Consider the following 72,089-nt stretch of genomic DNA (forward strand, 5'->3'; position numbering starts at 1 on the left):
GGCATAAAGGCCCTCATAAAATAGTTGTTAATGACGACTGCATCCTTTCCAAAAACAATTCAACAACTTTTTTCGTCATTTGATAATATATTTAATTGTGAGGGTAGATATGTTGAGTAACAACAATGAATTGCCCTCATAAATTAACTATTAGTGAAGATATTGTCACAAAATCTATTTTAACAACAAGAGCAAATACAATGACCTTTGTAGGGTCATATGCCCTCACAAATAACCTTTTGCAATTATATTTGACATTTTACGAGGGCGTTTTACCCTTGCAAATAGGCATTTTATTTTATTTTTTTAATTTCATTCAATGTATTGGCTTTATTTGAATTAGTTATTATTACTTGCTTGTGGGCTTTATTTGAATTAGTGATTATTACTCACTTGTGGGATATTGTCATAAATAGCTTGGTTTAATTAACTTGCTATGTATGACGAGGTTTTTACACCTTTATATATATATATATATATATAAATATACAAGATAGAAATTCTACTTGAATCTAATCTAAGTATATAAATATGTGAAGCTCTCTTTAGGAGACTTAAACTCCGACACTTGCCCCCCACAATTCACAATCACTTATATTTGTGGAGCGACTATCATACCAAAAATGTGCAGTAGTCAAAGTTTTCAAACCTAATTGGAATAGATTTGGTTTTCTTTTCAGAGCTACCGCCGGTTTTCAAAATTTTCATTATAACAATTAATTCATCGTTTTCAAGTTTCACCCTTTTAACCCTTCTTGAGTTTTTAAAGAAATTTTCAAAATTTGGATAATTCCCAACAAAGAGTTCCACATATACTTCTAAAAACAACATTAATGTCTTCTTTATTTAAAATTTCATGGTTATGAAATAACTCATATATTTAGAATTTAGAATGTAAATGACTCATTAAGCCATCTAAATAAAAGAAGGGTAGTTAGACTATTAAATGTTTTAAGTTGTATGTCAAACGCTGTTCATGTAGACTTTGCTTTAACAACTGAAAAATACCTTCTTCTTTTTTTTTGGGAATAATTCAATAATAACAATAGGTAACAGGCGATTTGAACCCGAAATATCTTGGAAATGTTATTAGGTGTCAACTAATTGAATTATAATACTCTTCACAAAATTTAAATGTATGAATTATTGAATTTTCTGAATATTATAAAAAATAACAAGTGTTTTAAAGTTGTTAAACCACTTCCCCACCTTCTTTTGTTTTTTCCTTTGCTGAACCCCCTCCATGTGTTTAAATCATATAGTATATTAATTTATAGATATAGCAACAAGCTTAATGCCAAGATTTTAAATTCAATTATATATTGCACATATTAACTACTCAATTTTTTTTTGTTAGTATTTAATGTAAAATTTTACTACTTAATCAATCACATTACTTATACATTAATATCACAACAACAGTGGGTCAGTAAGCTAGTCTCAATCTGATTTTTCTTTTTTTGGAATATTCAGAAGAATCTTTACCCTTTTGTAAGGATTCCAAAAGTCTTATCTGCGTGGTCATAATTTTATTTTATTAATGACACTTGTCAATACTAAAGAAGACAAACCTCTTCTCAAAAAAGAGATGATACAAAGTCGTGATGCACGTGAGGATCAAATTAAGGTTATAATATGTTTCTTGTCAAAATGTAGGCCTTAACATTTTATGAACAACCAATCAAGTTGTGAAAATTGGCTTCTAAAAAATAAAGTTGTGAAAGTGGAAATGTTCAATCGTGTTTAGTATTTTAATAACAAAGCTTTAATTCGTGGCATTTGGTTTTTTTGATAAACTGAACTGGTTGCATTATGGAAGTATGACTTAGTTATGAAACATCATCAATGACGATTGAGAAATTTCTAGATTTGCCAAAAATAAATAAATAAAGAAGTGGCAGTATCGTTGGCAACAAACCAAGGGAAAACCATTTTGTGACCACTTGCTACTTTATGACCAATTGCACGCTTCAAATATTGATTGGAACTCTCTGCACAAACTGCTTTTCTAGCTCCAATAACACAACACCGACTTAATTAAAGTTGCGGCAAAAAAACTAAATTTGTAATTCTCGATTGATCCTGAGCAGTGTCAAGAGCGTGTCGAGAAAATAGAATCTCTTCTATCTTTGAGCTGAATATGGGTCTTCATCTTAGACATGAAAATACACCTTATGACTCATCAAGACTCGTACTTTGCCATTATTTAACCTATTTGTTAGAACTTAGAATATATAAAATATATAAAAGAGAGAATATAAAGAGAAGAGAAAGACCACAAGAATTATATGGCTCAACTTTACAGCCTAAGTCCACACAAAAAAGCCATTGATAGCTACATCTTCACTATATTCTCAATTCCGTGTTTCAATAAACCCTAAGCAAGGAATATATAGGGATTGAGCAAGACTTAAGTACAGTACTTAAATGTTATTTCTTAGGTTCCCCCCTTAAGATTCTACCATGTGAATTTTTTCTTATAAAATGAAACTTTATTTTTTAATTAAATATCTACATGGCAGAATCTTAAGAGAGAAACGTAAAGAACTATACCTAAGATATTGTACCTAAATTTTGTCTATAAGGATTGTGAGTCAAGATTATGTATAAATGGACTTAACAATATAATTCAACTTCATGGGTGAATACTTAATTAATTCATAATATCACTAACGCTATAGAATTTTTTTAGTTTATTATTGTAAGTTGACAAATCGTGAACAAATTCAAGTTCTGTAAGATATATATATATTTTTTTTTAAGTCTTTTTTAAAGTCTAAACTAATCCCCAAGAATGCTCTAGGAGGATTGAAGAATGAATTAGTGTTCTTGACACATGATCAATCAATCAAGATCTTTTTTTTTTTTTTTTTTTTGAGAAACCAGTATAAGTCCATAATATTAAGCTAAAACAAAAAAAATAAAAAAAGAATACATTCTCTAAATCACTAGATAGTTCTTCTACCCATACATCAAAATCTGCGAATAAAACTGCTCTCGATCCTAGCTAACTAAGGCATAAGCCAACTTATTACCCTTTCTTCTAACATGCTAAAAATGACAAGCTTGCAGAGAAGCCCCTTGATAATGTGCATCCTCAATAACAGTCCCATACAAAGTATTGCAACACGCCCTAGCTTTCAAAGCCTGAACCACCTTTAAACAATCACCCTCCACTACTACCTTGAAGACACTCAATTCTTTAGCAAACACAATAGCTCTAAGTGCTGCCAAAGCTTCAGTTGTTTCCATGGAATGAGGTAGCCCAATTTTCTGACTTAAGGCAGCGATAACATGACTAGTGCAGTTCCTTATCACAACCCCCAGACCTGCATTACCCAACGAATCAAAAATGACAACATCATAATTGACTTTATAAAAATCACCTTCAGGCGGAACCCAGCAAGCAGGAGGGCTTCTAATTATCGGCCTAGCTTCTGGTTTATTAGCATCGAAAAATTCAACTACCAGAGCCTTTTGCTCTTTCACCATTTTCATGTAAAGGCCACACAGATTGACTCATCCGCAAACGGTTGCGTCTCTGCCATAAGCACCACGCCATTGAAGAGAATAAGGCCACATGATACGTCGACCCTTTGCGCAACACTTCCTCCAAAAGATCAAAGAAACTTCGAAAGCCTTTTTTGTAGTACGGGACAAAATTGATATCTGACTTCCACACCGCCTGAGCATGCTCACACAGCCACAAACCATGCAATATAGTCTCTTGAAAATCCCCACACAGCTCACAAGTATCCTCAACTGGTAGGTGCCGAGCTTTCAAGCTCAGTTTTGTAGGCAAAGAATCTCTAGCAGCACGCCATATAAAATGGTGAATCCTATTTGGAGTCCGAATCTTCCAAATGCCCTTCCAAACCTGTTGAAATTCCTCCGGAGATGAAGTACTTGGTTCTTGGCAACTCACTTCATCCATCAACATACGGTAAGTACTCCTTACGCCATAATTGCCATCCGGAGTTAAAAGGCCAAATCAACAGGTCTTCAACCTGCCCTTCACTAACAGGATTGACCTTTATTAGCTCAGCTTCCCATGGTAAGAAGGTCCTCTCCAACAACCCTGGATCCCGTGAAACTCTTGGCACTTAATTTGAAGTGATAGGCCTTTTCAAGAACTTTCTGCCTAGTAATGCTATGGACATAATTTTTCATAATTTTGTGTCACAACTCATCACATAGTGAGTTGTAATTGGTAAAAGTGTGATGGTGGGATATATGGGAGACACACTTTTACTAATTATAATTTGCTACGTGAAGAGTTGTAGTATAAAATTGTGAAAAATTATACTCACTAGCATTACTTCTTCCTACCGTTGCACCACATTTGCCCGTGGTAGGCCAATACCTATTAAAGGCCTAATGAAATATGTCGTATACCTGTTTTTTTATTAGGTGCGTTTAGGGATATTGATAGGATTGTATAAATTTTTGACATCCCCGGCAACTGGCATGTGTTATCATTAAAGACTTCATTCCAGCCAAAAATAATAATAAAAAAAATTATAGACTTCAAAAGCACCAGCATGACCAATCGTATGAAAAAAAAAAAAAAAAAAAAAAAGGACGAACTACAAGCACCAGATTTAGCATTTTTGCTGAATAACAACTAACATCTAAAGTCTAAACAGTCGCAGCAGAAATTCTTTATTGTCAATACTTATTCTTAGCGAACCAAAAAAGAGTTTTGTTTATGCTTTCTATTCTTTATTTATGCATTAAAAGCCACACAATTTAGTCACTGCCAATTCAATTTAACCTTTGCATTGCCCTCTGAAATTTGGAACTGTTGAGTTATACCAAAATGAGCCATAAGAAGCCAGACGTGAGTGAGCAACTCTCCGCCTCGCCTAAGCTGTTGAGCATGATCCGTCCATCCACACTGACATGCTGCATAAGATAGCATTTCCACCCAGACTTGTAGCACCAATGTCCACTTTTTTTCCTTCTTAGGAGGGTTTTTCAGGGATTGCAAAGATTTAGCCAGCCTACAAGCATCAAATAAAACTGACTTGCTTCTGTCTCCTTTCACCTTAGATGGAGGAATTTTAGTTTTCACTGCGTTTAACTTTGAGCAAGCTTGGGATTCATTCTTTATCGATATCCTTTCCTTGCAAAATCCATGGAGCTCAGCACATGTGTCTCTGACCCTAGTCTCCCCAATCCCATTGGGGAGCATGAAGGGGCACATAACAAGAAGATACATCATATAGTCCGATAACAACTTGCTCGCTTTACAATATGGATCACAAACAGACAACGGATTCTCATCCCGATCCCAATAATAGCACAAATCTGTTGCAATGTGCCAAAGAAGAATGCTTTGATCAAATTCTTCCTCAACACTTCTTTTCATTATATTAAAATTTTCATCTCCCATTTCAGCACTAATTGTATTTGCATTTTCTTCAATCACCTTATCACCCCTACAAGCACATAATTCCTTGAGATTTCTGAGATGCGAAACAGAAAGGTTAGCTTTCATTTTCCGTTGAAGCTCATCAAAGATAATGGCTTTCAAATCCAGCGGAACTTCCACAGATTTGTGGTACCGATACTTCTCCAATAATTTTGAAATCCACAAAAACCTCTGTTTAAATGTGCACATGGCAGGCTTTTCTTTAAGGCAGTACCTTACTAGGTTGAAATGTCCCATGGCATTAGACCACCTCTTTTTTCTAGGCCATGGAATCAATGAGATGACACGATACAAAATTTCCCCCGAATTCCCGTGCTGACTCAGCCATAGTATTGTCCAGTCTGAACAAACTAGTACAACTGCTGCATAAATCTCTAGCAATATAGCTCCAACCAGAAGTATGTAAGTAATAGCTACATTTACCCCCGAGTAGATATGCTCCCCCGAGTAGATATGCTTCTCGGTCCTCAAGAAAATCACAAATAAAGAAACAGTACAAATAAAAGGGACGAAATGAAGAAGACGCCCCACAACATAATATAACAAAACTGCCTTTGTATAGAACATGTCATACATGAATCCAAGCTCAACCTCAATCACTTTGAAAGCTTCGTCAGCGCTGATGTTCTGCATAATGTATTGACTCTTCTGGATAGTATGAAAGCTTAGGATGAGATTTGCAGGCAGCCTCTTGAATATTTCGAAGAACATGTAGGCCTTGCATATAACGGCTGCTTCTGGAATTCTGCTATTAGTTTCTGCATCTGAAGAGGAATAATCATCTTCTTTGCCATCTTCAGGGTTATTTTCTGAACATACCTTGAACCCCTCCTTTTCCTTTGACATATACTCCTCCACGAATCTCGCATAATTGGGCCCAGGATCAGGAGGAGGAAGCATGGAGTCTCTAAAATGCTCACTGCTCGCAGACATCAGAACCCATGTCCTTTCTCCGTACTTGATGATCCCAGCAAAAAATATTGGAATTGCCATGAAATAAAGTGCATTAGTACTTTTCCATACTGTAAGGAAAACATAGATAGCCCCTCCCACCTGGACAAGTAGCCCAAGCAAGTGCCTCAGCCACAACTCATTGTCTTCCAAGGAGTAGGCAGTAATGGTATCAGGGCCACCAANAAAAAAAAAAAAAAAAAAAAAAAACAGAGACGAACTACAAGCACCAGATTTAGCATTTTTGCTGAATAACAACTAACATCTAAAGTCTAAACAGTCGCATCAGAAATTCTTTATTGTCAATACTTGTTCTTAGCGAACCAAAAAAGAGTTTTGTTTATGCTTTCTATTCTTTATTTATGCATTAAAAGCCACACAATTTAGTCACTGCCAATTCAATTTAACCTTTGCATTGCCCTCTGAAATTTGGAACTGTTGAGTTATACCAAAATGAGCCATAAGAAGCCAGACGTGAGTGAGCAACTCTCCGCCTCGCCTAAGCTGTTGAGCATGATCCGTCCATCCACACTGACATGCTGCATAAGATAGCATTTCCACCCAGACTTGAAGCACCAATTTCCACTTTTTTTCCTTCTTAGGAGGGTTTTTCAGGGATTGCAAAGATTTAGCCAGCCTACAAGCATCAAATAAAACTGACTTGCTTCTGTCTCCTTTCACCTTAGATGGAGGAATTTTAGTTTTCACTGCGTTTAACTTTGAGCAAGCTTGGGATTCATTCTTTATGGATATCCTTTCCTTGCAAAATCCATGGAGCTCAGCACATGTGTCTCTGACCCTAGTCTCCCCAATCCCATTGGGGAGCATGAAGGGGCACATAACAAGAAGATACATCATATAGTCCGATAACAACTTGCTCGTTTACAATATGGATCACAAACAGACAACGGATTTCATCCCGATCCCAATAATAGCACAAATCTGTTGCAATGTGCCAAAGAAGAATGCTTTGATCAAATTCTTCCTCAACACTTCTTTTCATTATATTAAAATTTTCATCTCCCATTTCAGCACTAATTGTATTTGCATTTTCTTCAATCACCTTATCACCCCTACAAGCACATAATTCCTTGAGATTTCTGAGATGCGAAACAGAAAGGTTAGCTTTCATTTTCCGTTGAAGCTCATCAAAGATAATGGCTTTCAAATCCAGCGGAACTTCCACAGATTTGTGGTACCGATACTTCTCCAATAATTTTGAAATCCACAAAAACCTCTGTACGGTAGTTACATTTGTGGTATGGCAAAGGTTTTTTTTTTTTTTTTCAAGGAAATATAAAAGACATTTTACTAGTTTGGTCTTAATCAATTAAGACATTCATAATATCTTAACAGACGTAATAATGTGCCTTAAATTTTTTTTAATGTATGATGTGGTTAAGTTAATTTTTGAAGAGTAGAAATATGATTGTTTAAATTATTTTGTTTGTAGATTTCATTATTCAATTATAATCAATTAAGACATTCATAATATCTTAACGGACGTAATAATGTGCCTTAAATTTTTTTTATGTATGATGTGGTTAAGTTAATTTTTGAAGAGTAGAAATATGATTGTTTAAATTACTCTGTTTGTAGATTTCATTATTCAATTATAAACATATAAATTAAAGTAGATGAATATATAAATGCAAAATTATATGTAAAGTTACAACTGCACAATTTTATCTATTATATTGTTTAAGTAACACTAGTTATTCAAATTTTACTACAATTTGCAAATTTTTTTATAGTAAATTTGGAGTAGCTTTGGCATTTTCTTTTATTGCTTGTCCCAATTTATTTTTCTTTTCTCATGGCCATTTAAATAGTGGGTCCCATATTTTTTTTTAAAGTATTAAAAAAGACCTACACTTGATGTTGTGTGGGTTTTAATCACCTCCACTCATAAAGTTTCATGTTGACGAAAAACATATTTGGGATTCGAATTCAAACATTAATAATAAATAGTAACTATGTATTAGTTACTTTTGTTTATTTATTTCAATGATATTAAGCATACATATATTTGTACAATTTTATTTATTTATTTTGTTATTATTATTGATCAATATTTTCTGATTAATTTCACTTTTAATATTGTATTTTAATTTTGCTATTCGACTGAAATACTAGCTTCATCCCTAGCTAGAACCAAACCCACCAACGGGTAGTTGACGATCTGATATAGTGGCTGGAGTACGATGAAGAATTGTAGCTACAAGACCTAGTTGGTAAATACGTGTGACATACCCGTACAGTACACATATGTATGAAACAATTAAAAAAACTCACGCCTGCTATCTGATTCTCAAATGTACAATAAAATATGCAAAAATTTGGAATGTAAAGATTCATTCCGATTATTCCGGATAAGTGTTGAATCCATACATAAATATGGCAGTTAAATAATAATAAAAGTAAAAGTCTATAGTCTAAAGATTGCTATGAGGGCTAGAGGTTATCAACTATTTTGCTACAATAAAAGATTAAAATAATCCTAAAAGATAGACTTTATAGAAGACAACACATATCACTTAAACATTGTAAAACTCAAAATACTGAGAGCATTCAAATCAGAAATCTTAAAAAATTTAGGGCTTGTTTGTTGAGTGAGAACTCACATTTTCACATTTTAAACAATATTACACATATTTCTAATACACACAATATTATTTTACAATGCATACAATATCAAAGGTTTTATATTTTTTTACAACTTTATGAAAATAATTTATTTTATTTTATTTATATTCTCAAAGTCACCTCTTCTACTACTCACAAATCCACTGCCCACACCCACTGCCACCAACCACCACCAACCCACTTCCACCACCACCAACCCACTTGCCACCACCTTAAACCCCAACCCAAAATTAACCCATCACTAGCCACCATCACTACAAAACAACCACCAAATCACAAAACCCAGCCATCAAACAACCAATCACAAAACAAACACCAAAACCCAGCCATCACAAAACTCAACCACCAAATCACAAATCACAAAACAACCACCATCACAAACACAAACCCAGCCATCACAAAATTTCACAACCACCATCTTCTTTTTTTTTTTTTTTTTTTAATCAATTTTTCAGTGTTCCTACTTCCTAAAGTCTTCTCACGCTTTCAACATCAAATTATTCCTTATAATTTCACTCTTTTTTTTTTCTTTCTAAAGCCTTTATACGTTGATCTATTCTATTGGTATTATATAATATTATTTGTTTGATTATGGGATTAATTTTATTTATTAATTAAGTGGATTATTTCAAATTAAATTGTTGATAAATTTTTATATATGATTGTAGTTGTTGAATCATTGTATTTCATCCCAAAAGCATATGGTAAATATGTCATATTTTTATGGCGAAGTTTTAATATATAACATATTATACACTATTTTCTCAAAAAAAAAAAAACATATTACACACTATACACGTTATGTTATTTCTACATATTTTTTTGTTGATTTTTTGAAACATACTTTTCGTTACAGATGCCAAATTATCTCCGTTTGTACACTATTTGTACACATACCATATTTTACTAACTATAACTAGTAGTGTGGGCACGAGCGATGGGCTGACATGTTAACAAGCCTCTAGATTTGATTTTTTTATTATTATTATTATTTTTTTTTTTAATATGGTCAAGGTTTAAGTAATGGGTAATACGCAAATTTTTGCTCCAAAGTTTTTTTTTTTTTTTTTTAAGTTATAATTTTTTTTTAAATTTGTTCTTCTTCAAAATATGGAATTAATTTGGACCACCCCTAAATTATAGGGTCTACGTAAAATTGCCCAAAAACAAATACTGAGGTGAATGGGGTGAGCTAGTGTTCTATAATTTTACATTTATAGTGGACCCAACCATAAATTTAACTAAGGAAAAAGTTTGGCTCCAAACTGATTTGAAGTTATCTTATTTCAACTTATGATATTACAAAATTATCTATGTATAGTCTTAGTCACATAGTGTTCATTTGGCAACAACTTCTCTAATTTTTTTTTTATTGAAAATAAAAGGTAAAAGATAAATAAAATAAACTGGTCACTTACATGGGACCCATAAATAATAATAATAATAATAATAATAATAATAATAAGTTATAAGTCATAAGTTCATCCCAGACCAACACATAATGTTTTTTTGGATAAAATTTGGTCACAAATTTAGTCTTAGCCAATGGCTACAACTCCATCAAATTGTTTTTTATTGGATGTAAATTTTGATAAATTCACAATTGAATTATATTTTCTGCATATATCCTCCATGCTTGCAAAATATATAGAAGATCAAAAATCAATAGGTAAGTTATTAATCAAATGTTTAATTATCAAGTTTTTGTAGTCTAAAATTATGTATGAAATATAAATTTATGAATCAAATAATAATATCTTACTAACACAAAATTTGACATGCGAAGAATATGCAATCTAACGGTTATATTTTTAAAATATGTAGACATGTTGATTTTTTTAATTAGGGGGAGCTGTTAGCTTAATTGGTAAAATCTCTAATGGTTATATAAGAGATCTGGAGTTCAATCCCCGCATACATCAAAAATTAATTAGTGTCTTGGTTTGATAATAAAAATCTATTATTAAGAGCGGATGCCATAGGTTGAAACTCTCTCTCAAAAAAAAAAAAAAAAATTAGGGGAAGTTGTAGCTATTGGCCATAACCAAGTTTGTAACCAAAATTTGTTTATATTTTTTAGTGTGTCAAGTGACTTATATAAATAATACATATGAATAGTCTCTTTAATTGCAATAGCTCCAAAGTCATTTGAAGTCAAGTTTGATCCTCTAATTCAGTGTCCATTTAGAAATAGTTTATCTAACTTTTTAATAAAATTGTACTAAAATATATTTGTACCTTAAAAAATTTTGAATATAAAAAAAGAAAAAAGAAAAAAGTGAGATATTAAAGAATTATACATAAAAATTAAAAGTTAAAAATTAAAAGCCGGAACTAATGCTAAGTAGTCTCTTAAATAAGACTTTTCAAGAATGGTAAGACTTAGGTACAGTACTTAGGTACTGTTATTTAAATTCCTCTCATAAGATTTTGCCATGTGGATTTTTTCTCATCAAATGAAACCTTATTTTTCACTCCCTCCGTCCCAATTTGTTTGTCCTGTTTGAAAAGTCATTTATAAATTATGTTCTCTTATTTTTAAAGAAATATCATTTATTGTTTTGTTTGCCATACAAAAATATATAAGTTTACAAAACTATTCTTAAATAAATTTATCAGTTTTTTTTTTTTTTTTTGTGAAAGAGTTATTCTTAATGAGACAACTAAAAAGGTGCCCCAATTAGATTGATTTTTTTAAATATTTGTTAGTTTTCTTTTCAAATAATTTTGAAAATAAGGTAGGGGTATAATAGGAACATTAGTAAATTAATGATTTTTATTTTTAGAAACAGGATAATATTTTGGGATATCCCAAAATGGAATAAAGGATAAATAAATTGTGACGGAAAGAGTAGTTAAGTATCCATATAGTAGAATCTTAGGTTGTGTTTAGTTTGATGTAAATCGAATTCCAAATGTAAAATGAATGCAGTGGAAAATATTTTTAAGTGTTTTGTTGCATTCCAAAAAATGTTTTGGAAAATATTTTCTAGTGTTTGATTTTGTTCTTGAAAATGCTCTAAAAAACCCATTTTTTATCATGTTTCTCACATTTTCTTAGGATTCAAACATATATTATTACAGAGAATCAAAATATATAAACAATCAAAGAAACAAAAATCAAAACAAAAAAAAAAAAAATCAAAATCCCAAGACCAATCGTGAGAGAGGGACATAAGTGACAAAGAGAGAGAGAGAGATCGGTTCGTGGCGACGGTAGTGGGGACAGTAGTGGCGACATGGACACGATAGGTCGATCTAAAGGTGGGTCACTCACTTGGTGGTCCGAAAGGAGTGGGCTGCTCACACGGTGGACAAATCGGCTCAGGGGTGGGTTGCTCATGGCGATTCAATTGTCTCAGGAGTGGGTTGTTCACTAGGTCGTTGACGATAAGGAATGAGTTGGTGGAGTGGGATGAGTCACCAGAGTGAGATGGGTCGGTGAGGATGAGGGATGGGTCGCCGGAGTACCCTCTCCTTGCTAAGCTTGAGGGATGGGTCTTCTTTCAAGTAGATCACTCTATGTACTCTCTCTTCTTTCTCATTCTCTCTTTCTCTCTCTCTCTTCGGGTGTTAGTCCGAAAATCTTTTGAAGGTAAAATAAAAGTGTAATTGATTTTTATGCATGAGGCTTTTTATTTTACAGTCAACTGAAATTCATTTTCAGTTTGACCGAATTTTCATACGCATCCAAATACCCACAAGAGTGTAAAACGTTTTCCTAATTTTCTTTACCACCAAAACAAACACACTCTTAAAAGAGATATTTAAAAACGGCACCTAAGAATTTTTTTTTTTTTTTTTTTGACAAACACCTAAGAAATTATATATATATAAGTTTTGTCATTTAAAAAAAAAAAAATTAATATGAGAAGAAACCACGTCGGTTCACCTACCTAAGGAGAAAGTTTACCCTGTATGTAGCACTCCTCTCACGTCACAATGAATGGGACCCATACACTAGTGAAACTCACAATGTGTGAGACATCCGTTGCATATACCAGATGCAGGATAAACTTTCTCCTACCTGATCATTACTCTCCGGTTAGATGAGAAATCAAGAAAATAAAAAATCATTTCCAATCTGCCAACTGTCAAGCAAATGAAATTACTCCGTAGATGCAGCAATCAAAATTCCCAAGCGTTTCATCTTCTCACTTCTTCCGTTACGGTTAGTTCACCAGAGCTTCATTTCCGACCTATATTTCAACCTCTCAATTCTTCTTGATTCAGTTGCCTGATCACTTTTTCAACATAATACACAACCACGATGGCAACTTTAGTTACTACCATTCCCTATAAAATCGCAACAGCGATGGCAACTTTAGGTACTACCATTTTCTATAAAATCTTGTATATCCTGACTTACGTCCTTTTCAATTTCCTTCTCATCTCCGCCATCAGCTTAAGCATTTACTGCTATTGCCGTCGGAGGAAAAAAAAATCAGACATCGACCATGAGTCGAATAAAAAAGATTGGGAGTTGCTGCGTAGTTTTCAAAAAGACGTGGACAACGTTTTGAAGTCAGGTTCTCAAATGAATAACGAAGCCAGATATTTAAAAACGGCACCTAAGAATTTTTTTTTTTTTTTTTTTGACAAACACCTAAGAAATTATATATATATAAGTTTTGTCATTTAAAAAAAAAAAAATTAATATGAGAAGAAACCACGTCGGTTCACCTACCTAAGGAGAAAGTTTACCCTGTATGTAGCACTCCTCTCACGTCACAATGAATGGGACCCATACACTAGTGAAACTCACAATGTGTGAGACATCCGTTGCATATACCAGATGCAGGATAAACTTTCTCCTACCTGATCATTACTCTCCGGTTAGATGAGAAATCAAGAAAATAAAAAATCATTTCCAATCTGCCAACTGTCAAGCAAATGAAATTACTCCGTAGATGCAGCAATCAAAATTCCCAAGCGTTTCATCTTCTCACTTCTTCCGTTACGGTTAGTTCACCAGAGCTTCATTTCCGACCTATATTTCAACCTCTCAATTCTTCTTGATTCAGTTGCCTGATCACTTTTTCAACATAATACACAACCACGATGGCAACTTTAGTTACTACCATTCCCTATAAAATCGCAACAGCGATGGCAACTTTAGGTACTACCATTTTCTATAAAATCTTGTATATCCTGACTTACGTCCTTTTCAATTTCCTTCTCATCTCCGCCATCAGCTTAAGCATTTACTGCTATTGCCGTCGGAGGAAAAAAAAATCAGACATCGACCATGAGTCGAATAAAAAAGATTGGGAGTTGCTGCGTAGTTTTCAAAAAGACGTGGACAACGTTTTGAAGTCAGGTTCTCAAATGAATAACGAAGCCAATGAGCTCTGGCAAACCAATGAACACCAGCAGGGAATGACTGCACAACTACAAAAATCTGTGGCAGACTGGTATGAAAAAAGTATGGAGGATCTCCCTAATAGTGCTGAATTCAATGGTAAAAGTTATAAAAGCGAGGATGAAGAAAAAAAACTCAAGAACATGGTACTAGAAGCCAAAAAAATCCACCGAAATTTGGACAAGTTAAAGGACAAGATCAGATACTTGCAGGTCAGACCTACTGATGATGAACGGCAGGCTCTTGTGCAAGAAGAAGACAAAAAATTCGTTGAGGATCTCATTGCTGGTGTGCAGAAAGTAGACAATCTCATCCCTGAAGTGAAAAAGGAAGACAAATGCATTGCCGATCTCATTGCTGATGTGCAAGAAAAAGACGAACCCATTGCTGGCACTTCAGATTTATCTGGTGATATTAAAGCGGAAATACAGTCGTTCACATTGTATTGGGCACCATTCCGTGCTTTCCTGATCGATTTACAAAGTTCTGGTCTTGAAACTAAAACGGAAAAGGCCTGGTTGGAGGAAGCGAAAGAGATCATTGATAAAGCTCAGCATGCTATCGATAAGTTTATAAAGAATACCAGAAAATGGAAGTCGATATTCTCATATTTTAGTAATCAGAAAGCAAGGACAGAGCTTAAAGAGGGGATGAAGCGCGTTAACATAGGGTTCAAGAAATTCCTCGACAGAAAGGAGAGGTTCGGTATTCAATTTAAAAGATACTCCACCAGAAGAGAAATAGACCCATTACAATCCATATCTGGAACCTCACAAGAGCAGCCATCCAATAATGTGCAGATCTCAGAAAATGGCAGCGGTAATTTTAATAATGAATTAGAGAATCTCAAGAAGACGTATGGGAAAGAGGAGTCTCTTGAAAAGCTCCAAGCTTTATGCACGACGTTTACCAGAGCCCATGGTGAAGCTGCAGAAAAAGAAGAAGGCATAAGAAGTTCAACAGAAGAGGAAAAGTTGAAGCAAATAAAAAAATTGGCTGAAAAAACAAAGTATTATTTAGAAAAATATGAAAAGAATTCAGATGGGAGGAGACCCGTGAAGAAACTTCATGAGAAGTTTGACCAAATTAAGGAAGCTTTGGAAATTATTGAAGAAACTACAAAAGCATACAAGTTTGAAATTAGAAAAGAGATGGGAGTAGTCGGTTTGGATGAAGACATACAGGCAGTGGCCTCACAACTGATAACTGGAAATAAACATGTCGTTTGCGTTGTGGGGATGAAGGGTATCGGTAAGACCACCCTGGCAAAGAATATATATCGCCACAGTGATATTTTGGATCATTTTTCGGCACGTGCCTGGGTGACTCTAACTGATCTAAAGACCAACGATTACGATGCCGTTTTTAAAGATGTGGCAAAGCAGGTCTCGGAACCTGATATTAATGGATCACAGGAGGAAGAGAACAGAAGGGGAGAGTGGAAGAATAAGGTTTGTGATTTGAGATTCTTTGTTGTATATATGTTGCGACTAGCGAGTTCGTTTTTAAGCTTCTTCTGTTTTTTTTGTTTTTTTAAGTAGTTTGAGTTTTTTTGTTTATTTTTTTTAGAGAGAAGATGTTTTCTGGTAGTGTTGTACATGTTAGTTACGAACAGTACATTTGTTGTACTTTCTATTTAGTTGAAGCAAAAACTAATTCATGCAAAACAATTTTTTTTATTATTTTTTATTAGGTATGTGCTATCTTGAAGAAGAAGAAGTATTTCGTGGTTCTAGATGGTTTCACAGCGGAAAATGACTGGGAAACTCTAAAAGCAGCATTTCCAGAGACAGGAGGGAGTAGAATTTTGCTCACCACACGTGACCAGTGTGTAGTTAGGACAGTGTGTGGCAAACTCCATTGTCTTAGATTACGAACCAAAGAAGAGAGCCGCAGATTGTTTATCCAGATGATGGGAGATGACTTTGATTTAGGTCCTAAGGACGTAAAGAAATTAGCTGAAGAAACTGTTGGACGATGTGGGGGCTGGCCACTTCAAATTTTACACTTTGGGTATCTCATGTCAACGGAAGATGGTAAGTTGCAAGAATGGCCCAAGAGCATCACTCCGGCTCAGGAACCATGGCTCAAATACCTGAAAATTGAAGGTCGTATCACACTCAAAAATTGGCTGGAGAGTCATAAAATAGAAATTAATGATTGGTCTGACCATGAAGGTAAAAATGATTTGCTTGACAATCTGAGCAAATTTTTTGCTTTCTTCTTTAATCTCTTTCCTAGAGACTATGAAATTCCTGCAAGGAGATTGGTCGCTTTGTCAGTTGCAGAAGGGTTGGGGTTGGGGGAAGAAGGCCGTGACAAGAATAAAACCACGAAACTAGTTGCAATGGATTATTTGTCAGTGTTGATTGATCTCAACTTAATTCAAGCAGTTGAATTTATTAAAGGGAAAGTAAAGACGTGTCGCCTGCCTAGTGCTCTCGAAGAACAGTTCTTGTTTGAAAGTGGGATTTCACAGTATCATCTTGTTGATCTCCTTGACCAAAAGTCTGAAATTTATAATGATATTCATGTTAAGGGTAGTAATTCACCAAAATTTCAGCAAAGTTACATAGATCTCATCTCCTATCTCTCATTTGACACTAGAGAAGGAAATAACCCTGGAGAAGATGTAGGGAAGTTTCTTCGTGAGGGCATTGCAAGTGGGTGCTTCCACAGTTTAAAGGTTCTTGATCTTGAACATGTATTCAGACCTCAATTGCCCAACACCATCGGAAAATTAGTTCAGCTGATGTATTTAGGGTTAAGGTGGACTTACCTGGAGGAAATTCCATCATCCATAGGCAACTTACTGAACCTCCAAACCCTCGATGTGAAGTATACTTATGTCAGAACTCTGCCTAAGTCCATATGGAAGTTGCAGAAACTTCAACACCTATACTTGAACGAGAGTCATCGAAGTAAATTTGTGTCTCAACCAAGGAGCAGTTCCCTAAAGTATCTGAAAACATTGTGGGGTTTATTCTTGGATGATTTCAATGCTATAAAGAATGGGCTGAACAAGCTAAACAACCTTACAAAGCTAGGACTAGCGTTCCAGTTGGAGTTGCCTCAGCAAGAAGAATTGGCCCGTTGGTTGAAAGGTCTGAAATACCTCAAATCTTTGAGATTGAGATCGGTTGACGAGAACGGTGATGCTCAGGATCTTCACTTGGAGGGATTGTCAGGGCTTAAAAATCTCTCCAGCCTATATTTGTTTGGAAAGCTAGATATTCAATCCATCAAAATCCTATTTCCAGACACTTCTGACTTTCATCTGTCTCACTTTACGTTGTCTGCCTCGGGGCTTAAGGATGACCCAATGCAAATTTTGGGGAGTCTCTCCAGTCTTAAATCACTCTGTTTCTACTCTGACTCTTACGAAGGAAAACATATGCTTTTCATTAAGAAGAGCTTTTCCCAACTTCAAGTTTTGAGACTTTGGAATCTAAAGAACCTAGAAAAGCTGAAGGTGGAGGAAGAAGCAATGCAAAAACTGAGGGAGCTAGAGATCAGGGGCTGCAAAAGTTTAAAGTTCTTCAATGGTTTGAAGCACTTAATGAGTCTCCGAGAATTGAAGTTGCCAAATATAGAAGACAATTTCACCTCACAAATAAAGAAGGATATGTTCCAAATTTTTGGAGGCACTGGCTACCCTCCCACGATCATATTAGACCACTGGCAGCCCGAGCTGAGTGAAACGTGACTGAAGCATTTGTGTATTCTAGGTGTGTCTTTCTTTTCAATTTTGTTACTTTTAATTTAGCTTTCCTTCAAACAAATGCTGAAAATTTTAACACTTGGACTTGTAACAGATTTCATTATCATCTGCCCCTTTGTGTTGATGTGGCATTGGGCAAAAGCAGGAGAGTTGTTGGTGGATGATTATGTTAATCTTCTATTTGGATCACCATGAGGATACTTGTTTTTCTTTCACATGTCACTTTATTTCGGTTCTTGCGTTCAATAAGTGGTGTGCTTGTGCTGATTAATTGAATAAATTGGGAGACTTGGTTGATAAGAAGTTCTCCCAAATGTTTGGTTCCTTTGTTGTTATTTGTATTTTAACTCTTTCCGAAGAATGAATCTGTTTCTCTCTCAGTGGTCGACTCTGATGTAACTTCTTGAATAATAAGCAGCTTAATTTCTGGGTTGATTTGGCAGCCTAAGAATTTTCAGTTTCAACACAATTGATTTGGCAGTTTCATCATGATTTGTTAGTATTGGCCTCCCTTAACGTCTGGATTCCAAGCAGCAGTCCTACAACACTTGCCCTTTCATAAAAGTTAAAACAAGCCACGTCCATGACCTTGCAAAATCTTAAAACCCAAGCCTTTCTTTCGGCCCAACCCATTAAAAAAAATCCTTTAACCATATCCAGCCCATGTAAAAATATATATATATTAGAAAAGCTATAGCCCAGATGTACTACTACTGAACCTTAAGCAATAATAGTAAACAAAACCGTTCTGGAAGGCCCAATCAACACATGTAGTCCATGCCCATGCCTAATGAAAGCCCAGCCCAAGTCAACAAGCTTTTATTATAATTATTTGGTAAACTTTATTATAAAAATTTCATGTCATTCACACATGCTCTGTCATTCATTTTCAGTCACATATGATTGTTGAAGTAATGAAGAAGAAGACTGAAAAGAATGTTGAAGCAACGAAGAAGAAGAAGACTGAAAAGAAACAGATTGAAGAGGAAGCATAAAACGACTGCGTTGTGATTAAATCAAACGCAGCGTTTCATACTACACGCACCGTTTCACTTAAGTAATGGCTTCTTCAAGAAACGCACCGTTTCACTTAAGTGATGCCTTCTTCAGGAAACGGTGCGCTTTGGCTGGCTCCAGGTTTTAAGCTTCAGTTGTGAACCAAATGTAGTTAGTTAGCATTAACAGAATTCCTAAGTTTAAGGGAATTAGTTTACAGTTAGTTGGGTTTGTTAACTTAAACTCTTAGGCAAACTCAGATTGTATATAAATAGATCAGTAAGCACGGATGGATCATTATGCAGAAAATATAGAAATTGTATACAAAACTTTACTATTCATTCTCTCTCTCTTTTATTCTGTTTCTATCTTACTTCCTTGTTCATTCTCTAAATTTCTAGGGATTTCATTTCTCTGTGATCTTTGATTCTTTGATTGGTTCAATTGGTGATAATTGTTAGAACTCAGATTACTCGTTCTTGAGTTTTTCTACAATGATCACTAAACACACAGAAAGTCATTTCCACAATGTACACAGCAGCAGATTTTTATTTCTCAATACACGGCAACACAAAATTTTCACAAAATAATACAATTGACAGCAAAGAAAACCAACCTTCATACTCACGTTCTATTCACATGAGAAGAAGAGCAGAAGTGCTGCAGGAGCTATAATCTGCAGAATGAAGTCTTCTGTCTAAAAGGCAATCGTTTTTAGTTCACATCTCACAAAGCTCTTGTAGTTTAAGTGATTATCTCCCTTACACGTGGTAAGCCCGTGATTTACTATACACGTGTTAAACGAGTCAATTTTGTAAGCAAATGCGAGAGAGATTAGCTTAGTTACATCTTTTTTTCTTTTTTCTTTTTTTTTTTTTGCTCTGTTTTACTTGTAAATATAAATATGGTTTGTATTGCAGTGAAATTAATTGATGAATGTGAGGAAATTTCTTCCAATTGTCTTTTATGAGAATTTGATATGGTATTAGAGGATGTAGTATTTAAGAAAGGTTTTAGCAAACTGGCATAGTCTAATAAACATTAATTACTAATGAGTTGAAGCATGTATCCCGTGAAAGAATTTTTATCCTTCAACACCTCAAAACTCATGGACAAGTTTACTCCAAATAAGGAAGAACTAGTAGTAGACTCATGCAATGCATAGAAATATAATGATTTGAAGATGTGGTATGATATAATTTATTCTCTAAATTTTATTGTAGATAATCTGTTCTCCCTAAAATAAACAATTTCTAAAAGTAATTTCTATCTCTCTATTTTTATAATACATAATTTTATCATTTTTGGTGTTTTTGATTGATATTATTCATTTTCGATGTAATCCATATTCTTCTAACTCTTGTTCTTATGCATTATATTTTCCTAATTTCTTTTAATACAACTAAAATTTTTAATTTTTAAATTTATTATTCTCTTAAGGAGAGTTTCATAATAATCAAAACTTATCATATAATTACAATTGATATTACTCCAATAACGTATAAAACTCTCAACCCAGACCTGTATTTTCATATTCTTAAGTAAGTACACCAAAGTGGACTGAATTGAAGACTAAACTAGACCAAAGTGGACAAAATAGACCAAAGTGGAGTAAATTAGAGCAAACTAAACCAAAGTGGACCGAAATTGACCAAAGTAGACCTAATTGGACCAATTGAAACTAATTGGACCAAAATGGACCAAATGTCGAATCATAATTAGTAAACAAAACTAAAAAAATTAATAATTATTATAATAATTGTTAAGTTATGGTTTTTCACTTAACACTTATGTTGGCTTTATTGCATGACAAAAAATGTTGTAATTTCATTAATTTATTTCCTTGTATTTTGTGGAATTTTATTGTAATGAGTTTAGTATTAAGTTGGTGAAAATCTAATCAAGACAATTGAAGGTCACATGAGGATAACATGCTAGAAGCTGAAAAGTCAATGAGTTTTGCGACTCATCTCGCTACTTGGCGAACTCACAAGATGACCCACGAAACACACTATTAGCTAGGATTTTAAATGTGACTCTTACACTTTTCACTCATACTATATATACCCTCATTACCCACAAAATTGTAAGGAAACTATTCAAAAGAAAACCCTAGAAAGGCTTCTACAACACACTCACCTTTTAAAGAAAGAGCTATTCATCCTTAAGTAAGAAATTCTTGTAGTCTCTTCTCATTTCCTCTCCCATTGTCATACCTTGAGAGAAGATTTGTACCCAAACATAACTCACACATATTCAAAGTATAGAGTGTTTTGAAACTTGGGAAGCATTGGGGATTTGCTAAAAGAAGCCAGTAAGGCTTGGTAGATGCAATCGGGTAGTATTGCGAGATTTGGATAAATAGTAAAGACAAGACTAAAGTCCATTGGTAACTAGAACTTGAAGGGCTCATGTACTTTGGGAAGATTAGGCTTGGAGAGTCTTTTTGGTATTCTTGTACTCCAACTTATTCACTAGTGGATCATTTCAACTTAGAGGGTCACGAAGAGGATTTTCACCAAGTTTTTCAGTTTCCTCTTTAATAATACGTCTCGGTGTTATCTTGTATTTGCATCTCTCTTCCCTTAATCTTTAAGCTTTATATTTGTTGTTGCTTGCTTGTGGTTATGGCTTAGAGAGTAGTTCCGGCTATTGCGTATCATTTACTTTTGTTCCGCACTTAGATTAGTTAGAATAAAAGTTATTAAGCCAACTTTTTAAAATTGGGAGTCTAAACAAGTTATAGTGTCTTACACTATTTGAGCTTTCAATAATAAAGTGATGTAAAACCATAATCTTTAATAGGTAATGCATTCCAATATAATGGAAGTGGTTTGTTGTTAAAGTAATGTCAATCTAATTTGTTATCGAATTAATATTTTTAACTAAATTATTATGCATGCATCTCTGATTCTATGTGCCTGTTGATTGTTTTATTCAAGTAAAATTTAGTACCATGTAGAGAAAGTTGGTACACAAACAAAAAATATATATTAGGAAAACCACTTGCATGTAATATTTTATGCAAAAGAAGGGGAGAAAAAAAAACAGAGACACCTATGTTAAGAGCTTTATCATCTATATCCCTTGAAGTTGATGAAAATGGCATATGGTTCTCTATGTAGGAACAAACTAGACCCTTCAATCTATCCTTGAATACTACATTAGAATAAGAATATGAATATAGGAGTGGAATAAGATATTTTTCAGGTGAGTATAAACTAAAAATAAATAAATTGTGTTTTCATTCAAGGTGTTTGTATTACATGTATTTTTTATTATATATTGCATTCAAGTTCAAGAATGTATAATTTCTCTTCAAAAAGGGGAGGAGGGAAGCTTGTGGAATTTAAACCAAGAAAAGTGAGTCGACTAGCAAATGCTACAGCCTACAAACCCCAAACTGGATCGATCGAAAGAGAGAAATAGTTTTGTTGGCAATCCAAATATAATTACTAATAAAATTACCATTGAATTTTTATCAAAATTCTCTTGCATGTAGATGATTGCTTGTTAAATTTTCACATCCATGAATAATGTATGCATTGATTCTTTTCTTTGCATCAATTAGTTTCTTTCTGTATATTTTAATCCTTCTTAAATTTGAAGAATTTGAAGAGGGTCCGTGAAGGAAGAAAGAGAAAAATTAAAGCATGCACGTTTCTTTTCTTCATACTACTCTATTACCTATTGCTATAATTAAAAACCTCTACCACATGCTTCATGTACCCCCAGCTTTTGTACCATGGTCCAAGTAGTTTCTCAACAAGGGTTTTGATGAAGCATAAGTTTGTCAGTTGAGGTAGTCAGATGGAAGCACCCTTCAGCCCACGTGAGTGTGCTTTCAAAGATGGTCACCGGTGTGGTGCCTGCCACAACGCCTCCGATGCCAAAGTCAGTGTTAGGTTCTAAGGTCTTAGGATTTTATGTATTTAGAACTCTAATTTGTAATGTTGGCAAACCATGATCAAAACATTGTATGGTGTCTTCTTTAGACTTGCTCAAAGTTGGTTTAATATTGTAAAGTTGGAATCGAGTGGCTGCAGAAGTATTTGGGACTCTCGGCCTGGCTCGATCGATCGAAGAATAGACTCGATCGATCGAAAATCGCACAGGTTGAATTTTCTGCAGAATTTCCAACTCAGCCCTACTTCATTAAACGTTTAGGGTTTTATGTTTTTACCCTAGGTATATAAATAAAACCCTAGCCACGTTTTTGAAGGTGGTCCATAATTGTATTGTTGCTCATACATTGCTGTTTTGTGTGAATCTCGTGTGAGATCTTTGAGGAGCTTTCCTTTACACAAAACTTAGGGTTTTCATGGTGGAGATTATTTCAACATCTTGAAGATCATTATTGTTGCAACCATTGGAACTTAAAAGAAAAGCAAGCGGGGAGCTTGTAGCTGATTGAAGAATTCAAGAAAGAAGTAGTCCGTGGATTCGGAGCCTGCGCGTGGTCGTGTCAGGAAGTTCTACTGGTGGGTAGCATTAGGAAGTCGAGCAGGGAGCTTGTAGTCCTTTTGTACGAACTTCAATTCTTTCATAGTGAATTCAGGTTAGCCTTGAGGATCGGTGGGTCAAATCCTCCCCAGGTTTTTACCGTGTGGTTTCCTGGGTGATCATATCTTGTGTTATTTATTTTCCGCTGCTTTATATCTTGATATGATTGTTTGGATTGTTTTAACCTAGAATTGTTTAATTTGACTAAGTAACAACTTGGCTAATTAATCTAGGCTACGCAATCTGTGTGTTTTAAGGGGTCTAAAACCGTACAGTCAGTATATGGATATCTTTGGATAAAAATGCAGTATATCAAGATAAAGAGAATTACTATCTATTTTCTGTATGTACCTTCTGCTTGGCGACGTGTGGTCTTTATATACATTCTTAGGGCTTCTAGCCGTTGGAGCAGTTATGGTGGTCTAAATGCTCCTTTAGTAACGCTTGGTGCTGTGTAATTGCCCTTAATGTGCTGCAATGGTTCATACAGTTGGCCTTGTAACTGCCCTGCATTGAATGGTGGATTTTGTCTTCATCAGTGATGTGGGAGTCTTTGCTCGTCTAGGGAAGTTTGTCAGTATTGTTGACTTCGTTTATGGAAAGTGAGTTCGTCAGTCCTGTCAGTTGCCCCCCGATTCTGTGGCCGTCAAGGAATGATGGCCATGGAATGTGAAAGGTTTGCTAAAGGTAAGTGACTCTTGGGTTTTCGTACAGTATTAAATGCGCAGTGGCGGCGTTTTTCGGGTTGCAGCCCACGTGGCATACCTTGATTGGTGAAGTTAATTCACCATTTGTTGGGACTATTGGTCTTCCCGCTGCTTTTTCAATTTCCAAAGCCTTGGTTTTTAAACCTCTTTCCTTCTCATTTTCCTTTTTCACTTTTCTCAAAAATTCTCAATCATTTCTCTGAGTGTCTTCTTTGCCATCCTTTCCTTCTGCAATTCTCCTTCCAACTGGTGTGCAGTGTGGTAGTTTTCTTCTTCGAGGTATGTTCCTCTTTCTACTTCTTTTCATTTTGCCTATACGCATTGTAGTAGATTTCTGATTTTCCATTTCTTCTCTCTCTTTTTTTTTTTTTTTTTTGGCTTCTTTTTGGTCTTGGGGTTTCTAGATTTTTTCTTTTTGCGTTTTCTAGTTTTCCCATGGTCAGTAGTTCTGAGGCCAGGATAGCTTGCCCCTCAATTTCATTTCTTTTTGCTCGATTAAGGGGGTCGTTAGGAAGTTTTCCACACCTTGAGAATTTTGTTTATGAGGGTAGTTGTTTGACTGCTATATTAGCTGATTTACTGCTTTACTGCATCAGTCAATTGATTGGTTTGATAATTTGGTGAAGGAGGGTAGGATGATGTCAGAGATTAGGTCCAGTGAGCTCGAGACTGGTTATCATCTAGTGGTAACCCAGTGGAGGAGGATACGGCCCTTTCTAATCTCGAGAGGTTAGGGCTTTTTATGCTCTTGAGGAGGAATGTGGGTTGGATGCCAATACACTAGGTAGATTTAGGGATAGATTTCAGTTCCCAGATTGGGTTAGGTTTGTCTGCCTGGTGAGGGAGATCGGGCTTGTCTCTTCTTTCCCGGGGAGGTTTTTTCTACGAATCTGCCTTCGTCTGTAGATTGAGGTTTCGGTCCATCCTTTCCTTATGAAGCTTTGGGATCGTTTTGGTATTGCTCCCGGCAGCTTATGCCAAACTCATGGAGCATTTTGGTGAGTTGTATGGGGATTTGGTTGGCCGCTAATGACAGGAACATGCTTAGGTTGACGAGCTTGTTTATCTTTACCGTCTAAAAGCATCTAAAGAGCATGGGTACTACGAATTGGTGCCCTGGGAAAGAAGAACTAGGATCGTCAAGGGTTTATCGTCTTCTTTCAGGTACTAGAAGTCCAGATTTTTCTTTGTGTCTGGGGACGATTTTGAGACACCCTCTGGCGAGATTTGGGTGATCTCCCAAGGATTCATCATCGATGGAAACCCTGACTTTTGTGCGTCAATATTTCTCTTCGTCTCTTGAATTCTGTTGCGCTTACCATTATCGCTGTTGAATTTTTTTTTTTTTTTTTTTTTTTTTTTTTTTTTTGTACAGTTAAGAGACGACCGAAGTTAAAGAGCAAGTATAGAGAGCGGGTGCAGAAGGCCATTGAATACGCGCAGACAGTCGAGAGTTGGGATGATTTCGTTGATCCCAGGACTCTTGCCTTTTACTGCCTTGGGCCAGAACCTTCTGCCTTCGTCTTGCATAACCTCGACATAGAAGGAAAAAAGAGTAAGTGCTAGCTTTGTTAGTATTGACCTTCTTTTCTCTCTCCCCTTTCTTTCTTATGTGTTCTTTCTTGGGGACTAACATTCTTCTTTTGACAGAGATGATGTCCAAATTTAATAAGGACATGTATGCGAAGATGAGGGCAAAGAAAGACGAGCCCTTGTCGAGCATAGGGAAGAGATCGTGCGTGTGACCGGGAGGAGTCCTTCTGTTACTCAACGGCCTCCGTCACTCCCCTGTCTCCGGCATTGAGACGACGAGGACCGCTTCTCCGTCTACTTCGGTGGAAGAGCTCCCGACGCCCGTCTTTGAGAGGGCCATGCCTGTCGGAGAAGGGAAGGAGAAAGTGGACTCTCGACTAANGGCCACGTCCACAAGCTTGTTTAGGTATAGTGTTTCTACTTCTTTCATAAGCAACCTTTTTTTTTTTTTTTTTTTTTTTTACTGACGATTCGGTACTTCTTTTTAGGTGTTAGGAGAAAGCTTGCACATTGCTTCTGAGTATCTCACTCAAGAGGCCAAACTGGCATCTCTTACATCAAAGGTGCAAGCTTTGGAGGGTGCAAATTCAAAGCTAAAGAAGAACCTCATTGATTTAATGGACAAAGCTACTACCCTAAAGGAGAAGGTCAAGGCCCTAGGTGATGATCTTAGAGTTAAGCGCCAGTTGAACCTGGAGAAGGATGAGCAGCTTCAAAGCGCCAAGGAATCGCTTAAGACAATTGCAGCCAGGTCTGTTGAGGCTTTTCAAACCACTGACGAGTACAATACTGTGCTCTTCAGCTGGTACTTCGAAGGCTTTGAGCTTTTTCGAAGATACCTGGTCAAGCATCCAACTGGCGTTGACATGGAAAGCCTGGACTTGGAAGAGGTGGATAAAGAGATGGATAAAGAGATGGCTGTTGACGAAGCTGCTCAATCCGTGGTTCCTGCAGGTGACGCTCTAGAAAAATGCCCTTGTTGATGATGCTCCTGTTGGTGATGCCCCTCCAATGTCTAAAGCCTGAACCTGTTACTTATGTTAAAAGAAATATTTTCTTTTGTCTTTTGGTTATTGCTCGTCGTGGCGTTTTTGTAAATCTTATTTTGAAACACTTTTTCTTTCATCTATTTTGAGAACAATATTTTAACCCAGCGTTTATGGGTTTGTAAAAACAATGGTAACTTGCTTGTTTGCTTTTGGTTCTAATTTACTTCTTGCACTTACCTGTATTTGTGATTTGCATGCTTTTAATTGCCCATGTGGTGTGCTTGGTGAAGCTCTTATTTCTCCTTCTCTTCACCAGTATTTTTTGTTCCTGTGAGATATATCCTTTTAGGAATAACATATGTCAGTGACTTATACCTTTTCTAAGGATCTCGTCATCGTCAGTAGCTTACATCCGTTAGAGCGGAATCTTGCCACTTAGTTATTTTTGGCTTTTTATGACTTACACCTTTTTCAAGGATCTTGTCATCGCTAGTAGCTTACATCTATCAGAGTGGAATCTTTCTATTTAGCCATTTTTGGCCTTTTTATGACTTACACCTTTTTCAAGGATCTTGTCATCGTCAGTAGCTTACATCAGTCAAAGCGAAATCTTGCTATTTAGCCATTTTTTAGCTTTTTATTGGATAGACCTACTCGCAGAGACACGTTAGCTGAATACTTTCTTTATTAATCCTCAATAATGAATACATGTAACTACTGCGTCTATTGATGGTATTTCTTCAAGTGTTCAATGTTCCATGGCCTCAGGAGTCTCTGTCTGTCTAAGGTTTCCAAGTGATAGCTACCCTGTCTGAAGTAATGGATAACTCTGTAAGGTCCTTCCTAAGTGGGGCTGAGCTTTCCCTGAGCAGGGTCTTTAGTCGCCAGGGTTACTTTTCGTAGGACGAGGTCACCAACGTCAAGCCGCCTGAGTTTTACACTTTTGTTGTAATAGCTAGTCATCTTTTGCTGGTACTTCGCCATTCTGCTGCAGGCTGTATCCCTTACTTCGTCTAGATAGTCCAGGTTTTGCTGCAAACTGTCGTCATTGGATTCTTCGCTGAAGACTTCTTGTCTGGTGCTGGATACCCCTATCTCGACCAGGATCACTTCTTTAGTGCCATAGGTGAGTCTGAAAGGGGTCTCTCCTGTCGGGGTTCTCTCCTGTTGGGGTTCTCGCTGTGGTTCTGTATGCCCACAAGACGTTGGGCAACTCTTCTAGACAGGCACCATTTGCGTCATCTAGCTTGGTTTTTATGATCTTGAGTAAAGTCCGGTTCGTCACCTCCGTCTGTCCATTCGCCTGTGGATGTCTTGACGACGAGAACTGGTTCTTAATGCCCAGTCCCGAGCAGAAGCTTCTGAAGCCTTGGCTGTCAAACTGTCGTCCGTTATCAGATATGATGGTCCTTGGAATCCCGAACTTGCAAATTATATTCTTCCACACAAAACTTTGGATTCTAGCTTCAGTGATGGTCGCCAGTGGCTCTGCTTCAACCCATTTCGTAAAGTAATCAATAGCGACAAGTAGGAATTTTACCTGACCTTTACCTATGGGCATTGGACCATCAATGTCAATTCCCCATTATGCAAATGGCCATGGGGACGTTATAGTTATCAGCTTCTCTACTGGAAGTCGTTGGACATTCCTGAACCGCTGACACTTGTCACGCTTCTTGATGAATTCTGTTACGTCCACCTGCATAGTAGGCCAGAAATAACTTGTTCGAATGATCTTACTTACCAGGGATCTGGGGCCAGCATGGTCCCCACAAATTCCCTCATGTATCTCTTCCAGGATGTACTTAGCCTCTTCTTCGTTAACACACTTCAAGTAAGGCATGGAGAAGCCCCTCTTGTATAGGATGTCGTTGAGGATAGTGAATCTGGCTGCCCTCTTCTTGATCTTCCTGGCCTTATCATTATTCGGGGGGAGGTGCCCGTTCTGGAGGAAGGATATGATGGGTGTCATCCAACTGTTTATGCTCTGAATTGCGAAAGTTGGAACTTCTTCAATGCTGGGGTTTTTCTGGATTTCTATCATCACGTCCGTGCTGGCCGTCGCTTCTTCTAATGATGCCATCTTTGAAACTTCATTTGCCCTCATATTCAAGCTTATGGTTCCCGAGCCAAATCTTTCGTCAGCTTGAGGTACTTCTGCATTCTCTCTTCCTTTGCCTCGTACTGTCCCTTGATCTGTCCAATTACCAGTTTTGAATCGCTTTCGACTAATAAGTTCTTAGCCTACAACGCCTTTTCAAGTCTTAATCCCGTCAAGATTCCTTCGTATTCAGCCTCATTGTTGGTGGCCGGAAATTTCAGCTGAACTCTATATTTTAACATTTCTCCGTCTGGGGTAATTATGACGACCCCTACTCCTCCCCTCTTTTGAGCTGACGAACCGTCAGTTTGTATCGTCCATTTCTTAGCCTCGTTGGTGAGATTATCCTTGTCTGGGGCAGTGAATTCGGCAATAAAGTCTGCCAAGGCTTGTGCTTTAATGGCTGTTCTTGGATGGTATTCGATATCAAATTGGCTAAGTTCAATTGCCCACTAGACCATTCTTCTAGCTGCTTCAGGTTTGCTCATTGACTTCTTGATAGGTTGGTCTGTTATCACCAGGATTGGGTTTGCTTGAAAGTACTGTCTCAGTTTTTGTGAGGCAATTATTAACGTAAATGCAATCTTCTCAATTTTTGGATACTTGGACTCAGCTCCTTGGAAAGCTTGGCTGACGTAGTATACTGGGAGCTATTTCTTGTCTTCTTCTCAAATCAAGGCTGCACTCACAGCTGTGTTTGATACCGCCAAGTACAAGTATAGGTTTTCCCCTTCTTTTGAAGGACTCAAAAGTGGTGGGTTGCTCAGGTAACGTTTTAGTTCCTGAAATGCTGCTTCGCATTTGTCTGTCTACTCAAATGCCTGTTTCAGAGTCTTGAAGAAGGGGAGGCATTTGTCCGTCACTTTGGAGACGAACCTATTAAGAGTTGCAATTCTTCCCGTGAGCTTTTGAACTTCCTTGACAGTCCTTGGTGATGCCATGTTGATTATAGTCTGCACTTTCTCTGAGTTTGCTTCTATTCCTCTTTGGGACACCATGAACCCCAAGAATTTTCTTGGGGCTACACCAAAGACACATTTGTTGGGATTCAACTTCATCTAGTACTGTTTAAGGGTGGCGAACGTCTCCTTCAAGTCGTCTAGGTGGGCGAGCTCTTCCTTACTCTTGACGAGCATGTCATCCACGTACACTTCCATATTCCTGCTGATCTGTTTGCTAAACATTTTGTTCACTAATCTCTGGTAAGTGGCTCCTGCATTCTTTAATCCAAAAGGCATTACCTTATAACAATAGAGCCCCTGGCTTGTGATGAAAGCAGTCTTCTCTTGATCTTCCTCAGTCATTTTTATCTGGTTGTATCCCGAGAAGGTGTCCATGAACGTTAATAGTTTATGTCCATCGATGGAATCTACGAGCTGGTCTATTCTTGGCAGGGGCAAACTATCCTTTAGGCATGCTTTATTCAGGTCCGTGAAGTCCACACACATTCTCCACTTCCCATTTGCTTTCTTCACTAGGACGACGTTGGCAAGCCACTTTGGGTAGTATACTTCCCGAATGAACCCTGCCATCAGCAATTTGTTAACTTCGTCTGTGACCGCTTGATCTCGTTCTGGACCGAAGACTCTTTGTTTTTGCTTGACGGGCTTCCTTTCTGGATCCATTTTCAACTAGTGCTGAATGACTTCTGAGGATATACATGGCATGTCCTCGTGATTCCAGGCGAAGACATCTTGATTTTCTTTTAAGAACTGGACGAGCCTTGATTTCATTTCGGGGCTTAACGCCGTCCCTATTTTCGCCATCTTGGTTGCCTCTCCTTCATCTAGTACCACTGTTTCCAAGGCTTCCATTTTGTCTCCCCCTTTCTCTTCAATCATCCAGGTGTGGTTTTCCTTTGCAGCCACGACGGCCTGGTAGCATTCTCTAGCTAAGACCTAATCCCCTTTTACCTCTCTAACCCCATTATTCGTGGGGAACTTCACCTTCAGGCAATAGGTAGACGTGGCTGCCTTCTATTTGTTGAGTGAGGGCCTCCTAATAATCACGTTGTAGGATGAGGGGCAATCTACCACTAAGAAGTCTATCTGACGGATTAACTGCTTTGGGTATGTCCCCACTGTCACCTTCAACGTCACTATGCCCTTGGGATATACTCTGTCTCCACTAAAACTGACGAGAGGAGAGTCAAATGAGCGCAGTCTTTTTGGATCCAACTTCAGCTATTGGAATGCAGGGGGGTAGATGATATCTGCAAAGCTACCATTGTCTACGAGGATCCTTTTAGTATTAAATCCTTTAATGGTCAGTGCTATAACCAAAGGGTCATTGTGAGGCTGCTTCACCCCTTTGGCGTCTGCCTCATTGAAAGACATATCCTGGTCTGTTTGTCGTTGCTTGGATGGAGGTATCATGTAAACATTGTTCACTTGCCTTTGACATGCTTTTCCTGAGAGACTTGAATGGCCCTCCTAGGAACGGTCCTCTTGCTATGGTGTTAATCTCCCCAATAATATCTTGGGAAGGCTGAGGGGTGTTACCTTTATCTCTAGGCGAGGGCTTCTTCTAAATTCTGTTATCGTCCCTGAATCTGTTAAATTCCCCTTTCTTCACATATCTTTGCAATTTTCCTTTCTTTATCAACTTTTCTATTTGCTCTTTAAGGTCCCGACAATCCTCAGTGTAATGACCATGATCCTTATGGAACTGACAATACTTGTTCTTGTCTCAAATGTTGGGGGATGAATGCAATGGCCTCGGCCATTTAAGGAAACGCTCGTCCTTAATCTGCATTAAAATTTTGTCAACGGGTATAATCAAAGGGGTAAATCTTTCCGTACAGGGGTTTTTATCGTCTCTCCTTCTGTTACCGTCATTAGCCCGACGATTTGGGTGCTCCCTTTTTTGTCCCCTTCGTTCGTCCTCCTTCCTTCCTTTATCTCCTGACCTCGCTGTATCCTTTATGGCTGCTAGTGCGTCTTCAGCATTCATGTACTTCTATGCTTTGAGGAGCATTTCTGCCATCGTTTTTGGGGGATTCTTAGCGAGCGAGGCCACGAGATCTCTGGACTTTAACCCTGCTTTGGAAGTCGTCAGTTGTACCTTATTATCAGCTTCGTCCACCTCTAGGGTCTCCCAAGTGAAACGCTTAACGTATGACCTCTCCCTGCCTGATAGTAAGCAAGTAATCTACTGGCCTCTTGGGACGCTGTCCCCCAATGAAGTGCCATAAGAAGGCGTTGCTCAACTGGTCGAAGTTGTTAATGGACGACGTTGGCAGCTTGGTAAACCATTCCCTTGCAGCTTCTTTTAGAATGGTAGGGAAGGAACGACATAGTATCTCGTCAGGGGGCTGCTAGAGGCCCAGTGTTGTCTTGAAGTGTTAAGATGATCCTGAGGGTCTTTGAGCCTGTCAAACGACTCAATTTGAGGAAGGAGAAATTTCGTTGGTACGGGGCATTCTAAGATGGCCGTTGTGAACGGGGAATCCGTGGCTTTGACCATTCTGTCTACGCTCCAGTCCATTTTCTCCTTGATAGCATTTCTTAACTCGTCCATTTCTTTCCTCATTTCTCGCAGAAGATCTGAATTCTGCTTGTCAGGAGTGGTGAGTCTGCGTGGATTGCTCCTTTTATGGCTATCTTCCTCATCCTCTAAGTTGCCCTTTGACTAATTCTCTTCCTGTTGGAGCCGCAGCTTCATTTCTTGGTTTTGTCTAGTAAGTTCTTCAACAGTGGCTGCGAGGGCCTGGACTTGCTGAGCCAAGGCTGCGGAGTCTGGGTTAGATTCCATCTAAATATAGAGATTTTTAGGGAAGCAACGTTTTCGAGTGTAAACACGAAAATATCACAATCCCCACAGACGGCGCCAAACTGATGAAGCGTAAGTTCGTCAATCGAGGTAGTCAGATGGAAGCACCCTTCAGCCCGCGTGAGTGTGCTTTCAAAGATGGTCACCGGTGTGGTGCCTACCACAATACCTCCGATGCCAAAGTCAGTATATGAATATCTTTGGATAAAAATGCAGTATATCAAGATAAAAAGAATTACTATCTATTTTCTGTATGTACCTTCTGCTTGGCGACGTGTGGTCTTAATTTATATACATTCTTAGGGCTTCTAGCCGTTGGAGCAGTTATGGGGGTCTAAATGCTCCCTTTAGTAACACTTGGTGCTGTGTAATGGCCCTTAATGTGCTCCAACGGTTCATACAGTTGGCCTTGTAACCGCCCTGCATTGAATGGTGGATTTTGTCTTCGGCAGTGATGTGGGAGTCTATGCTCGTCTAGGGAAGTTCGTCAGTATTGTTGACTTTGTTTATGGAAAGTGAGTTCTTCAGTCCTGTCAGGTTTCTCAGAAATAAGTGAAAGAAGAGAGGGGGAAAGAAGAAGAAGAACAATAAAAGTGCTTCCAAAATGATATTACTGATACTCATGCCCACAAGCTTCATGCAACTCCTTAGCGTTTTTAGTAAACAAGTTGCTCTCAAAGTGCATTCCTTCTTGTATCATCAAGATTTTTTGTTAATTTTGTTTTTCTTGGAAAAAAAAAAAAAACTAATTTTGTTCTCAATATTTCAGTTAATAAATAACAATAACCCATCTCAATCTTTCCATTTAAATACAGTATTTCATGATCCCAACATTGATTTAGAAGTTTGAAGAATTCGTCAAATAAAGTAAGTGTGGCTTACCTCCAGTATTTTTTTTTTTTTTTTAACTAGAATCTCCTTTTATTTTAATGAAAAATTGACACATTACCCACTAACTAAATAAAAGGTGGAGATCAAAACCCCCAACCACTTGCCAATGTATATTTAAAACAATAAGAGATATTCACTTAAAAAAGTACTGAAGGTAAACCAAACCCATAAAGTCATTTAACTAGAGGAATCTTTATAGATGTAAAAGATGTGAAGGACTAAATAGTCTAAATAGAACTTGAAAAAAAAAATGAAAAAGGAGAGAGAGAAAGAAAAAATGAAACTTGAAAGGAAACAAATGATATTTGCTTACCCTATTTCCAAGGCAAGCATCCATATTAAGGAATCAAGCTAGCCTGTCTTTCCTTCTTTCTTTCTTTCCTTTAATGTATTCGAAGATGCCCTAAGTTTTATAAACTTATTTTGTGAGAAAAGAAAAAAGTAATTAATTTATGTTACTTTTTAGAACCCTTAACACAATATGTTTAACCTAATGTTAAGCCAAGTTGATTAACAAGTTTGTTAATTAAATCTGGGTTAAATAAATATGTGTAAAAAAAAATATAAGCAGAAAGTAAAGAACACACAAATTTGATGACCCAAGAAAACCAAACCGGTAAAAAACCTGTGGAGGATTTAACCTAGATATCTTCAAGGTAAAAACAGATCCACTATGAAAAAATTGGAGTTTGTACAATAAGACTTAGACCACTAACATCCTATTACTACTTTGTGTAGAAAACTTACTACCATGACCACGTGATAGCTCTGAGTCCACAGACTATTCTTTCCTTGATCTACAACAACCATAAGTTCTCCACTTGTGACTTTGAGACACCTCTCAAAGGTTTCAAATCTTCTTGAAAGTTCTTTATGCAGCAATTGAAATAATCATCAAGTTCTTGATGTGAATCTTGATCTTGATAGCTTTATGTGTGTGTTTGAAGGTAAACCGTCTTAGATCTTACAAAAGATTCAACACACAACTCAACAAAGACCTGTAAAACATAGCTAGGGCTTTTCCTTTTATACTTGGAGTGAAACACTTAACCCTACACGCCATATGGGCTTGGGCTGGTTTGAGAATTCTACAGAAAATTGCTGATCCACGATTTTCAATTGATCGAGTCTAATTTTTGATCGGTCGAGCCTTGCAGAAATTGAATAGTAATTTCCTACAATTACTCAATTCCAAACTTAGATTAAACCAACCTTTGCGCAAGTCTAAACCTAGTCCAAATGTTTTGATTATGGTTTGCCAAAATATGCAAATTGAAGTTCTAATACATTAATTCCTAAAGTCTTAGAACTTAACAATTTCTTTTTTGACAAATTTATATATTTTTCATAAAAATGATATTAAAACTTTCTTAAAATAACATATTAATAAATGCTCTAAGAATATTTTTTAACAAGACTCATATTATAATTTAAAACATCGATCTGATTGCAATCTGCGTTGATAACCTATGTTAAAACCTCGATTTTATGATTAAATTATGTTTCTAAAAGGTTTATAGCTAGGTCCCATGAATCATTTGGGTGAATATTCAAGTATAGCATGGTGCATCATTGTTCATTCACCATTGCAAAAAGAGAAACCCATGAATGATTTAGGTACATCATTCAACAACAACTCTATAACATTATTGGGTCCATTATTGATTATTCATTCAGAGTTCACTCGGCAAGGTCAGGCTCAGGCTTAGGCTTTCACAGTTAATAAAGTAATTGACATTATTTCATAAAAGATTTATATATCAACACAGATATAATTCACAAATTCCAAAATATATATACATGATATACAGATAAAATTATTATAGATGTTGGTGCTTTTAAGGGGTCAAGGGTCAAAAGAGACTCTTTGTATCTTGAGTCTATAGCAGCGCTAGCATCTCAAAAGTAAGGCAACATCAAAAGCAACAGAAAACACATGTTAATAGTACAAAATGTTTACTAGGAAACTGTTTATTCATCCCTAATCTTCACTCCACAGATCATAGTATAAAAAAAAGAACAAATCTCAGCCCAAAAAAAAAAAAAGAACGTGTATTGAGATCTCAAGTGCTTTCTCATAGTAAACAACATTAATAGCATTTACAGCAAACATCTAGGCTGTCTCCACACATGCGAATCTTAATTGCCTACTTTAGACGGTTTTGTTTGTTTGGATAGTAAAGTTATTCATATTTTCTAGTATTTGGTACAATGAAAAATGTTGAATGTTCAAATAGTGTATATAACACTATGAACGTTTAGAACCACAATTTACAAAATACAAATTCAAGCTTAATATCAAACAATGTATGTGCAGAAAATGAACAAAAGCTTATACTAGAATTGGTAAACAATCTAAACCAAATAAAATCACATCCACAACAGAAATTAAATGGCGAAGATTAAGGGAAGAGAAATGTAAATACAAGGACAACACAACAATGTGTTATCGAAGAAGAAACCGAAGCTTTCGACGTAAAACCTCTTCGCCGCCCTCTAAGCGGTCAATAATCCACTAAAGAATGAAGTTGGGATACATGAGAAGCAGAAAACCCTCCAAGCCTAATCTACCCAGTGTACCTTAGCCCTCCAAGCTTCTTGCTCCAACGAAGTTACGCCGAACCTTTGTCTTCTTTAGCTTACTAGATTCCGCTATAACCTATAGCATCAACCAATAACCATTGGTCTCTTCCTAACTACTTCCCAAGCACCAAATTTCCTTCTCACAGATGTGGGTATGGTGAGAAAAAGATTTGGGTAATAAACCTTTCAAGGATGTAACAATGGAAAGGATAAGAGTAAAGGAATTTGAAGAGTCTCTATTTAAAGATTTTGGATGACTTAATCTTGTTTTCCTCTAGGGTTTCTCTCTCAAAATTCTCTCTGGAATCTCTTTATATTTCGTGGGTATAAAGGGTATTTATACTAGGGTAAGAATGGAATGCGAAGAGTTAGGTTTTTCAAAACAGAGCTAGTTGGCGGTTTGGCCTCGCGACTTGACTGAGTCGCGAGTTCAAGCTGCAAGATAACGAAACGGCCAGACTGGACTTTTTGTCCTGTAGTGCTCCAGCTGGTGTGACTGTTCATCTTCTGACACGCTTCACTTGTGTGCTGCACTTGGCGGCTTGCTAGCCACGAGTCACCCGCGAGTCCCTGCATCCTTGCACAATTTTAAGCATTTCTTCACACTCTCTTACTCACTACCCTTATATGATTCCCACCTAAATACAGGGTTACTAAATTCTAAATTAAAAGCAAATTTTGGCACGGAATAAAGCCAACAATTGTGGTTCATTTGTTAAGAACATATGTCATTCTTTTATGTAATTGGCTAATCCTTTGACAAAACGCACTTTACTTATAATTGAATAGATCTAGGATGTGTTTAATACTTCAAAAAACATGTTTAAGTCTAGTATTAAAGCCATGAAGATTGGACCAAGAAACAAGTGAAGAAAAGCTGTTCTTTAAAACTAGATAGATAGCTCGATAGCTTCTCGATAGATAGCTATCTATCGAGGTTTAATGAGGCTCGACAAATACTATCTATCGAGGTTATGGAAATCAGAATTTTCAGATTTGATTTTTGGTCCAAGCTTATGTATTTGTGTAGGGTTACTTTTCTCATAACCCTAGACCTATATAAGGCTTATTTTAGAGGCCGTCACATAAGAGAATACGAGGAGAACACATGCAAAAAGTGACCGATGCCTTATTCTTTTTAAAAGAAGCTACCGCGTCTTTGCCCCTTAGGGTTTTATAACCAAGTGCTTCTTGATCTTCATTGTTAATGAAGTGAAGAACTTTATGGCCAACATTCTTCTTTTAGTTGGTGATTAAGTCGTGTACTGGGATCTGAGAAATTGGTTAGTCATGTACTGGGATTCGTATATCATCAAAGGGTGGCGTTCATATATTGAAGAGTTCAGAGGTTCTGAAGTGGTAGAAGGTTTCTGCTATGAATTTTTCTACGGAGATTGTAGAGTCTAGGGACAAAGGTTTTGTACTAGATCTGAAACTTCTCTTTACTATAGTGGATTGCTTTTTGGGGAAGGTTTCCCTCCAGGTTTTTTACTGTTAAACTAGTTTGTTTCATTGGTTTTCCTAGGTCATCATATCTTGTTTTATTTATTTTTTTGCTGCATGATTTTAATATGATATTGATGTTTGTTTGTTTTAACAAGTTTTATTTATAATAAATCTAATTAACAACTTGGGTTTAAAAATTTGTTAATTTTATCAATCGGGGTCTAAATTTTCCAACAAGTGGTATTAGAATGGGTACACTCTTATTGGATTAATTTCCTAAGTGTGATCCTTGACCCCTATTGTCATGGATCGTGGATAATATCTTTTGATTCCTCCTTTATTTGATGGAACTAATTATGCGTACTGGAAAGTTCGTATGAAACTTTTTTGCAGGCTCTAGGTGAATAGGTATGGTAAGCTGTTGAAGTTGGTTGGATTAAGCCAAAGGAAGCGCTGGTGGATCGGGATGATGCAATAATCATAGCGGCAAATTTCAACAGTAGGGCCTTAAATGCTTTGTTTTGTGGGGTGACCAATGAAGAATTCAAGAAAATATCATCTACGGAAGTTGCCAAGGAAGCATGGACTATTCTTGAGACCACCTATAAAGGTACCAAGGTAGTAAAGACTATGAAGTTTCAAAGACTCACTAGTAGTTTTGAAGAAATAAAGATGAAAGAGAATGAGACCTTTGATGAGTTCTATGCGAAACTCAAGGATATTGTGAATTTTGCCTTCAACCATGGAGAATGTATTGCAAAATCCAAGATTGTTACAAAAATCCTTACCTAAGGATTCCATGCCAAGACCACTGCCATTGAAGAAGTAAAGGACATTGATCAAATTTCTTTGACTGAGCTTATAGGGAACCTTCAAACCTATGAGATGGGATTAGGTTTAATGGGAAAAAGTGGAAAAAGTAGAAACTTGGCTCTTACGGGTATAGAGGAAGAGATTGAGGACTCTGAAGATGAAGACGAAAGTGAAGATGAGGATAAGGATCTAACCTTCATAACTGATGAGATTATCAAGATTCTTCAGTTTAGGAAAAAGGATAAGGGCAAAATTCCTAGGAAATTTAAATCCTCTAGGAAGGGCAAGAATGAGAAACCCCTCATCCAATGCCATGAGTGCAAAGGTTTTGGTCATATGAGGATAGAGTGTCCAAACTTCCTCATGAAAGAAAAGACCAAGGAGTTAAAAGAAAAAGCTACTTGGAGTGATACTGAGAATGACTCTTCTGATGAGTATGTGGGTGAATGTAGTCATGTTATGGACTTTGTTGCCATAACCGATAAGGTGATTGTGGAGAGTGCTAGTGACAGTAAGGATTCTTTTAATGATGAAGTACCCAAGAAGTTAATCCTTCAAGAAGTCTATGATAAGCTATGCACTAAATTCATAAAATTTGAAAAGACTTCTTATCTTTGTAAAAAAGAGATAAATGAGGTAAAAACTAAAAAAAACTGATCTGTTAGTCAAACTAGATGAGACTACAAGCTTAGTTGAGACTCTTGTTGTGAAGAACGCCTCATTAGAAGATAAGATTAAGAATCTTGAGGTTGAGTTTAGTCAAGCTATAACTCAAATAGAGATGATGTCTAGTGTAAAGTTTGATGAGGTCTTGAGTGCTCAAAAGCCTAGTTTTGATAAGACTGGCTTAGTACATGCTACTTCCTCCAACCCCTCCTCGTTCACGGCTTCTGGATCAAGGACTATCTTTGTGCCACAATCTGAGAAATGTAATAAAGGTATGAAATCCAAAACTGATTTGGCTAATTCTAGATCCTTTGTTAAGTCTCATGTTTGTCATCATTATGGTTTTACTGGACATATTCGTCCTAATTGCTTTAAGTTGTATCCTCATAAGCAATTGTCCAAACGGTCACAGGTTTCCTCTAAAGAACCTACACCTTTGTTTGGATAGTTATTAAAAACTTTGATCTTTTTAACTCAATTTCAGGAGAATTCTAATTCTTCTATGTCCTTTAGAAGACATACTAGGACACGTGCTTTTTCATCTTCACGACCAAAGACTCGTGCTGTGTAGGTGAGAAATGAGCCTAAGACTTAATTGTCTTTTCTATTTGTCTTCTGGCTTAATTCTTTCTATCTAAAGTAGGACTCTCTTTGCTTGAATTTTTATCTGCTTTTGAAATCATGCTTTCATGCATTTGCATCCTTCTATCATGCCTTCATGCATATGCATCTTTCTTTCATGCTTAACATGTTTTTGTTTGTTTATTTTCGGTTTTGCTTATTTTTGTTTTTGATACAAAAATAAAAATAAAAATTGAAAAATAAGAAAATACAAGAACAGTGTGTGTTCTGTGTACCTTGGTACTTGTGTATCTTGGAAGGCTATTGAAACAAAATTTTCTAAATTTTGTATCTTTTGTAGCTTAGATGAGCTTCTCTATGCACAACTAAGCAAGTGAGTTTTGTGGCTCGTGTACGTGATGAGTAAGATTAAGTTATCTCTTCAACTTAACACTCGTATCACTCTTTTTGACGGGTATGACTAGAAAATCCTAAGAGAAAGGCATAAATAACCATTTCACCACTATTGTCTGTCAATCATAATATGACACTTGTATGTTTTGGCATAGCAAAAGTGCAGTGTCAAAGACACCTATGTGCTTTGGCATAGCAAAAGTGCAGTGTCAAAGACATCTGTACGCTTCGGCATAGCAAAAATGCAATGTTAAATACTTAATATCTTGGGTATTTCTTTTCTCTCTTTTATATGTCTATGCATGATATGCTAAATAAAAGAAAATATGCAAAGAAAATAAAAAGAAAAAAGATCAAAAATACTTTAAATATGACTACAAGCATGTATTTTAGGAGATGTGGGAGTTATAGGATGTACCTCGAAGGTGATAGTCCCCATCAAACAGTTATGATTGTGTGTGAGTTAAAGTGATTTTCTCATATCTCAAATCGTCATAACATGTATACACTTATACAATCTTGCGATGTTTTTCACACACAACACGCAATATTCTTTGCTACTCTTGATACATGTGTAGATACAATATGATTTGGCCATCACAAGGTTTTACATGTGTTAATATATGCTCACTAAACTGTCTTGACTTGTTTTTGAAATATAAAATTAGTTAAATTTGTTTAGTGTGTATGTGTGTTTTTGGGATCCATATGCTTTACATTTTTCTTGTTGAGAAATTTTTTTGAGAGCTTAATATATTGATTGGATCATTGGTTGAGTTGCATGTTAGATTGCATTCATGTCTGTGTTTTTCACTTCTCGAAAAACTGTTTTTAAGCAATCTCGACACCTTCTTGACACCTCTCGATACCTGGCTTATCTGTCGAGCTCTTTAGTTGCTCTTTATTACAATCTTGACACCTCTCGATAACTAGGTCGATCGATTGAGAAACTTTCTGTCTCCTCGATAGCTTCTCAATAGCTGTTCAATCCATCGAGGTCTTCTCAACAGCATCTCGACACATATCGATCGATCGAGATCCTCTTGCATGCATTGTTTTTCATATGTTTTGCATCTTTCTTTTATTTTGTCATTCATAGCTTCTTATTTCATTACATTCATGCATTTTTATGGAATCTTTGTGCCACCTTGATCATCTTTATGTTTCTCGGGTGAAGCTTTCTAGCTTCTTGTACCATTTGTCAATCATGACAAAAATGGGGAGAAATTATGGAGAATATGTGGTTTCTTTTTAAGATTCTACATGTTAGAAGGAGAAATACATGCCTCTGTAAGGGGGAGATGTGTTTCATCTTGTTAGAAGGAGTGCTTACCTCCTTCTTCTTATACCTTGGGTCTTGTGACCATGTTTGCATACATTGTGCTTATCTTTGATATATATATATATATATATATATATATGATGATGTATGTATTTAACAAGTGAATATGAGTTGAGTGATTTATGAAGTGTGTGTGTGTGTGTGTGTGTGTGTGTGTGTGTGTGTGTGTTTTTGAGAATCCATGTGCTTAAAATTTTTATTGAAAGATGCTTTTGAGAGCTTAATATATTGATTGAGTTGCATGTTGGATTGTATACATGTCTGTGTTTTTCACTTCTCGAAAAATTGTTTTTAAAAGCAAGCTCGACACCTCCTCGTCACCTCATCGATACCTAGCTATCTTTCGAGCTTCTTAAGCTTTTTCTTATCGCAATCTCGACACCTTCTCGACACCTGGTGGATTGATCGAGAAAGTTTTTGTCTCCTTGATAGCTTCTAGACACCTGGTGGATCGATTAAGCTTTCTTCTTGTGTTTAATGTTTTGTTCCTCGACACCTCCCTTGACACCTGCATCTTTCGAAGGCCATTTTTCTCAATACCTCATCTGTCAAGATTTACTAAGGCTCTATTTAAACACCTTGTGCAATCTGCCTCTCATTTCTGTCGATCTCCTTCTTGATAGCTCTCTCTTTTCTCTCCCAAACACTCTCATCTCACTCCAATCCTGCTCCTCAAGGTTTCTTCAAGCTTTTTCAAGTTTTTCTACACTTGGTAAGCTTCTAATCTCTCATTCTTCATGCATTTCATGTTTGAAACCTAGGTTTTAGGGTGTTTTTGAAAAAAATTTGGGGTTTTTCAAAATTGATGAGTTTTTGTTGAAATTTTGGGATGGGTTTTCTCTTAAATAAGTTTAAAACTTCATGCATTGCATCACATATGCATTATAACTGTATTTTCATGCATTTAGATGTGTGCAATCTGTTTGTGTGCTATTAGGATTGGATTGGGCTGAGCCCATGATGCAATTTTTTTTTGCATGTCACATGTTCATGCATTTTTCCATGCATACGTACTCTCTTTTCAATATATCTGATATATTTGAATTGCTTGGGACTTTTCTGATTGTCTTTCTTTCTCTCCCTTTCTTTCTGTTTACGTTAGTTGTGTCTATGGCACCTAAACATAAGTCTGCTCCGTCCCAGAACCCTCTGCGTTCTAGGACATCTTCTTCTTCTAATCCTACTCCTTCTAACATTTGGTTCCATGATGAGGATGCTCGTAAGGCTTTCTTAGAGAACTTCTCTAGAAGAGGTGTTCATTCGAAACGTCAAGTCATTTTGGCGAACTTCGCCGACACTGACCTTCCCTCTATCATTCACAGTCAAGGATGGAAGCCACTGTGTGACGTCCCGGTCACTTGTCCTCTCATGCTTATATAGGAGTTTTACTCCAACATGCACGGGATTAATCGTTCAGTACCTCTTTCTTCACTCGCGTTTGAGGTACGCGCATTCCTATCACACCGCAGCTTGTTGCGGATGTGCTTTGGGTTCCTAGGATAGAGTTTCTTGACTATCCTAGTTATGAGTGTCTGCGGACTGTGTCCAAAGATGAGCTCATGGCTGCTTTTTGTAAGTACCCTGTTTACTATGGTGAGCGTCAGTTTATAGCATGTAAGCCTTTGGCTAAAGGCCCTCGCTTCATAAACATGGTGATGACTTTTGTACTCCATCCTCTCTCTCACTACAACTCCATCACAGAGTCTCGAGCTCAGTTTTTGTTATCTCTTCTTGAGCATCTTACCATAGACTTCCCTTCTCATTTCATTCTCTCTATTATAGATGTACATTTAGATTCGGCGTCCCGTGATAAGCTCATATTTCCTTCCGCTATCATAAGGATCTTACGTCATTTTTCTGTCCTTTTTCCTGTGTTCGACCACTTCACACACATTTGTGTCATAAACGCTGCAATCGTAAAACATAGTGAGGTGCAGTTTAGGTCGCGACAGCTAGATTCCACTCCTCCCTCCCGTCTGGCTCCATCTCATTCAGCTCCATCCACATCCGCTCCCTCCATTTCCATGGGTGATGTATCACTTGGAGACATCATGGTGCAGCTGCAACGCATGGATGCTCGCCTTGATACACTCTCCACTAAGTTGTATCAGGTGAACATTTGTGTCGGTCATATTGCACGACTGCAGGCGACTATAGGCGGCTTTGCTCTTGAGGCTTCTCCTTCACCACCTCCTCTAATGGTTTCTGATTATGATGCTGAGGATGATGATGATGGTGGTGGTGACGATGACGCTTTGGATGATGATGGAGATGCTAGCTCTACCTATGAGATGTCTACTTCACACTCTTACCCTCTGTCACTCATGACAAAAAAAGGGAGTAGTTTTGGGATATTGAGAGTAGTCATTCTTAGGGGGAGAGTTAGTGTAGGACATTTTGTTAAGGGGAGAGTGCTAATATGAGAGATATAGTGAGGATATGATGTATCTTTTTCTTTTCTACCTTTTTAGATACATTGTTCTTGTACTTTAGGTCTTGTGACCATTTTTACATACATTGTACTTATTTTCTCTATATGTGAATGTATGTTTCTTTCACCTACCTCTACATGTGTTGTTTCTTTTCTATCTTTATACACATGTTTCTTATTACTTGTATGCAATCTATTATTTCTGTTTCACACTAAGATGCCTTGATGAGTTTTATTTAAAGTGTTTCAGAAATAAAGGTTGTCAAAGTCTACTTGCCATAAACTCTCTTCTTGCAAAGTTTTTCAAGAGTTTGTTTTAGGATAGATTTTATTGTATTCAACAAGTGAATATGAGTTGAGTGATTTATGACTTCTCTCATATGTTCATTTGTTTGCTGTGGTTTTGTCACGGATTGCCAAAGGGGGAGATTGTTAGGACATGTGTTTTACTTGTTAAGAACATATGTCATTCTTTTATGTAATTGGCTAATCCTTTGACAAAACGCACTCAACTTGAAATTGGGTAGTTCTAGGTGTTTTTAATACTTCAAGAAACAAGGTTTCAAGATCAAGTGTTGAAATCATCAAGTCTGTCCAAGAAACAAGCTGAAGAAGTGCACAGTCATTAAAGCTCGACAGCATCTCGACAGCTGCATGTGTCGAGGTTTAAGAAGCTATCTCAAGTTCGTGGCTCGACACCTTTTCAACAGCTGCTTGACACCTTCTATCTGTCAAGGTTTATAAAATCTGAATTTCTGATCTGATTTTCTTGGGATCTGTGAATGTGTCTTTAGGCTTTCTTTTCTCCTAACCCTAAACATATAAAAGGATTATTTTAAGGGCCGTCAAAGAGTTCACAAGTTACACAAGCATTGAGAAAACTCTGTTCAAGTAAATTGTGACCAGAGACAAAGTTATGCCCTAGTTCATCTCTTCTGAAGAAGTTGTTGTGTATGTGCACCTTTGGGTTTCGTGACCAAGTATCTTCTTGATCTTCATCGTGGATGAACTGAAGAAATTTGCAGCCAACAACTCTTTCTAGTTAGTGATTGAAGTCACGTACTTGGGAGTCGTGCATCAAAAGGAAAAATTATCACAACCGAACAAGTCCAATTGGGTATTGGGGTAAGGATTCAACTGTAGGTTAGTAAGGTACTTAGGAATCCTTTACTTGTAACCGCTTGTTGTGATAATAATGGAGTTTCGGGAGTGGTGACCTGAAAATCACTTGGTGGGGTTTTTGCCATCAGGTTTTCCCCATTCATAAACAAATCACCGTATTATTTATTTTCCGCTACATAATTAGTTTATTGGTGATTTGTTTGTGCTACCATGCGTTTGCATGTTAAATTGATTAATTAATAATTTGGCTAATTAATTAATTAATTTAATCACAAGGGGTTAATATGTTTGTGGCCTATCAGGAATGATCTAAGCCCTTTGATATGGGCCAAGGTGAATGGACGATGACAAAGACCGTAGGTTCTAGATCAAGTCCAAACAAAAAGGCCAAAAACACAAGAAAGAAAGATAAAGCGACAAAAGGACTACAACAGCACATGGCACGACAAACATAGGCTAGGTCTAGGCACACGAAAATGGCATAGAGTGCACAAGCACATGGAAAATTAGCACAAAGCATGTGGAGAGCATAGATCCAAGCACACAAGCATGTGGAAACACAGATCGAGAAAAATAGGCATAGAAACATGCATGTAAACTTGTAGAAATTTAGCATATGGACATGGTAGAACACGAATTTGAGCATATAACATGTACAGATATAAATCTAAGCACGAAACATGGCAAAGAGCGCATAAACACATAGATCCAAGCAAGGCATGACAAGCATGTGAGCATATAAACCCAACATCAACATAGAGCAAAAAGGGAACGAAACAAAGGAAAGCATGGCATAAAACCTTAAGCATGTAGATTGAAAGTTCAAATACTGTGTAAAACACCTTGAACGTTTAGACCCCCAAATTACAAGTTCATTTAACCAATTATTGTCTATATCTCTCATGCTATAACCTTCATCATAATCTATATCATCATAGTCCATGTTTCTAATTAGTGTGTGCCTAACCTAAGTGTGAACAAGCAAACAGATGATGAATAGATAAACGTATTTATTCTATTTCCAAGCAATTAATAATTACTGGCGGAACTATTACTAACCACTGGTATCCTTGTTTTCGGGACCACCTCCTCAGGAAACTCCATTACGGGACCACCTAAGCACACGCCTGTCCGTCGGCTAACAAAAAACGGGCTGAGCAACGTGAAACTATGGTTTGCCAACGAGTCTTAAGGCTGACCAACGCTAACAAGGAGCAAGTAGTGGCTATGCAGTAATAAAAGTTCCTAGCCACTTCTTAATTGCAAAGAAATAAAACTCATACATCTACCATCCATGGCTCTGATACCATATAACATACCCAAGAGAGAGCACAGCAATAATATGGAAACATAAATAATGATAAAATAGATGATAAAGAAGAAAATAGCAAAATAGATATATTCAAAATAAGTTAAAACGGAATATGGAATATGAAAACTGAAACTGAAACAAGTAAAATCTTACTTGAAATAAAACTACTGTCTTTGATAAACTTGAAAACAACTATCTTTGATACAAGCTTTGAAAATAAAACTGTCTTAGAAACTAAAAGATTACAAGGTTTTGTCTGGAGAGAAAGATTACAAGATTACAAGAGAGGGGAAAGTCTTTCTAAAGGAAAGGGAAGGCTATTACAAAGTCTTTCTAAAACTTCTAATATGGGAAATTTCTATTATGAGGAACTTCTAAAATGAGAAACCTTTATTCTGAGAAACTTGTCTTCCATCTACGTAGTCTGTCTCTTTTATAGATGCAGTGAACCATAGTAGATTAACCTAAGTAGGTAAAGTTAACTCAAGTTAAACTGTCGGTAGGAACCATATATTCTGAGAATTGAAATTTGTCAGGATACTTTCTGTCACGTGCAAGTGAACAGTAGTAACTCATTTGTCTTTATCTGTTTTGAATCTATCTGGAAGCTATTTACGCCTACTGGTGAATAGTGATCTGTCGATCTGTCACTATCTATCACTGATGAATAGTGATTTGTCATCGTTGTGAGCATTCTATCTTGATTGGCATATTTATCTGTCTATTAATCTGTATCCGCGTAATTATCATAATCTAGCGAATCAGAGTTATCCTCATACTACTCATGCTCATGAACTATTCCATAATTACTACATAGAACACAACATGAAATGGGAAGATAAATAGGAAAACGATCCTTTGCTGTCATCATTCTAGGATCCTTAACAATCTCTCTTCTTCCAAAAAGACTCCTTGCTGAAGGTCTTGGGCCATACATAACTATCCTATTAGTGTAGCTATATAAGTGGAAGCCTCTACCTAATTCTTTTTGTATTTCATAAATCTTATTACTCATAAAATTAGATCATTCCTAAGCCAAAGCATCTGGATCATCAAGTGGTAAATAAGTATCTCCTGTATACCAGTTGTATTCAGGGATACAACCCCAATCATGGATAAGGATCAGAATGTGTGTTGGCTGAACTTCCATATAATAGCTATTGTCCCAAGCTGGAAGAGTACTCCAGATGGTGATCCTCATATAATTAAGTCCTCCAATCTGTGCATCTACCTCTTGGATGATTTTGGGAAATAAACTAATCTGAACTCCATAAGTTATGATTAATTTGCTAATAAACCCTGCTTCTAACATTTCAGATAACCATAAAGGATCACAAATCACTGGCTGGATCTTCTGTCTCCGTGTTGATAAGTAATCCCGGATAGGGATTGTATCTGTCTCCTGTTCCTTCTTAAACTCTGTCTGCTTCTCCAAAACTTTCATACCATGTGGCCTTATGAGATAGCCATGTATCATCTGTCATATCTTTTGTTCTAATAAATGCTGTAGAAACTAATACTTTAAAAAGATGCATCCATATGTCATAAGAACTTGTTAGGGCTTTATGAGTTAATATATTATGTTGGATTTCATAGGGTAGGGTTCTAATGGCAAGTCTCGTTTTTTGCTGAATCTTAGGGTGGAGCTTTGAAAAGTTTGTTCCCATAAGATAACTATTTAAAGACTGTAGTTCTGTCTTTGGGGAGCTTGAATCTCCATCCTCCTTGCCAGGGAGTTGACAACCAAGTGCTTCAATAACTTACTCCAAACAAATAACAATTTAACACTTAAAGATCTGTTGTGAAAGTGTTGTGGTTTATGGATTTAGCACTTCTCTATCTAAAAATGAGCTCATTACTAATCCTACTCCAAACAACTGGCCTTGTTATTCTCCTTTTTTCTATAGTTTAATCTTCAACTTTCATTATGGCAATATCATGATTGAAACCAAGATTTTCAGACCCGGACCGTTCATTGAACCGTAAAAGGGAGAGGTTCAAGGTTTTTGAGGTCGAACCGGGGTCGAATCGTGATGACGTCATAATTAATTTAATAATTATTTAAATAAAAATAAAAATATTAAATTTGGAAATATAGCAAAATTTACTAAAAATATCTTTAAAATTGAAACAAAATACATAAAATAGTACATTATAAGGTTAATAAAAAATAGTACAACATAAATAAGCATAAAAAGACATTTTTATAATAATCCTTTAAGAGAAATCATTTCAGTTAACTAAAAACAACTTTTAAAATAAATTCATAATTTGCATAAGTATTATTCTTAAATAAAAAGTTAATCTAGTAATATTTAAGATGTTGAGAAAGATGACATAGAAGTTTAGAAACTATAAATCATGTAAATTTAATATAAATTTAATAATATTGCATATTACTTCCCAAGAAGAGCACTTGGTCCGTTGGTCATGACTTCAGTCTTACTTACAAGGTGTGAGCAAGGAAGTCAATATCGTACTCGAGACTATACCGGTTTGGCCTGAGGTACGATATATTTCGGGTACCGATCAATACCAGTGTACCATTTCGAGTTTACCGCTATTTTTTACTATTTTATACAATATACAAAGTTATATTTCTAATAACTCAATATATTACTTTAGCAACTTTTTATATTTTTTTATGGAGTTATCAATATAAATATATAAAAGTGGGAAACCATAAAAAAAATAAAAAATAAATAAATAAAATATTAAATAATCAAACACCCACCAAACTCAATAAATATCAATTCCACGTGTCAAAAGATTTTGACACCAATTCAAACTATCATCTCTTGATGCTTTGAGAAAATCAAAAGGCAAGCTACTATTTACATCTGAAAAGTCTATTTCTTGGGCAGAGAAGTTTTAAAAACCGAGAAAAGTTTTAAAAAAAGTAAAAAACCAAGAAAGTTAGACGGGCAGAGAGAGAGAGAGAGAGAGAGAGAGAGAGAGAGAGAGAGAGAGAGAGAGAGAGAGAGAGAGAGAGAGAGAGAGAGAAAGAAGAAGAAGAAGAAGAAGAAGAAGATGAAGATGAAGTAGCAGCAGCCAAATCAGTCCATAACCCCGACTTGAGGTTAAGAATGTAGAGATCGTCGCCGGTGGAAGGTGAGAGTGACAAAAACATTTTTCTTTTTCCGGTCCGATATGCATTTACCGGCCGGAATTCGATATTTCCTCCGGTATGGACCGGTTGAACTGGCCTACGATTAGTTCGGTTTTTCCGGTTGAACCTCGGTTCATGCGGTTCTCTCACAACTCACTGATACCCGGTTCTCTAAGCTTAAAAAACCGGATTTTAGTTCGGTTTTTGGTCGAACTTTCCGGTCCGGTTCGGGTTTCAAAACCTTGATTGAAACATTATATATAGATAAATCTAATTAAAAGGAGGCTAACCTCAATCATAGAAGAGAAGTGTAATCCAACAAACTGAAGAAGGAAAATCATAACTAAAACACAACTAAATTGTTGATATCAATCGTTTATTAGTTTATCTATTTTTGAGATAAACACAAAAGCTTAGTTGTTTTTATTTTTTTTATTTTTTATTTTGCTTCTTCAATTACCGTTAATCTATTTCTTCTCAAAAAAAAAAAAATACCGTTAATCTATTAGTTAAAGTTTAATTAATCAATTTTTGGAGCGTGATGTCTGTTAACTATTATGTTTAGGTCAAACAATTTTTTTTTAAAAAAAATTGACTTTAGAGTTATCATTAGATTAATAATTTTTAAGTTTATGCAATATGGTAGTCTAAGTGGCATAAAAATAATATTTTATTTTAATCATTAGCTACTTCAGTATTTTTCATCAATTATTTAACAAATATGACTATTTTAACATAAGACAAAAGGTTAGAGATTGAACTTTTAAATTTGAAATATTAGGAAAATAAAATAAAATAGTAATTTACCCAACGTAAATGAATCCCACGGCTACTTTAGCATCAATTTCAATAATTATGTAAGGAGTGTCAAATTTATCAACGCCATGCATCCATTTCAATTATTAGGTCATGAGTGCCTAATTGCAAGGCTAAATGTAGCAAAGCAAAGCAAGGGTTGAGCTGTTTCTAGTCAAGGGCCAACTTGTACTTATACGTATAGCAAGGAATAGAAAAAAGTGGGAAAATTACACTTTATCACTCTAAACTATATACTGGGTTACACTTTGCACCATAAACTATTCGAATGCACGCTTTGCACCCTAAACTATGAATATTGTTACACTTTGCACCCTGTCGTTAGTTTTACTATTAAATTAGACAGAAATTACTAGCACATGACTTACACATGATTTTTGCTTATATGGCAAAATATTTAAAGACCAAAACACCCTTTTCACAAACAATTAAAAACAAAAAGTTTTTTTTTTCCTTTCTTTTTTTCTTGTCCAGTTTTTTTATCTCCTCCTAGTGCGTACAGGTACACAGCTCTCTCTCTTTCCCAAGGTTTTTTCCTCTTTACGGACTGCACCCTTTGAATGGCTTTTTCAAGCACCACCACATATTGACTGTTATCACCACCACCATATCCTATTGGAGCAGTTGAAGTTCTTACAGCAGAGAACTTGCAGCAACAGTTAAAGTTCTCGCGCCTCCAGCCCAAGAATTTTCAACAGTTCTCGCACCTCCAGCCCAAGAATTTTGAGACTAATTGATGACACAACATTCAATACAACAATTCAAACAAAAAAAAATACTGTTCTGTACAATATTCCACAAACAATCATCGTTTCTTCTATATAAAAAATTTTATAAAAAAATTTCAACAATTCCAAAAAGCTACAAAACAATAAAACTCTACCTACCCAAGCCACCTTTTGACAATAATACACTCATCAAAATCCCAACCATTATCATGTCCGAGCTAGTATGGGCAAAGATTTGAGGACTAAATTCGTACTTCAAGAATAGAATTCTTGAGATTCGTTGCTCTTACTTTGTCAAAACAAATAATTTAAGATTCTGCTTAAATTTCCTGTTTGAATTTCTAAAATGGCATTTACAAGGCTTTTCTTACTTGGCATCTACTGTCCTGTTTTCTTCAACATCTTTTACTGTTGTAGGTTTATTACTTGTGTCAAATCAAATTTGTTTCAACAAAGTTGGGGTTTCGACTGAGTGAGACCTGATAAAACACTTTTTCTTGCTCCAAAGACACAGAGACTGAGTTGGGGTATCAATTTGGAATTTACGGTTTCCTTTGTGAAAAGCAAGAGTGTAAGAGAGTGATCTAAGAAGTTGCAATTTGGGGCTTTCGTCGAGGTGGTGGAGCAGCGTTGTTGCGGTGGAGAAATATTTTTAATTTGGGGATTTTGGGTTGCAGACTAAGGGTTTTGATTTGGGGATAGAGAGAAATCTAAACCTGTACACGCGAGAGATGAAGAGTTGTTTTTTTTTTTTTTTTTACATTTGTTTTAATTGTTTGTGAAAAAGGGTGTTTTGGTCTTTAACATTGTACTATCTAAATAAAAATCATGTGCAAGTCATGTGCTATAAATTTTTGTCTAACTTAACTCTAAAATTAACATTAAGGTGCAAAGTGCAATAAGGGTCATAATTTAGGGTGCAAAATGTGCATTTAAATAGTTTAAGGTGTAAAGTGTAATTTAATGTATAGTTTAGAATGGTAAAATGTAATTTCACCGAAAAAAGCTTCTAAAAATCTTAACTCCGAGTTCTTTGTGTTGTGGCTATCTTATCTCAGCAAGTTAAACTAATATTGGGTCTTTTTCAAGGATCTAGGATGGGCTCAAAGGCCTCTTTTAACATCACCCTAAATCCAAAACCATGATCCCATCCCATTTTAGGCCCACATGATCCAACAACACTAAAGTTGGATTTATAATTCCCCATTGGTATTGCTAAACTAACAACTCACGTTGATAAAGGGTGGACATTCTCTCTCTCCTAAATACAGCTCAAAAAGATGATTCCTTGCTATGACTCAATAACCAATTTAGCCCCAACCGTTGAATCCAGCGTAGACCTTGTTTCTCTCTCTCTGTCTCTCCTCCATTTCTGAGAAGGTGAGGAAAAAAAAAAAAACTCTTCGATTCAATCTCTTCCGGCCATTTACACGTTCGAATCAATCAATCAATGCCTCTCTCACCAACCCGTTTGACTAATTCATTTGATCCCTCACAAAGATCAAGAGACAAAATCCCAGAAACCTCAGATTCAGACACAATCATCCTTGATTCCTCAATGGCTGCTAATGCCGTGTACACGCAAATTTGATATCTTTTGGACCAAACCCATTTGACCCATTTCTCTAAAATCCTCAAACACAAAAATCCGAGTACCACAAACACCCAGATTCAAAAAATTAGAACTTTTTCCCAAACCCATTTCTATGGTTCCCAAATCTCACAAGATTCTGAATCAGTCTGAAGAACAAAGAGAAATCAACCATTTGGGAAGAAACCCATTTGACCCAATTGGTTGATTTTACATGGGAGCTAGAGATCACAGGGACCCAGATTCGAAAAACCATACCTATGCCTAAACCCTAGCTTTCATAGCTGAAAATCAATCATCTGGGGTTGGACCCAGATGCAAGAAAAGACTTTGGAATCTAATCCAAACCCTGAAGTTAGATAAATTTATAATTTTTTTTTTTTTTTTTCATTGTTGTTCCATGGAACAACCTCCATTACCACCAACAACCTTGGTGTTCCTAGTTTTTGGCTTTGCCATTAGTATCCTTGCATTCTATGTCGAGTCCCAATCACCAACTGATTCGAACTCTCTTTCACCTTCACCACCTCCACCTCCACCTCCACCTCCTCCACCACCTCCGCCATCATATCCACCACCTTCTCCTCCTCCCCCGCCGCCTCCTCCGCCACCTCCACCTCCACCAGGTTTGACAGATCCGCCTCCATCTCCGTTAGATAAGACAGCTCCGCGGCCTCCGTCGGCAGCTCTACCGCCTCCAGTGTTATCTCTACCGCCACCGCGACAGAACCATAAATTTAACCAAAATCCCGACCACCCATATCTACGCTCACACCCAAGGCATAAACGGAAGACTCTCAATCATGGGAAGAAGATTGGAATATTGTTTATGGTTATCGCCACAATCCTCCAAATTGGTGTGGTGGGATTCTTGATTTTCAAGAGAAGGCAGCTCCTGAAGCTCAAGGACACGTTCTAGACTTGTAATTGGATTGAAAAATTGCAAAATTTTTAAGGTCATGTTTGAGTTTTACTCTCACCAATTCTTTTATTCCAAGCGGCACAGCGTCGTAATTTTTTGGAGGATGTGAATGGCGGATTCATTGGAGCGTCGGGCATTTGTAAATGGGTAATTGTTGATTTGGAAATTTTTCTTTCACATTGTTTATTAATTTGTTCTTATTGGTTTAAAGTAAACGGCTTATAATCGATAGAAGGAGAAACCCTTTTGCCCTTTGTTGTTGAGCTCATTAGTTTCATGTTAAATTCTGCTAACTTGTGTGAATGTATAACAATGTCAGGTATCATGGAAAATTTACAATGACAATGTTTAGTGTTATTTCTTCAAAATTTGTTTGATTTATATTGTTTTTATAGTTGTTATAATTCAGCTTGTGTTTCATTTATTAGAGAAAAGTGTTATCTTCCTCAAATTTATTCATTAGTCATGGTTTATATGTGTGAGTTCGGAATTGATTGTGAGTTACCTGTTTATTAATTGTGAACTTGCTTAATCTTAGCTATTATGAGAGTTGAAATTAATAGAGGAGAAACTGAGGCAACAAATTTGAACTCTTGATTTAAATCAAAACTTCAAGAGGAAATTTGTTAGTCCCACAATTTAAAATGGTCTATCATTCTCGGATACGTCTATAATAAAATTATAAGAATTAATAAATTATTTTTATGCATCCTTATGTTTTGGCCAAAAATTTTCCGGAAGTTTGCTGATTGCACTCCATTAAAATGAGATGTTTTATTTCATTGTTTTAGCTGTGCCCTTTTCATTCTTGTAAAAATTCTGTTTTAGTGTCCCTTTACATTACCTCTCAGTTTAGTTTCATTTTCAAATTAAGTCTTCATTAAAGCATAAACATGGTAGCATTCTTAACAATGGTTAATTTATTGTCATTTTTCTTTTTGCTTCTACATTTATTTCCATTTTACATGGATTATAGGTGGCAAAACACATACAAAAGCAATAACTAGTGATAATTCATGTTGATTTATCTGGTAAATGAATCATTGGCGTCTAAGCTTTTTTTTTTTTTTTTTTTTTTGAGAAGCGTCTGAGTAAAGTTATATGTTTGCTATATAGCTATTGTTTTGTGTTGAATATAGTCCTAAAACTATGTTGATTTACCAGAAAGAATGTTTCTGTGGTTGTATAATTAATCCTTTTGGAATGCATTTATGGATTAATTATGCCAATGAGGGAGGTGAAGGCTAAGGTTGTGGGTTCAAGACCCACTGGCATTGTGTGTGTCATTGCCAATAAAGCAAAGGCATTTATGGTTCCGAAAGCATTTCAAAGTTTGTTGTTAGATGAGGGTTCTGCTGAACCTGTAGGATTTTTTTTTTTCATTTTCTTTGTCAGTGGTATAGATTAGACCATCAATGGTATTTAAATGATAGTGTTTTAATACCTTAGGTGATAGTACTCAGGTCAGTTTGCCAGGGTAGAAGAGAGACATTGACAGCTGAGCACACATAAGAGAAGCTCTCTCTTTATCATTCAAGAATGCTTACAACTCTTAAATGGTTTGGTAGAATGGCACCCTCCCGTACTATATGCATATCCATGTACAATGGATAGTTAATAGAGTTCAGGAATTCTATATCTTACTGTCCTAGTTTAGTTGGAGTCGTAAATGCATTTATAACAAAGAATGGTAGTTATATGTGCAAAACAATTGATGATAGTTAAGGGTATTCTTATGGAAATCCCAGTCTTCCTAACTTATATGTTGGTTGTCAAATATGTGTTGCATTGAGTAGATTGTACCCTGCTTGGCATTTCTTCAAGTTGTAGGTATGCGGGGCATTTTATAGGACATTTGGCATGCTGGGCACATGAGAGCATTAATGTCATAATGGAATTGTAATCAATACATGCTGTTGAATACTATGAGGGAAGAGGACAGAAGATGTGATGGTAAGTGCTCTCTATTTGTCGCAGGTTTGAGTTTGGGAATTAACCTCTCTAAAATTGGTGTAAGACTGAATAATCACTACGTCTTCAGACCTTGCAAAATTAGGAGGGCTTTGTATTTTTTAGTAAAATATAAGTTCAGATTTGTCAATCTTATCATTCAACGGGTTCTTATTCTCCCTTCGCAACTATGATATTTAAAAAAAAAAATATATATATATATATATATAAAAGAGAGAGAGAGAGAGAGAGAGAGAGAGAGATTTTGAAATCTGCAGTTCTACAATCAAATATACATATATACATATAACTATATAAATTGGTAATATAGGATGCCCCAATGGCACAAATGTTTCTTCTAAGTCATTCAAATAAATTATCCAAAATGTATATGTGAGCGCTCCAAAAGTATAGAGGGTTGTTGAGGGACTTGACCGGTTAATCTGGCCCAACTGAGTGTGTGCATTTTGTTTTTTGTTTTTGTTTTTTTTTTTTTTTTTTTTTTTTTTTTTTTTTTTTTGCTAATTTGGTTTTGTGCACTTGGTCCAAAATGTGTCATTACATTATAAAACATGTGAAGGTGCACTTGGACGAAAACGTGTCATTAGAAGCCATACAGCAGAAGGTGCACTTTTTTTTTTTTTTGCTAACCAGAATAAGGTGCACTTGGACCAAAGCGTGTCATGAGAAGTCATACATGGCCTGGCTTAGCATACAATTGTGACATTTCAAAGTGTGAAAATGACCAAAATGTATCATGAGAAGGCATCCAATTTATTTGTTTTAGAAGTAAAATATTTTAAAATTTAAAGTCTCCCTTCTATTTATTTTATTTATAGCTAATTCAAATTTGGCTTATTTGAATGAGTCGCACACAGCCATTTTTTGAGCCGAATATTAAGGTACAAAATTTAGGATTGACGCAAGAACAATTGGAACTGCTTTGCAAACCTATCCCCATAGGATTGGGATAACTTGTTTTCGGTGCATGTTCTTTAAAGAATCTGATTGTCCTCCCACTTCCAGCAATGTCTAGCAAATCCTTTTGTCAACTCTATATTGTAGCCATGATAATTTGAGCAATGTTAATTGTTAAGGGAAATTGTTATCGTGATCTTTCTTCACAACTTATACGTTTTTTTTTTTTTTTTTTTTTTTTTTTTTTTTTTTTAAATTAGACTTTATAGGTTGAGTGATAAATGGAGCAACATCACTTCAATATGGACCCATAGTTAATACCATTTTTATAATAATTTTACATCTCTTGAATGATAATAATTTCAAATGAACATCCACACCATGCTAGGACTACTATAAAAATGCATCAGAACCTCATCTAAGCACATGATTACCATTATCATCAAACAAAAACTAGTTGTGGAGAAGATTTGTATCTCAATATTCAAAGCTAAAAATTAAAAAAAAAAATAAAATAAAAAAAAAACTCAGGTTTATCAAAAGTCAAACTCAGCTTTATCAAAAGCCGGCACCATAAGCGGCAAGTCCTACAAAATACAGAAATCATATCTTGTACAACTCTCATTTTTGGAAAGCTATCAGCACATCTATTAGATTTCCTATAAACATGTGAAACTATACAATTAAGGAAGTTTTTTTATTAGGCTCCTGCAATCAGTTAAAAGATGTTCCAACATATGGTTTATGTAAAACAGGTTAGTAAGCGTGTATACAAGCATATCTAGTTGCCTAGCAAGAGAAAGCTGAAGGCTGAAGTGTTATCAATGTGGACTTTCGCACAATGTATGAGCTTATTATAAAATTCAAGTCCCAAAAAAAAAAAAAAAAAAACAAAACAAACAAAAAAAAAAAAAAAAAAATTCAAATTGACCCTTTGTTTACCGAATAAGAAGAAGCCCTTGACAAAAGTCCCCTCTCTATACTTTTTTTTTTCTTTCTTTCTTTTTTTTTTTTTTTTTTTTTTTTTTTAATGGATTCCCATCTCTCTGTACTTGCTAATTCCTTCAATGAATAATTGAATACCCACACTGGAGATGTGATTGTTGAGTTGTTGTGTGTATGTACCGTGAGTCTATTAATTTAGAGCCTGAAGCATAAAACTGGTAGGAACATACTGTCACATCAGTTTATAATAAAATTACATAAGTAATATATATAATAATAAATATATATATATATATAATATAGTAACTTTAAGTCTATTAAAGGATTATTGAATGAATCATTTTTTTTATATAGAGAAATTGAATAAAATAGAGAAAAAGTTTTCAATTTTGTTTCACAATATATTAAGATGATATGTTATTAATATAAAATATTATTTTCATATAATTGATTATTAATTTCACTTTTATTATATAACAATGTTATATTCTTTTAATAAATTAAAAAAATAGAAAAAAAGAAATATTTTTACCACTAGAGTTAGTATTGAATTAAGGGAGTTTTATATTGGGTTCGCATTGTTATTCATAACTTGCTGACTCGGGTAATAATATTTTCTATCTTATACAACCAACCCACCTTACATATTGCTGACGCACAATCACATAAATCAACGAGTTGTGAAATCGCAAAATGTTTGCTTGGTGCAAAAAGTTTAGAGTTTGATCAAACACAACCAAACCTAAGAGTCTGGAGGTGAGAAAACTAAGGTGGTGGTGTTTACTGGATGGGTTGTGGTAGGTGTGGCAGTGAGTGAGAGTGACACAGCTGTTGTTACAATGGAGATAGCTACAAGGTTTTAATTTGGTGGGGAATGTATGTGTGTGTTTGTAGCAAGTTGCGAGTCTTCGGTCTATAAAATATAAATTCACCTGGAAGATTGGTTTTAACTTTGCACGGGTGTGGTTTTGATGAAGCTTCAGCTAGGTGAAGCAAAAAAAAAAAAAAAAACAAAAACAAAAAACAAAAAACAAAACAAAACAATGAATTTTGTCCCTTTGCACTTAGCTCTTACCTGTCAGACTGTCTTAATTATGGCCCACATAATTCTAACTTACTTTATATTATCGTACTAATATTTTATCTTAAAATCTTACTTTAACTTTTTTCAAATATTATAAAATGATAAGAGGAATAAACTCAAATTACACGAAATCTACTTTTCTACTAAAACTTTACACTACATATGTTTTGGTTATAAGGAAAGGTGCAACAGAGAGAAGGGAAGAGAATAAACTCTGTCCTTTGTTTGGTTAGGAAAAAAAAATTAAAAAAAAAAAAAAAAAAAAAAAACAGAGAAGAAAAAAGTCTTTTTTTTTTTTTTTTTTCTCTCTTTGTGGCTTTGTTCGATTGCTGGAAAATGAATTTTGTGAAGGGAAAATGAAATGAATTTTGTGAAGGGAAAATGAAAGAAAAGAACAGGAAAAGTGATTTTTGAACTTTTTAATTTTTGTTTTTAAAGCTTTTAACAAGTTATTTATTTATTTGGGTCATATTGGGCTAAATGGGCGGATTACTAATTAAATTGGTTGAGCAGGTAATGGATAATTAATTTATATATAAACGGGTCATAAATAGATAAATGGATAATTATACACCCAACTCATTTATAACTTAACCCATTTATGACCCAACCCGCTCATTTGCCACCCCAAGGAGTAAGCTTTGTAGGAGCCCATTGTTAATCTCTGATATGAATCAGATAGGTTTCTTCAAAATTTGTTTGATTGATATTCTTGTTATAGTTGTTATAATTCAGTTTGTGTTTCATTTATTAGAGAAAAGTGTCAACTTCCTCAAATTTGTTCATTAGTCATGGTTTATATGTGTGAGATTGGAATTGATTGTGAGTTACCTGTTTATTAATTGTGAACTTACTTAATCTTAGCTATTATGAGAGTTGAAATTAATAGAGGAGAAATTGAGGCAACAAATTTGAACTCTTGATTTAATTCAAAACTTCAAGAGGAAATTTGTTAATCCCAAAATTTAAAATGGTCTATCATTCTCGGATACGTCTATATGAATTAATAAATTGTTTTTATGCATCCTTATGTTTTGGCCAAAAATTTTCCGGAAGTTAGCTGATTGCGCTCCATTAAAATGAGATGTTTTATTTCATTGTTTTCGCTGTGCCCTTTTCATTTTTGTAAAAATTCTGTTTTAGTGTCCCTTTACATTACCTCTCAGTTTAGTTTCATTTTCAAATTGAGTCAAGTCTTCATTAAAGCATAAACATGGTAGCGTTCTTAACAATGGTTAATTCATTGTCATTTTCCTTTTTGAGAAGCGTCTGAGTAAAGTTATATGTTTGCTATATAGCTATTGTTTTGTGTTGAATATAGTCCTAAAACTATGTTGATTTACCAGAAAGAATGTTTCTGTGGTTGTATAATTAATCCATTTGGAATGCATTTATGGATTAATTAAGCCAATGAGCGAGGTGAAGGTCATGGTTGTGGGTTCAAGACCCACTGGCATTGTGTGTGTCATTGCCAATAAAACAAAGGCATTTATGGTTCCTAAAGCATTTCAAAGTTTGTTGTTAGATGAGGGTTCTGCAGAACCTGTAGGCTTTTATTTTCATCTTCTTTGTCAGTGGTATAGATTAGACCATCAATGGTATTTAAATGATAGTGTTTTAATACCTAGGTGATAGTACTCAGGTCAGTTTGCCAGGGTAGAGAAGAGACATTGACAGCTGAGCACACATAAGAGAAGCTCTCTCTTTATCATTCAAGAATACTTACCACCTCTATTTGTCACAGGTTTGAGTTTGGAAATTAACCTCTCTAAAATTGGTATAAAATTGTACTTACTAATCACTAATTACGTCTTCAGACCTTGCAAAATTGAGAGAGATTTGTATTTTTGAGTAAAATACAAGCTGAGATTTGTCCAGAGTTTTGTAATTCAACTAGTTCTTATCCTCCCTTTTCAACTATTAAATTGAAAAAGAAAAAAAAAATAGAGATTTTGAAATCTGCAATTCTACAATCAAATATACATATATACATAAACTATATAAATTGGTGAGTGCTCACATATCCCAAATGTATATGTGAGCGCTCCCAAGGTATAGAGGGTTGTTGATTGACTTGACTTGTTAATCTGGCCCAATTGGGTGTGTGCATTTATTTATTTATTTGGTTGCTGATTTGGGTTTGTGCTTTTGGTCCAAAATGTATCATTACATTATAAAAACATGTGAAGGTGCACTTGGACGAAAACGTGTCATGAGAGGCCATACAATAGAAGGTGCACTTGGACCAAAACGTGTCATGAGAGGCCATACAATAGAAGGTGCACTTGGACCAAAACGTGTCATGATAAGAAATACATGGCCTGGCTTAGCATGCAATTGTGACATTTCAAAGTGTGAAAATGACCAAAATGTATCATGAGAAGGCATCCTATTTAGCTATTTTATAAGTAAAATATTTTAAAATTTAAAGTCTCCCTTCTATTTATTTTTATTTATAGCTAATTCAAATTTGGCTTATTTGAATGAATCGCGCACAGCCATTTTTTAAGCCGAATATTAAGGCAAGAAATTTAGGATTGACGCAAGAACAATTTAGAACTGCTTTGCAAACCTATCCCCATTGTATTGGGATAACTTGTTTTCAGTGCATCTATACTATTATTTAAGGGGCTTTTCCTGTTTGGATCGGATTATTTTTTAGTTCCAAAATACCTCTCACCCTAGGTGTAAGTAAGGGCAAAACTTGGTAAAAATATATCTTTAACTCTCACTAGTCACTAAAACATTGCCTACAAAACAAAACCACTCTCCTGATAGTTTTCAAATTGCTTTATTCATTTATAAAAAAATTAAAAATTAAAAATAAAACAAACACATGGTTTCTTTTTAAAAACACACCTGCCATACTTATCACCAAAAAAAAAAAAAATCTGCTGTTAATAAAAAAAAGAAAAAAAGAAAGATGTACACCCACATTTTAATCACACACAACTCCAAACCTCTGCTCAACAATTTTAAATTTCCCCGTTATCATTAAGCAGTTATTAAGTAGTTGTGATGTTATCAAATTACTTCCCATCTCCAACTCATAAATATATATCACTTTGCTTTCTTTTCTTTATTTTATTTTATTTTTCTAAAATCTCATACAGTTTTTGTTAACATCAATCCAAAACTCCAATCCTTCATTGAGTGCTGAGATGAAGAAGAGCTTTGTGACATTCAAAACACCGTGGTGGATCCAAGCTATCCAAAGGAGACGTGGATGATTCTAGAGCACGCAATCCAGGTATTTTGATCAATCACAATTTTGGAAGCCTCAATTTAACACGTTTATAGGTATGCCATATGCCCCCCTTTGTTTTTCATATCTATACTATTATTTAAGGGGCTTCCCCTACTTGGATTTCTCATTTTTTTTGTTCAAAAATGCCCCTACACCCCTATGTTTTTTTTTTTTTTTTTTGAAAACACACTCCTATGTTTAAATAGAGATAAAACTAAAGGACAATTTGGTAAAAATACAACTCTAACTCCTACTAAAACATTGCCTAAAAAATAGAGTCACTCTCTTGTTATTTATTTATTTATTTTTGAAAATTCTCCTATTAATTTTCAAATTGCTTTATTCACTTATAAATTAAATCCTCAAAATAAAAATTATATATATAAAATAAAAACACAAATTTTTATTTTGCTACAAAATACTAAATAGGATCACTAAAATAAAAATTTTTTAAAAAAAAAAAAAACTCATTGCACGTGTGATGAGGCTAGTGTTCTTTAAAGAATCTGATTGTCCTCCCATTTCCAGCAATGTCTAGCAAATCCTTTTATCAACTCTATATTGTAGCCATAATAATTTAAGCAATGTTAAGGGAAATTGTTATCATAATCTTTCTTCACAACTCTATACGTTTTTTTTTTTTTTTTTTTTTTTTTTTTTTTGGATAAGACTTAATAGGTTGTTGAGTGATAAATGAAGCAACATCACTTCAATATGAACCCATCATTAATACCATTTTTATAATAATTTTACATCCCTAGAATGATAATAATTTCAAATGAATATCCACACCATGCTAGGAATACTAAAAAAATGCATCATAACCTCGTCCAAGCACATAATCACCATTATCATCAAACAGAAACTAGTTGCGGAGGAGATTTGTATCTCAAAATATTCAAAGCTACAAAAATTTTCTTCTTTTTTTGGTTAAACAAGCTCATAATATTAACAAGAAAGCATCAGATTATTAAAAACAAAAAACAAAAAAACAAAAAACAAAAAACAAAAAAAAAAACAAAAAAAAAAAAAAAAAAAAACTCAGTTTTATCAAAAGTCAAACTCAGCTTTATCAAAAACCAGCCCACCACGGGGGGCGGGTCATACAAATACAGAAATCATATCTTGTAAAACTCTCGTTTTTGCTAAGCTATCAGTATATCTATTAGATTCCCTATAAACATGTGACACTATGCAATTAAGGAAGGTCTTCATTAGGTTCCTGCAATCAGTTAAAAGCGGTTCCAACATAAGGTTTATGTAAGATAGGTTAGTAAGCATATATACAAGCATATCTGCATCTACTTCAACATTAATACGATTAAAATCTAGTTGTTGTGCAAGAGAAAGCTCATCTTTTAGAGCATCTGCACTGGGAAGGCCAAATGCCAAATGCAAAGAAAATATGGCATTTCAAGGCCAAAAACCTCAGTAGCTTGAATTATAAAAGCCAACAATTGCAAAAGAAAATATTGATATTTTATCTCTATCTCTCTCATCTCTATCTCTCATCTCTCATCTTTGTCTCTCCATCGAGCTTCACCAAAAACAACCCATAGCACAACCAACCTAGTACCACAGATCAAACATTGACCAAACCCAGCACCAGCACCACAACCCACAACCCACGGCCAAACCCAGCACCACAACCACAATCCACAACCCACGGCCAAACTCACAAATCTAACCCCCATAACCAACAAAAATCCACCAGAGCACAACCAACAAAAACCCACCGCCGGAGCACAAACCGGGGCACAATCAAACCTAGATAAGTAATAGAGAAGTGAGACAGGAGAGAGAGAGAGAGAGGAAGGAATGAAAAAAATGAGAGAGGAATAAAAAAAATGTTTTTTATGTTTGCCTTCTGGACTTAAAAAATAATATTTTAATAAAATGGTAAAATAATAGAGTTTTAAAATGCTAGAGGTATTGTAACATGGTATGTTATAAGTGATAAAATGGCTTTTTGAGATGGTAAAATAGAGTAGAATTAAAATTTCCAATGTGGATGCTCTTAGAGCCCAAAACTCAGCCACAATATTAGAAGTAGTCCTGAGCTATTGTGTAAACCCGGCAATTGTGTAAACCCGGCAATCTAGTCCACTTGCCAACTTATGACTCCCACAAACAGAGCCATCAGTTTGAACTTCACCCAACGTAGAAGGGGTTTAATACATTTCATCTAGACTTGAGTTCTATTTCGTTTGGTGTGCTTGACAGGAATTATAGCTTATAATTCAGCTCCTTTCTTAATACACTAGGAATATGTACTAGGATCAACCTCCCCATTTGAAACAAAAACTTGTTCCTTTGAAGCCAAATCAACCATACAGCTTTCGTAGTTGTTAAGTGTTAATAACTTAATATGGTTTATTTTGATTGGTATATAATAAAAATAGTATCAGTAATTAACCTATGTAAAAGTGTTGTTTTTTTTTTAATTGAACATTAGCATGATGTGAAAAGTTTATATTTCTAGTATTACTCCTATCTCAAATATTTATCTAACATATGCATAGATTAAATCTTTTTTTTTTTCTTTTTCAAATCAACATCAACACCAATCTAGTAGTAGTTACCTAAAGGCTAAAGTGTTATTAATGTGGACTCTCGTACAGTATATGGGCTTATTATATAATTCAAGTCCACAATAAAAACCCAAAATTGACCCTTTGTCTACCGAATAAGAAGAAGTCCTTCGCAAAAGTCCTCTCTCTATACTTCTTTTTTATGGATTCCCATATCTATATACATGCTACTTGCTACTTGCTAATTCCTTCAATGAATAATTGAATACCCACAAGAGAGATGTGATTGTTGAGTTGTTGTGTGTATGTATCGTGACTCTATTAATTTGGAGCGTGAAGCATAAAACTTGTAGGAACATATTATCACGTAAGTTTATAACAAAATTATAAAAGTAACATATATATAATAATTTTTTTAAATATAATATGGTAACTTTAAGTATATTAATGGTTTATTGAATGAATCATTTTTTTATATAGAGAAATTGAATGACCAATTAATAGAGGAAAAAAATTTTCAATTTTGTTTCACCATTTATCAAGATGATATGTTATTATAAAATATCGTTTTCATATAATCGATTATTAATTTCACTTTTATTATATAACAGTGTTATACTCTTATAATAAATAAAAACAACAACAAAAATATATTTTTACCACAAGAGTTAGTATTAAATTAACCGTAATAAGATAATTATATTGGGTTCGCATCCAGTTAATATAATACTGTTATTTATAACTTGTTGACTTGAGTAACAACATTTTCTATCTTATACAACCAACCACTTTACATATTGCCAACGCACAATCACATAAATTAACAAGTTGTAAAATCATAAAATGTTTGTTTGGTGCAAAAAGTTTAGAGTTTGATCAAACACAACTGAACCTAAGAGTCTTGAGGTGAGAAACTAAGGTGGAGGTGTTTGCTGGATGGGTTGTGGTAGGTGTGGCAATGAGTGAGTGACATAGCTGTTACAATGGAGATAGCTGCAAGGTTTTAATGCGGTGGGGAATGCGTGTGTGTGTGTGTGTGTAGCAAGTTGCGAGTCTTCGGTCTATATATTCACCTGGAAGATTGGTTTTAACTTTGCACGGGTGTGGTTTTTATGAAGCTTCACTATCAGCCAGGAGAAGCCAAAAAAAAAAAAAAAAAAAAAATCGAATTTTGTCACTTTGCACTTAGCTCTTACATTGCCTGTTACACTTTCTTAATTATGGCCCACATATATTGATTTACTTTATTTTATCGTACTAACATTTTACCTTAAAATCTTACTTTAACTTTTTTTCAAATATTATAAAACGATAAGAGGAATAAATTCAAATTACACGATATCTACATTTCTACATATGTTTTGGTTATAAGGAAAGGTGCAACAGAGAGAAGGGAAGAGAATGAACCCAGTACTTTTGTTTGGTTAGGAAAAATAAATTTTAAAAAAAAATAGAGAAGAGAAATGAAATGTGGAGAAAAAAGGTTTTTATAAGTCTTGTCAATTTTTATAATTTTTATTTTCTCTCCAAATTCATAAAATTACTATACTTTTAGAAAAGTTTGGTATATTTTTTTTTTTGAAATTACTTGTATATGTTCATAATTAATTTTTAACAATAAAATAGTGAAGTCATTGTTTATTATTATTTTATTTTTTTACTCTCCTTTTTTCAATTCTCTTCCCCATTATATTTGAACTGTCTTTTGTTTGGTTAGGAAAAATATAAAAAAAAATATATATATATATATATATATATATAAAGATAGAGAGAGAGAGAGAGAGAGAGAGAGAGAGAGAGAGAGAGAGAGAGAGAGAAGAGAAGAGAAGAGAAAAGAAATGTGGAGAAAATTTGTTTTTATAAGTCCTGTCAATTTATATAATTTTTATTTTCCCTCTAAATTCATAAAATTACTATACTTTTAGAAAAGTTTGATTTTTTTTTTTTTGAAATTACTTGTATATGTTCATAATTAATTTTTAATTTTTGATCTTTAACAATAAATTAGTAAAGCCATCTATTATTATAATTTTATTATTTTACTCTCTTTTTTCATTTCTCTTCCCCCCTACATCTAAATACGTGTTTTCTTTTCCCTTTCCATTTTATTTCACTTTCTTAATTCTTTTCTCTTCTCTGCCCTCTGCTTTCACAAAAACAAACATAATGTAAAATTTAGAATCCTTTAATCAAATATAAAAGTTCTATCCATTTTCAGATTATCTTGATATTTTTATATTATGTTATTTTGAGAAAATATAAAATTTTCAAGTGAGTTTCATTTGTTTAGGGAATATGTTTGTATTAATTTAAAACACGAATTTATTTATACCATGTTTTTTATAACTGTATTTTACACTTCTCATATCTAATTTAGATGAAATTAGCTAATGAAAATAAACTCATTCAAAAAATACACTCTTAAATATATTAAAGAATAATAGGAATTTTTTTTTTTTCAGAGTAATTAATTGGGAGAACGAGAATAGATGAAATTTGTTTTAAGGGTAGGTCACAAACTCACTATCGAAAGAATACTCCATTAATTGGAGGTGATAGTGATACAATGAGATAGTCTTCTTTCTCACCCAACTCTTTATCATTTACACTTCAATTTAATAGTTACTTACTACGTACACTGATGGTTTAAACTCAAGCTTAAATGAAGTAAATCAAGCCATCATTAAATCAAGTCATCAATGACATATCCACTAAAAATTTCTCTAGAAAACTTACGTAGCAGCTGTGATTTCTCTATGTTAGTATTTAATAAGTGATAGTTTGTTTGGTGACAAAATGAGAAATAAACAGGATCATAAAAGGACTTTATGGAAGTTTTTTTTTGAGGGTCGACTTTATGGATGTTAATTAGCTTTTTTTGCATAGTACCTTTTGGCCAAATATTAATACCTTATTCAAAGAGGGAACTACTCATTCAACATATTCAGATTAAATTTTGTAGACTTTTCATTTACCAAGCTTTTAAATTATATCACATGTTGTTTGGGATATAGCTAAGACAAATAAACTAAAATATTAGTGAAACTTAATATATATATATATATTAATTTCCTTGTGTCTAATGACTTCCTATGAAACACTATATTAATACCCTCAAGTTTTTAAATTAGGAAAAAATTAACGGATGCTTTAAGGATATTGATTTAAAAACTATTTTCTGAAATTTTTTATTGAAAAAGAAAAAGGTAATTGACTTTTTAGACGGCTTTTTATATTCCCCATAAAATTTGTATTAAAACGTTCTAAAAATAGTCTATTAACAATTGCTCTTAGGGCATTCGTTAACATGACTTTTTAAATTAATAGAGTTTCTCAAATCCTATCAACTTATTTTGAAATAAATGAATTTGATTTTATAACATCAATAATTTACATAGATGCTAAGATGGTGATAGTAAATTAATAGAGTTTCTCAAATCCAATCAACCTATATTGAAATAATTGGATTCGATTTTATAACATCAATAATTTACATAGATGCTAAGATGGTGATAAAAAAATGTCATGGTTTTAAAACAAAGACCGTTTAAAGAATTAGAAAAATGAGAAGTATAAAGTTTTTAAGGTCTCTACTCTTTAAGTAAAAAAAAAAAAAGTGTTTTTTTAAGGTCAAATTGGGTTCAACCTCAGTCAAACTATGTCATGTCATTTAGTTTTTTTTTTTTTTTTTTTTTTTTTTTTTTTAATGACTTTTTAAATTAATAGAGTTTCTCAAATCCTATCAACTTATTTTGAAATAAATGAATTTGATTTTATAACATCAATAATTTACATAGATGCTAAGATGGTGATAGTAAATTAACAAAGTTTCTCAAATCCGATCAACTTATTTTGAAATAATTGGATTCGATTTTATAATATCTATAATTTACATAGATGCTAAGATGGTGATAGTAAATGTTATGGTTTTGAAAGAAAGACCTTTTAAAGAATTAGAAAAATGAGAAGTATAAAGTTTTTAAGGTCAAACTAGGGTTCAACCTCGGCCAAACTATGTCATGTCATTTAGGTTTTTTCTTTTTAATTATTAATCTAAATTATATATTTTTTTTTATGTATAATAATATTTCATGTTTGACTAAGACAATTTGGGCCCAATGGTTTCTTGTCAGGAGATGCATATCTTTTAAGAGAATGCACGTTTAAAAGTTTCAGCATTTTTGTGGGCTGAATTGTGTCCAAAAACCCTTTTCATTCTAGTATTTAATTCACCATTTTGTAAAACCGTTTTTGGTCATACAGGGAAGATCATTGTAAATAATTTGTATTTTAGGAGAAGTGAATGTCTTATTTCAAACTAGTGGGGAGGCAAGTATGATAAGAAAAAACCTTAAGGGAAATTAGTGCACTTTTTCCTAAAAAATGATTGATTAAATTGCAATTTATACCCATAAAGTTTGGGATTTTTTTTTTCTCCCTTAAAGTTTCGAATTTGGATTCATCTCCCTAACATAAATATCATTTGGATTTAATACCTCCTCTCCATGTGCTGAGATATGGTGTCCACTGTCCATTAAGTGTGACCTAAACTCAAAATGACGCTTTATAGATTCAAAATTTCAACAAAATTATCCCAAACTTTAATAGTATAGGTTACAAACTAGAAATTAAAACGACGTAATTTTAGAATATCGACGTAATTTTGAGCTTAGTTGCCACTTGCCACTTGCCACTTAACAAACACCCAAAGTTTAGGCCAAGGCCTAAACTAGAAATTAAAACGACGTAATTTTAGTATAGGTTACAAACTAGAAATTAAAACGACGTAATTAAAACGACGTAATTTTAGAATATCGACGTCATTTTGAGCTTAGTTGCCACTTGCCACTTAACAAACACCCAAAGTTTAGGCCAAGGCCTAAGGCCCCTATTACAAAAGGGTGCCAGGCCGTCATAAAATAAAAATAATAAAAATTAAAAAAAATTAAAAAAAAAAAAAAAGCCCACCATTATAAAAAGGATTCAAATTTAATGGTAATAATTAAAATAAAAAATAAAAAAGTTATGCACAATTTTAGTTTATGAGTAATATTAGAATACTAGCAATATTGCAAGTTTTTATTACATACGAATTACAAACTAATGTGTTACCAATCACAATAAATTATTTAAAAATTCATTAATTAGATTATTGAAATTCATCAATCATATTCATTCAAAACTGCATCGTTTCAATCATTAAATAATGATGTCTCCAAATTATGTATTTAATTCATAACTAACCATGGTTTAGTTAGTAATAATTCATCAAAGTATGGATTTTTTTTTTTTTTGAAAATCATCAAATTATGTATTTAATTAATCAAATTAACATTTTTTATTTAATATTAAATAAATTTATCTAATTAATATTTAAATATAAAAAGCTTCATTTAAATTGCCTTAAACAATATCCAGCTAGCATTGCAAACACCTCACCACATGACAGAATGACTTAAATGAAACAATACATAATTCACGATGTTAGAAGTAAGGATCCAAATTTTAAAATATTTAAAAGCAATGTCAAAATACCCAAAATTTTAAGGCTGAAAATTTCAATTTTGTAAAAAAAAAATAATAAAAAATAAAAATTTATATAAAAAAAAAAAAAAAAAAAAGGTTAGAATAAGGTTACTCTATAGAGGATCAGGTTGGCAACAAACACAAAGATAGAAACAACAATTTCCTAGTTGATTACTTTTTATAGGTTTTTTTGTGTGTAATTAATAATATTATTTTGACAGTAATGCAAGATCCTTCATGAAAGAAGCTGCAGTGATCATCACAGAATGTCTATTAAATGAATGTTACTTTCTCAGACAGCAGTGCTAATGCTAATGCTCATTTAGTGACTGGCATACCAAGGGAAATCAAATCACAGAGCAGTGAACAAAAGAACGGAATCTAGAATTTCAATGAGATTTAGCATTTGATAAATACTCCGTAATAATAAAAGTATGGAAGCTGTGTTGGAGCAATTTGTTGAATAAGCAAAGTAGTTCTGAGCACAAAAGGGGTCCATCCATATGGTCTGGATATTTGAGCAAAAGTTAATGCACACATGTCATTTGACGGGTCCACGTACATTAACTGGTATAACTATAAAGCACAAACCCGTATGAAAGGTGCTTCAATTACTACACGGTTTAGATTTAAGGGACCCCAAAGCAAATCATGATGCTTCCACTCAAACAAGCAAGTCTACAAATCCCAAACATGTTTCTTTAAGGGGAGGAAGAAGAAAATAAGTATCAAGAAAAGCAAAAGAGCAGAAATCCTGTTGGGACCCTACATTATTCACCAACAACCTTTAGCTAAATAAAGCTTTCCCTAACCACAAGAAGTTATAGATATTGACCCCACCAACACCAAGGACTCTTTTGGCCATGATCAAAATAACCAGTATCACTATTATGAGACTTTCAATCATCTGCACAAAAAAACAAATTACATAAGTGACAATGGAGATGTCAAAGATTGGCACAAGAAGCAAGACTAGAGAAAACTAATAATAGTGAAATGAGGTACTACCTCTTCATCAATAAACATTGTTACTTGAATATATATAATTCTTATATGTACTGCATTGTTAAAATTGAATAAGCAAGTTTACAATGCACAGGAGAAATCTATTAGAGTAATGATTATTGCACACTATTATACACACTTGGAGTGAAGTGTGAACATCCTTAAAAAATAAATATGTGGCATCTGGCTTTATAAAATGTGAATGTTGTGTAAACTAAAAGTAGTGTAAAACAACAGTTAATGAATCTAATAATAGTGAAATAAGGAACTGCCACTTCATCAATAAAAGTCATTTATAAATAATAATAAATAAAAAAACTAATGCAAGCTAGTGAAGAGAAATTACCAGCAGGGATTCTTGAATTTGATGCAAGATCAAGCCAGGTGTCTGTGTTCTTTGGTGGCCACTCTCCAAAAAATTGGTGCATTGGTTTGTGGATTTCAGGTTTTTTCTCAGCTTTAACTTGTCCTGGTGACTTGAAATCAGTACCCAAAACAAAGCAATGTTGGTCTTGTTGCTGCTGCTGCTGATGTTTTGAACTATCAGTAAGGCTTTGAAACTGTGTGTGGGAGTAAGCTTTGTAGGGGCCCATTGTTAATCTCTGGTATGAATCAGGTAGGTTCCTGGCAGACCCTGAAGCCTCTGGGAAGAATGCTCTCTCATCCACACCCTCTCTTGCCCCATGAAGATACCTGTTTGATATGACAGTCAAAAACAATTAAAGCAGAAGATTTAAAAAAATGTAAAAAGTAGCTAGCCTGTTTGTGTTACAAAAACCTGTAATCTTTATCAGCCTGAGAGTAGGATCCAGAGTCCAAAAATAGCTGATGGGTAGTGTTATTTTGAGGTAAAAAACCAGAAAGAGGTTGTCTTGAAGACGAAGAATGTGAATAAAGGAAGGGATAAGCAGTGGAATCATGGTAAGGATGGTGTTGAGGATATGTATCAGAAAGTGGAGAGACAGAGAAAGAAGAGTTCGTTGGTGGTGTTGTTGTTGTGGGAATGGTGGTGGGTGTGTTTATGGAAAGGTTTCTGTTGATTGATGGGATAGGTGGTGAAAGGTTGTTGGTGGTGGTGTTTGTTGTCGTCGTCGTTGTTGTTGTTGTTGCAGTTGATGTAACTTCCACAGGCTTTCTTGAACGATTTCTGCCTCTGTGCATGTGTCTCTCACAGTACTTGGAATCTGGGTATGCTTCCTTTGAGCACCTCCACTTCTTCCCGTCTGTTCTTCTGCACCTTCCTGGCTCTGGGTCTACTTTTCTGCCAAATCCCATCTCAAAACATCCCCAGCCAACTGCAGCCACAGACCCCAACAAAAATTGTTCATTTTCATTGGCACCCAAAAAAAATAAAAGTAATAGTTTTTATAAAAGTAAGCACTTAAAGATTATTATAATTTTTAAAAGTAAAGCTGCAAAAAG

At 35.0% G+C, this 72,089-nt stretch overlaps 6 protein-coding genes across 6 annotated transcripts in view; 2 read left to right on the forward strand and 4 right to left on the reverse strand.

Annotated features, from left to right (window-relative positions):
- Positions 1–3,051: 3,051 nt before the first annotated feature.
- On the reverse strand, positions 3,052–3,934 carry LOC111987330 (uncharacterized). The gene is made up of 2 exons (XM_024019035.1): positions 3,469–3,934; positions 3,052–3,329 (listed from the first exon to the last, which is right to left on the reverse strand). The coding sequence occupies exons 1-2, from the start codon at positions 3,932–3,934 to the stop codon at positions 3,052–3,054; spliced, it is 744 nt and encodes a 247-aa protein (XP_023874803.1).
- An 819-nt stretch (positions 3,935–4,753) lies between these two features.
- On the reverse strand, positions 4,754–6,427 carry LOC111987329 (uncharacterized). The gene has a single exon (XM_065775953.1). It carries the CDS (start codon positions 6,425–6,427, stop codon positions 4,754–4,756), a length of 1,674 nt encoding a protein of 557 aa, XP_065632025.1.
- A 7,441-nt stretch (positions 6,428–13,868) lies between these two features.
- LOC112003530 (disease resistance protein RPP13) lies at positions 13,869–18,549 on the forward strand. Its single transcript, XM_024035738.2, has 3 exons — positions 13,869–15,844; positions 16,087–18,121; positions 18,209–18,549. The coding sequence occupies exons 1-2, from the start codon at positions 14,093–14,095 to the stop codon at positions 18,097–18,099; spliced, it is 3,765 nt and encodes a 1,254-aa protein (XP_023891506.2). The 5' UTR covers positions 13,869–14,092; the 3' UTR covers positions 18,100–18,121; positions 18,209–18,549.
- Positions 18,550–28,427: 9,878 nt separating this feature from the next.
- LOC112003529 (uncharacterized) lies at positions 28,428–28,925 on the reverse strand. Its single transcript, XM_024035737.1, has 2 exons — positions 28,587–28,925; positions 28,428–28,541 (listed from the first exon to the last, which is right to left on the reverse strand). The coding sequence occupies exons 1-2, from the start codon at positions 28,923–28,925 to the stop codon at positions 28,428–28,430; spliced, it is 453 nt and encodes a 150-aa protein (XP_023891505.1).
- A 24,014-nt stretch (positions 28,926–52,939) lies between these two features.
- On the forward strand, positions 52,940–53,458 carry LOC112007475 (leucine-rich repeat extensin-like protein 3). Its single transcript, XM_065775954.1, has one exon. It carries the CDS (start codon positions 52,940–52,942, stop codon positions 53,456–53,458), a length of 519 nt encoding a protein of 172 aa, XP_065632026.1.
- A 16,650-nt stretch (positions 53,459–70,108) lies between these two features.
- LOC112007168 (growth-regulating factor 5-like) overlaps positions 70,109–72,089 on the reverse strand; it is a 2,454-nt gene continuing 473 nt past the window's right edge. The window contains exons 2-4 of the mRNA XM_065775980.1: positions 71,446–71,962; positions 71,014–71,360; positions 70,109–70,569 (exon numbers count right to left, since the gene is read on the reverse strand). Coding sequence (XP_065632052.1) covers positions 70,562–70,569; positions 71,014–71,360; positions 71,446–71,962 — 872 coding nt within the window. The 3' untranslated portion in view covers positions 70,109–70,561. The remainder of the gene's footprint in view (positions 70,570–71,013; positions 71,361–71,445; positions 71,963–72,089) is intronic.

Source organism: Quercus suber, unplaced genomic scaffold (assembly GCF_002906115.3).
Source record: "Quercus suber isolate HL8 unplaced genomic scaffold, Cork oak 2.0 scaffold_124, whole genome shotgun sequence".
Classification (NCBI taxonomy): Eukaryota; Viridiplantae; Streptophyta; class Magnoliopsida; order Fagales; family Fagaceae; genus Quercus; species Quercus suber.

Excerpts from the sequence above, each read along its gene's own strand:
- LOC111987329 (XM_065775953.1), bottom strand. The coding sequence starts at position 6,427 with ATGGCAATTCCAATATTTTTTGCTGGGATCATCAAGTACGGAGAAAGG.
- LOC111987330 (XM_024019035.1), bottom strand. The coding sequence starts at position 3,934 with ATGGATGAAGTGAGTTGCCAAGAACCAAGTACTTCATCTCCGGAGGAA. Across the intron at positions 3,330-3,468 it reads TGAAAGAGCAAAAGGCTCTG|GTCTGGGGGTTGTGATAAGG; the intron begins GTAGTTGAATTT and ends TGGGTAATGCAG.
- LOC112007475 (XM_065775954.1), top strand. The coding sequence starts at position 52,940 with ATGGAACAACCTCCATTACCACCAACAACCTTGGTGTTCCTAGTTTTT.
- LOC112003530 (XM_024035738.2), top strand. The coding sequence starts at position 14,093 with ATGGCAACTTTAGTTACTACCATTCCCTATAAAATCGCAACAGCGATG. Across the intron at positions 15,845-16,086 it reads GGGGAGAGTGGAAGAATAAG|GTATGTGCTATCTTGAAGAA; the intron begins GTTTGTGATTTG and ends ATTTTTTATTAG.
- LOC112003529 (XM_024035737.1), bottom strand. The coding sequence starts at position 28,925 with ATGGCATCATTAGAAGAAGCGACGGCCAGCACGGACGTGATGATAGAA. Across the intron at positions 28,542-28,586 it reads ATGCTGGCCCCAGATCCCTG|GTGGACGTAACAGAATTCAT; the intron begins GTAAGTAAGATC and ends CCTACTATGCAG.